General features: G+C 41.1%; 1 long non-coding RNA gene across 1 annotated transcript; it reads right to left on the minus strand.

Moving 5' to 3' along the window:
- Positions 1 to 11,278: 11,278 nt before the first annotated feature.
- Positions 11,279 to 58,403, minus strand: LOC148000440 (uncharacterized). The gene is made up of 4 exons (XR_015639720.1): positions 58,151 to 58,403; positions 52,077 to 52,174; positions 13,071 to 13,222; positions 11,279 to 11,519 (listed from the first exon to the last, which is right to left on the minus strand). It is a non-coding gene; the product is annotated as an uncharacterized LOC148000440 (long non-coding RNA).
- Between the last annotated feature and the right edge of the window lie 1,429 nt (positions 58,404 to 59,832).

Here is a 59,832-nt window from a genome sequence, read left to right on the forward strand (position 1 = left end):
CTATTGCTGATGCCAAGAAACACTTGCTGATAGGAGCCTGGCATAACTCTCCCCTGACAGGCTGTGCCAGAACCTGACCAATTCAAATTCAGGTGCCCAAAGCCAACCATCAGACTGGACATGGGGGCCCCATGGAAGAATTAGGGGAAGGACTGAAGGAGCTGAAGGGAACTGCAACACCACAGGAAGAAAGATACCAAGTAATTACACACCAGGAGATTCCAAGGACTAGACCACCAACCAAAGAGTATACATGAAGGGAATCCATGGCTCCACATACATATATATCAGAGGATGGCCTTACCTGGCCTCATTTGAAGGGGAGGCCCTTGGTTCTCTGGAGGCTTGATGCCCCAAAATAGGGAGATGCTAGAGTAGGGAAGTGAAGAGTGAGTGGTTGAGTGTGTGGAGGAGCCCCCTCATAGAGGTAAATAGGAGGGGGGAGAAGGGGATGGGATGGGGGGTTTGTGTGGGGTTATCCGGAAGGGAGATATCATTTGGAATGCAAGTGAATAAAATGATTAATAAAAAAGGAAACTGGTTAGCTGTAGCATGTATTGTCCAGGGTTTGTGTGCTGAGAAAGTGCAGGTATAAATGAAGCTTTGATTTGAACAAATGATTTGAACAGTCTGAAATGGTGGACCAAGTGACCAACTGCTCTGAAAATGTCTGAGACGCAAGTCTTTAGAGGAAAAACTTCAATGCAGTTGAGGTAGTATGAAGCAGAGAGCTGGAAAAGACCCTCTGAAGTGCCAGGGCAGCAGGGGCAAGGGAGGTGCCTCACTTCCGTGGCTGCCCAACACCAGCTGCTGTGAGGCCCTGTGCAGCCCTTTTGCCTCTCTACCTGGCACCAGCCTCTCCAGCCACAGAGTGTGCCAGGATTGAGGCAATTGTGGGGGAGGGGCTGAGGGGGCATGCAGTCAGAGCCAGGTGCACCTGCCCTCATCTGCCCAGGAGCAGCCTTAAAGTAGCCAAACTTACTCTCAGGAGCCCATCCCTAAAAACTCCTGTTTCTGTCACAGAGAGCCTCCCCCAAATCCCAGCTATCACCCAACTGCCACAGTCCATAAGATAGTTTTGAATTTGTCCCTGAATAATGTTACCTTTCTGCATCATTGGTTTGCAAGTCCTGGGCTGACTTGTTTAGATTTCCAGGTTTGGAAGCTGCTGGATCTTACTAGTCATCAGCAGATTACTGATGATTATTGGAAAAAATTGCTTCCAGAATTCAGAATATATTTGAGATCAGCATTTCTGGTTGTCTCAGTATGTCTGATGTGTGTTCTAGCATTTAAGTGTCCTGGACTTCTTAGGTATACAACATATAGGTGTAAGCAGCTTCCTGACACCTCTCTCATAGTGGTCATGCCTCACTGCTCTTTACTGCAGAAAGTCCAAGTAGGCAACCAGGACAAACTCACTGATGAAAGACTCAAGCAGGTAAATCCACAGGATTTACTGAGAGCTCTCACACACCGACTGAACACCTGTCCCAGCAACATTTTGAAAGGTAGTTGCATTAAAAGGAATTACTAGACACTAAAGTGGGCTGTTTTCTATGTAAAAATGAATATTTGATTAGGCTAGTGAAACTACAGTGCTGTGGTGATGAGCAGAAAATATCAATTCTGCTGTGTTTTACAGTGAGTGCCTAATCAGTGTGGCCAGCCATTTTATTAGCTCCTGATTTTGTTAGCTCCTATTTAAAATTAAATTTTTCTTTTCATTTATTCATTTTTTAAGTTGGTCAATACCATACTGGGCCTTAAGTTACAGTACTCAGTTTAGGTCAGAATAAGTTGTTCAAAGGTTTTTCAAAAGCTTAATTTACCTTTCATGCTATCAGATGGCATATTTTAAACATGGTTTAAAATACCAGTGTTTTTTTTTTTTTAATGAGCTCCAATCTTTATTGCATAAAGAAAGGAAAAGGTTCAACCCTTTTAATGCTAAATGAATTAAACCCAGATGTAAGAAGAAAGCTTTCTTCTCTTTAATAAGGATAAGCTGCCTTGCCTTATTTATAATAGCCAGAAGCTGGAAAGAACCTAGATGCCCTTCAACAGAGGAATGGATACAGAAAATGTGGTAAATCTACACAATGGAATACTACTCAGCTACGAAAACAATGACTTCATGAAATTCATAGGTAACTGGATGAAAATATCCTGAGTGAGGTAACCCAATCACAGAAAAACACACATGGTATGCACTCATTGATAAGTGACTATTAGCCCAAATGCTCGAATTATTCCAGATACACAGTACACATGAAACTCAAGAAGGATGAAGAAAATGCGAATGCTTCACTCCTTCTTTAAAAGGGGAATAAGAATACCCTTGGCAGGGAATAGGGAGGCTAAGTTTAGAACAGAGGCTGAAGGAACGCCCATTCAGAGCCTGCCCCACATGTGGCCCATACATATACAGCCACCAAACTAGATAAGATGGATGAAGCAAAGAGGTGCAGGCTGACAGGAACCAGATGTAGATGTCTGCTGAGAGACACAGCCAGAATACAGCAAATACAGAGGCGAATGTCAGCAGCAAACCACTGAACGGAGAACGGGACCCCCGTTAAAGGAATCAGAGAAAGGACTGAAAGAGCTGAAGGGGCTCGAGACCCCATATGAACAACAATGCCAAGCAACCAGAGCTTCCAGGGACTAAGCCACTACCTAAAGACTATACATGGACTGACCCTGGACTCTGACCTCATAGGTAGCAATGAATAGCCTAGGAAGGGCACCAGTGGAAGGGGAAGCCCTTGGTCCTGCCAAGACTGAACCCCCAGTGAATGGATTGTTGCAGGGGAGGGCAGTAATGGGGGGAGGGTGGGGAGGGGAACACCCACATAGAAGGGGAGGGTTTAGGGGGATGTTGGCCTGGAAACCGGAAAGGGGAATAACAATTGAAATGTAAATAAGGAATACCCAAGTTAATGAAGATGGGAAAAAAACCTGTCCCATGGCCCTGAGAAGCCTGCCCATTCCTCCCGCTCTCTGCAGCCTCCTTCTTATTTCCTCTTTTCCTCCGCTATGCACTTTGCTCTCTTAAAAATACCAGTGTTTTAAGATATAAATGGAGCTTCAAGTTGAAGAGCATAAAATGAGAAAGAAAAGGCAGTAATTACCTACATTTGGCTTAATAATTGGAATTACATCAGTTCTATAATACCCTCCCTGTTGACACTCTTCCTTCGGAATAGCATTTAACATCTCCTGACAGACTGGCTTACTCGTTTGTGAAGGGAGGCTCCTTCAGTTTAATGATTATATATGGATTCATTGAAAGTTAATTGTGAGGAGAACTTTGAGGAGACTGCCTTGAGTAGAGTCTACTGAGTGTGGCCATTCACTGTGTTTGTCAAGGATGCAACCCACTAAGAATTGAGCCCATGCCAGGCATGCTGTGAAGTGACACTTTTCTTTATTTTAACATTTCCTGAATAGTTTCCTCTGTTACAGATAAAACATTTTTAACATTCTTAAGATAATTCATTTACTCTTTTCCAGAAAAATATTCATATTAATGGATATGCTGAGATTTCATTTATTGTGATGATTTTCTTTCGGCATTTCAAAGCAAAATATTTTTTAATTCAATGTATTAACAGTTGGATTATCTTTTCATAATTAGGTGTCATGTTAAAACAGCAGGCATCATATTAGCAGACTACTAGGGGTGTTCAGAGTAATACTTGGAAGAAATAAAATCATAGTTGTAGTTAAAGTAGAGGGAAAGTAGTAAGTTTTTAAAGGACTGAATATGTTGTCACAATCAAATATTATAAACTTTACAACCTTGAAACTGATAATGTAAATAATCTCTATTAGGTCAGTTGTTATATGAGTCAGTTAGCATTTCACTGTCTGTTTTAGCTATTTATGGTTTTTGAATCATGAAGTGGGTATACAGAATGCAGTATCCTAATAGAAATAGGAAAGCCGTATGAATATTTCCCCTGTAGTAACTTTGTTCTTCACTGATCAGACTGTCCTTGTACTGTAGGGTACACTTTTCCTGTTCTTAACTGTTCTGTAGCGAGGTGTGGGAAAATTGGGCCTTTATGTTAGATTGCTCTGACTGACAGAGTGGTGTTTTGGGTATTGTACAAAGAGAATGGTTTTCATATCGATATAAAACGACGTTTGTGTGGGTTATTTATTCATGTTTCCTCATTTTTTCCATATTATGGTGCTAAATAATAGTTTAATTTGGATACTGTATCCATAATTTTTAGTTAGATTGGTTAACAGTTTATCTGCTTTGTTAATTTTCTTTAAGAATCAGCTGTTGGTTTTTTTGATTCTTTGTATTGTTCTCTTTGTAAATGGTTGATTTTAGTCATGTGCTTGACAATTTCTGGCTGTCTATTCCTCTTAGGGATGTTTGCTCCTTTTGCTTCTATAGCTTTCAGGTTTTCTGTTAAGTTTTCAGTATAAGATCTCTCCAATTTCTTTGTAAAGTCGTTTAGTGGTATGAACTTTCCTCTTAACATTACTTTCATTGTGTCCTCTGATTTTGAATATGCTGTGCTTTTATTTTCATTGAATTCTGGGAATTTTTTATTTTTTTCTTTATTTCCTCCCTGATCAAGTTGTCATTGATTAGACATTTCTTTGGTTTTCAAGTATCTGTGTGCTTTCTGTTGCTTGCTTTCTTTCTCTCTTTCTCTCTCTCTTTCTCTCTTTCTTTCTTTCTTTCCTTCCTTCTTTCTTTCTTCCTTCCTTTCTTTCTTTCTTTCTTTCTTTTTCTTTTTCGGTATGGATGTTCATTATTAGACCCTGGTGATCCAATAGAATGTATGAGATTATTTCAATCTTCTTGTATCTGTTGATGCTTGTTTTGTGTCCAATTAACTGGTCAATTTTGGAGAAGATTTCATGAGATCCTGAGAAATTTTGTTCTTTTGTATTATGGTGACATGTTTTGTGGATATCTGTTAAATCCTTTTAGTTCATAACTTCTGCTAGCTTTTCTGTGTGTCTGTTTAGTTTCTGTTTCAATAACTTGTTCATGGGTGAGAGTGGGCCATTGAAGTCTCCCACTATTACTGTGTAAGTTTCAATATGTTTTTTGAGCTTTAATAATGTTTTTGCTTTTTTTTTTAAGAATGCTGGTGTCCTTTCATTGGGACTTAGATATTCAGAATTGAGAGTTCATATTGGTGGAGTTTTCCTTTGATGAATATGAAGTGTCCTTCCCCATCTCCGTTGGTTATTTTTGGTTGAAAGTCTATTTTATTGGGTATTAGAATGGCTACTACAGCTTGTTTCTTGGGACCATTTGCTTGGAAAACTTTTTTTCTAGACCTTTACTCAGAATTCTTTCTGTATTTGTCAGTGAGGTATTATTCTTGTATGCAGACAAAAGCTGAATCCTGTTTGCAAATCCAATCTGTTAGCTTGTGTCTTTATTTTGAATTTGAGTCCACTGATTTTTATAAATATTAAAGATCAAAGATTGTTATTGTTTTTTGGTTGGACATGGTAGTGTGTGTGTGTGTGTGTGTTTGTGTGTGTGTGTGTGTGTGTGTGTGTGTGTCTTATGTTAGGTTTATTGTGAGTTGATTAATTTCTTGTTTTCTTGGGTGTAGTTACATACCTTGTGTAGGAGTATTGGGTCTAGTGTCCTTTGTAGTGCTTTATATTAGAAAAATACTGTTTAAATTTGGTTTGATCATGAAATATCTTTGTTTCTACATCTATGATGATTGAGATTTGTGCTGGGTATTGGAGCCTGGGCTGGCACTTCTGGTCTCCTATGGACTGCATGACATGTGTCCTGGATTTTCACGGTTTAGTGTCTCTTTTGAGGAGTGTGGTGTAATTCTCACAGTTCTACTTTCATATGTTACTTGACCTTTTCTCCTTACACCTTCTAATATTCTTTCTTAGTTCTGTGCATTTTGTGTTCTGATTTTTGTGTGACAAGAGGATTTTATTTCCTAGTCCAAAGTTTTTGGTGTTCTGTAGGCTTCTTGTATGTTTTTGGCCATCTCCTCCTTCGGATTAGGAAAGTTTCTTCTTAAATGTTGTTGAAGACATTCTCTGGCTCTCTGACCTGGGACTCTTTGCCCTCTTCTATTCCTATTATTCTTAGGTTTGTTCTTCTCATTGTATCCCACATTTTCTGGATGTTTTGGATGAGGACGTTTTGTATATTGTATTTTCTGACCAATGTGGTAATATCTTCATATATTATACTTGTGATTCTCTCTTCCCTCCCTTGTCTTCTGCTGGTGATGTAGTTCCTGAACTGTTTCCTAGGGTTGCCATCTTCAAGGTTGTTGCCTCCATTTGTGATTTCCTTTTTCTGTTTCAATTTTTTGTGTCTTGAACATTTTTGTTCAATTCCTTTACCTGCTTGGTCATGTTTTCCTGTATATCTTTAAGGAATTGACTTGTTTTCTCTCTAATGGATTCTACATGTTTGCCTGTGTTTTCCTGTATTTCTTTAAGGGAATTATTTATATCCTTTTTAAAGGCTTCTTTCATCTTTATGAGTTGGAATGTCAGGTCAGAATCTAGTTTCCAGGTGTGTTAGGGTATCCAGGGCCTGCTGTTTTAGCAGAACTGTTTTCTCATGGTGCCATATTACCTTGGCTTCTCTTGCTTATATTCTTGTGCTTTTCTCTTATTATCTCATTAACTGTAATGTTAACTGGATTGTTTGTCTCTCATTGGAGCCATTCACCTGTGTCCCTGGTTAAGGGAGACCTCCTGAAAAGCTTGTGGCAGATCTCCTGGGAGGTGCTCAGGATGTAGGGTGTGGTAGCAGGTCAGGCAGTCTAATCTGCTCTGGTTGGAAGTGTAGATCAGAAAGAAGACGGGACTTGATCAGAGAGGTGAGTAGTCTCCTGTGCTGGGCTCTGTGGTGATCCCAGCTGGCATGTGTACTGGGATAGGGATCATCCCTGTGTCCCTGGTGATGGCAGATATTCAGGGAAACATGTAGGCTCTACAGTTTGGAAAGGGGCAGACACATCTATCTGTCCTGGGCTTCTGTAGTATTTTCACTCAATTCATGTGTGCTAAATCTGTTGGTGCTGTGGAGGAAGTATGAAAGAGAGCAGCACTACAGATTTGTCTTGAGGTCTGGGGTCCTCCCAGGCTTTTCCCTGAGGCTACAATGTATGGAGAAGAAAAGTTGTTTCATCAACATACATGTTAGTTCCATTAACATTTGTGTGTGCATGTCTTTGCATCCCTTTTCTGAGGCTCTTATGTATATTATATGCGAAATACTAAGTTCCTTCTCTATAACAAGGAGCATGCTTGGCAGTGCCTGTAGAACAAGGCCAACAATTTTGTGGATCATTGGCTTAGGATCAGAAGAACCTATTGTTTCTTCTCATACTAGGTTATAGTCACCAGCCCCAAGGCTGCTGGGTACTCTGTCTATAATGATCCAGAAGTATCCTTTGTTGCTTTGTGCAATCTTGCTTTATTAGCTTCCTGGTGTCTGCATCGCATTGTATGGTAATTTCTGCTTACCTCATCCCATTCCTTTATTAAAAATAAATATTCTACTTATGAGTCATCACTCTTGGCATAAGACATAGCTTGTATAAGACATTGTAATACCAAACAACACTATCTGCCTGATCTTTTGGTCTCTTGGTCTTCTATCACAGGACAGTGTCACTGAAAAATGACTTGGTGTATCAGTCCACAATTGACATCTTCTGTTTTACCTCAAAAGCTCATGCAACTGTGTGATCTAAAGAAACGAGGCCATTTCATGAGTTAAGTAAGGAAGAGTAATTATCATCTGTGTGGTACTAATATTTGAGAATATGAAAGAGAGCCAATGTCCTTCAGGCATATGTGAAGTCTCATTAGAGAGCCCTGGAGAGGACACTATTTGCAGTGGACACCTGAAGATATGATATACTCTAGAACATAGGAGAAGAGCAGGTATGGAATGGATTTGGCATGTGAGGGAGGCTGTGAGTATTACAGGCCAAGCTTGAAACACGGAGTTTCCCACGTCTTTTTGAGTCCAGAGTATCATTATGTGTCATCGAATTTGCACATTGTGGTAACAGAAGCTATTCGGTTTTGCTCTCTTTAAGTAGGATTGATTACACTACTCTCTTTTTTCCACTTTGAAATATTGGGATACTAATCATTTGTTGTTGTTAATTTCAAGGAATCTACACAGGGAACTTAGGGTTTCAGTTTTTTTTTAAATGTTGGTATTTTTAAAGACTATGGGTATCATGGCTATTCCAGGTTGTCAACTTGAATATATCTTGAGTAAATTACAATACAGCATTGGAGGGTTCACCTCTGATCCTGATCTTGAAGATGGGAGATACAAGTTTTCTGACATGGATCTTGGGATATGAGATCTTGAGGCACAGTGGCTATGAATCCCAGGAGACCAAGGCAAGGAGATCTCTGAGTTCAAGGTCACCTGGAGCAAAGCAAGTCCCAGATCTAGGCATGGTGGTACACACCTTTAATCTGGGACACACCTTCTGCTGGAGACCTACATAAGGACAATGGAAGAAGGAAGAATCTCTCTTTTTCTCTCTACTGCCTTGTGGGACTGAGCCAAAGCTAGATCTTTGGACTTTTATTCACAGCTGCTTCTGACCATTGTTGGGACTTGGAGTACAGACTATAAGTCATCAACAAAGTCTCTTACTATATAGAGATTACTCATAAGTTCTGGGACTCTAGAACCCTATTTAATCCATGGGATTTAAGAATTTAGAAGTGTTTTTTGTTAGGAAAAACAGGACTCCTTGGTTAATAGGGATGGACAGGCAAGCTTGTGAAGGGTGTTATTCAAGTTAAAAGTTGTGGAATTTCAACTGTCAACTTGACACAAGCAAATATACTTGGAAAATGTCTGACAGTTGACCAGGTTGTCCTGTTTGCATATGGGTGTTAAACTGTGTGACAGTTCATTGATATGAAATACCAAGCCCACTCTGGATATGTCTGGACAATAGGCTGAGCCATGACTTGTCAATGAGTGAAGAAAGCAGGAAAGAGGAAAGCAAGTATGTGTTTAATATTTTTTGGATTTGACTATGAATGAGATGTGATTAGACTCTATTTTTCAGCATTTGTAGCCTTGTATATGATGAGCTGTCATTTAGAACTTTGATACAAATGACTGTTTTCCCATGTATTTCACGTTGGGTCAGGTTACTTAATCAGCTCAATGGGAATGAGGATGAAACTCTTTTCTGTGTTTGGTTTACAGAGTAAAGATAACCAGGACATTAATTCATGGGACATCTCCAACATCCCCTTTTGAAACATAGTTTGCATAGTGAATCCTGGCATACAAGGCTAAGTCTTTGAGTGACTAAAGTATATTTCCTTACTGCTTTCTTGTGCTTTTCCTTCCTTTCCTTGTGCTTTGCCTGTGAATGTGGCAACTGTTAGAAGGGACTTGTTAGGCCATGGAGACAGAAAGTCAGTCACCCACCAAGAGATGAGAAGATATATTAAGTTGATGACATACAGTTTTAGGTAAAGATAATGAACTAGGAGCAGGTAACAACTTTATATAAATGGGACTGGAGACATTATTGATTATGATTCAAAAGCATATATGGAAATGAAGCAAGGAAAAACTTGAGCCTGTTGTAAAACTTCTAAAGTAGTTTCAGAAGTGCAGGGTGGCTATAGATAGGATGCTTAAACTATTTTCCTTAGGTTAAATAGAAGGTAATTGCATACAATAGAACAAAAATATAATGGTCATAGAGAATGCAGTTAATATTTTATGGCACTGTATGTTGAAAACATATCAGTGCCATTTAAGTTGGCACTAACTAAGAATTTCAGAAAACTGTGTTGGTTAAATGAAAATGGCTCCCATACTCTTTTCTGTTTGAATAATTGTTAACCAGCTGCCTTAACACTTTGCGAGAGATGAGAGGTGTGGCCTTTTAAAGGAGGGGCATCATGTTAATAGTCTTGGATGTGGATTCCTATAGCCATGCCCAGTGTATTTTCTACTTTCAACCTGAGGTTCCAGATGTAAGCTCTCAGTGCTTCCTGCTGCCCTGTGTTTATTGTGCCAGCACCATCTCTAACTGTGGATTTGTAAGCCCAATTTACTGCTTTCTTTTAAAACCTGCCTTGGCCATGTTATGTTTTATCACAGCAGTAGAAGGGTAACTGTATGAAAGTGTTCTGTGGAAGATCAGAATACTGATGTCTCTCCATCCAGGTACAGGAAACCAGGAAGGGGTGTGTTTTAACTGTAGCTCTAGAGCAGGTAGCATGAATACCATGACCTTGAGGGTAGAAGAGATCCGAAGATGACGAGTGTAGACTGCCATGAACAACCACATAAGGAACATTCTCATCTACTCCTTAACAGAGTTAGCAATATTAATTTATTCATTAGCTCTCTCTTTTATAGAAGATTGGAAAGCTAGCAATGATAATTCACAGGCACTGAGATTAAATGTATATGAGAATTTGTTAAAGATTCAATATGTATTATGATTATAGTATAAGAAGTAAATCAAAGTCAAAGTTCTTGTGACATCTACTGTCAACCAATGAATCAAATGAAAATTACATTTACTTTAAAAAATTCGGGGGTATTCGTGAGGTTAGTCTGATAATGTGAGTGACTAAGTAGATTAAAATGCACTGTAACTCATGGAAATCAGACTGTCTTAGCCTCCAAGTGCTTGCATTAAAATTTGTGCTACTGTTCTTGGCAATGTTCGTTACTGAAAATGATTATGGGCACCAAAATAGAATTTCACTTGTATTTCATGTATATGGGTTTTTTTTTCCTGTTTATGTGACTTTTCCCCATTCCTGCCTGGTAAATTTTTGCCTGACTAGGGAGGTGAACAGCTTTTCTCTGAACCTCTAAAACTGGAATTAGAGGTAGATGTGAGCTACTCTTATGTTGCTGGAAATGAAACCTGGATGCTCTCAAAAAATCTACAGTGTTCTCAGCTGCTCATGTGTTTTCCATCCCAAGGTTTTTTTTTATATATATATATATATATATTTCCTCTCCAAAGCTGCTAGGTCATTAGAAGGGTTATTCCCCTACTGTCCTTTCATTCATTTGCAAGTCAGAGAATCAGCCTACTGGAAGAATAAACCCCCTAATTGGCAATTTAATGCATTGTGATCACACCTGAAATTATATACACACAATCAATAACAACAATAACAACAGCAACAACATCAACAAATGACTCAGCTGGTTGTAGTCTTATATGTATGCTTACTCATAGGCCTATGGGGGGCGAGAGGAGAAGGAGACCAAGCAAGATTCTATTGTCAAGGTCTCATTTATTGGGGTGAACGTTCCAGCTTTTAAGGCTTTCAGGTAGGGGGAGTGTCCTTTGTGAAACACAAAGGATGGAGGGATGAGGATATAGTCAGTGATAGCAGGAGGCAAAGAGGTCAGGCGGTAGACGATGAGGTCATGCGGTGGAGACACCGGGTGTTGACTCAGGAGATAACTGGTATCTGCTCAAGCTGAGGCATCCCTTGAATGTTATCTTCCTGTGCTGTAAATTCATGGGAGAGGCTTTTGTCCAACAATCTCAAGACTTCATGGCAGTCATCTTAGGGGTGAATATCTGTGGCCAAACAGCCCAGAGTCACCTAGCCACTTTGCGCCATGGAGTCAAAAAGTGGCCAGGCCCAAATCCAATATGGCTCCCTACATTTCCCCCATTTTTCTTTATGAAAGACCATTAGCTGGAAGTAGTGGCCTAAGAGAGATTAGACATGCCTCACAGAGTGCCCAGCTCGGCCATGGCGAGCCACTCTTGCAGTTAGGACTGCACCCCAATGGCTAGGAATGAACTTATGCTGTAACACACCGTACTGGGCTATACGTGTGTGTTTATTGGGGGAGAAACTGGGCCGAGGAGCATTTGACCAACCCATACGTTTAAACAGGGTGTAGCCACCTCTGTCTTAGGATCTACCTCTCGAACCCCAGCCTTATCTGTCATAGGATCACCTTGTTGCCCTCAAGGCTCCATGTCTTAGATTGGTCAAGGGTCAGAGGAAGTTGCCCGTCGTTGATGATGGCTACATTGGGTCATCTACTCATTCCTCTTATTTGAGCCCAGGGGCGAAAGAGTAGGGGCCAGATGGCAATAATATAAGAGATTGTGGAAATCGAGCCTCTCCTGATATGTTGTAGGCACCTCATCTTGTTCATTGTCTCTCTGGTTCTCCTCAGCTATTCTGGTCTCCAAGCAATGATAAGGTACTGAATCAGAATTTCTAGGCAAAGCAGAATCTATTTGTGATTTAATAAAGCATATAAGTCGCTGAAAGGCCCAAGGACCAAAGGAAATCTACAAAAGTAGGCCCACAAGGGGTCCCAAAATTGAGGGCAACAGGGTAGAGAGCCATGGGGATGTAGAAAACCAGTTTTTGTAGCAAGACTCTTGTTGCTCTCTCTCTCTCCTTCGTTTTTCTAGGCTAACTCTCACCTTTTTTAGACTGTCTTCTACAAGTCCAGTCTTATCTACATAAGCACAGCATTCCTATTTTAAGGCTGCACAAAGTCCTCCTTGTTGTAGGAAGATTAAGTCTAGGCCTCTTCTATTTTGTAAGACTACTTCAGACAACGAGGCAACTGAATCTTTTAAGTTAGCTAATCCATCTCTTAATTCAGCAATATCCTTATCTATGGCTTCACTAAGCTGGTTATAGTATTGATGGGAGGTAACTAGGGAAGTGATGCCAGTGCCTGCACCCGCAGCCCCTAGTCCTAGGAGAACCGCGAGAGTGATGGCAGTTACTGGTTCTCTTTTTACTTTGTGGGGAAAGCCCTTTTCCTAGGATTTAAGAAAAGTCTCTGGCTCATGTATGCTGATTCTGGGGAGTAATTGTACTCATACACAATAATCGTGCTGCTGCAGGAACTCAGATATTATTACATAGGTAGTCAGCCCTGATGAACATGCCAGAGAAGTATGGTTTGGGGCGAGCAGGTACTCATGATGTTTATTAACAACCAAGGTATGGTTGTATATTTCTAACAGCTGGTGAGGATGGAGCATATGTTCTCCCAAAATATAACTTTCCACCCCAGATACCTCGGTGAGGGTAAATCCTAAAAAGTCTCCATCTTCTTTCAAGGGCACAGGAATGACTCCACGGTCCCGAACCAGGAGAGCTGAATCTTCATGCTCCCAGGATCAGCATGTCTCACCAGACACGCAGGCAGCTGGCACACTTCTGTAGCATCCTGTAGAAAAAAACACAAAGATTCCCTCTTCCACATAAAAATACCTGGACATGTTCATGCCAATATGTGGATCTTTCTATTTCACCTAGGCAGAAGTATGCCTAGTTGTAGGGTGCCATAAACTCAGAGTGTTCCTTGGCATCCAAATTTATAATTAATATAAAAGGAGTATTTTTAAATAATTGCATAGCATACAGGGATATAATTCCCCCTGTTTATTTATTAAGACATTGTTAATATATTATTTATTAAGACAAGTCCTCTAGGATTAAATTGAGGACACTGAGCACTTGTATTTATAAATAGACTTGTATATCAAATTACTGTCTCTAGCATTATTGTTTTGGATAATACAGAATAATATTTTTTGAATAATTGTTCCTATGTAAGGCCTATAATCTGCCTGGTATCATTGTCCTCCCTTGTTAAGGAGTCTAGGCAATCCAGTTTGAGTTCTTAAATGTTCTTGAGTAGTGTAACAGCTATTCCCCAAATGTTAAAGCTCATTTTGAGAGCAAAGGTTTGTAGTAAAAATTTCCAGATACACTGAAAGATTTAAAGTTTTAACTTCTTACATTGAAGAAGTGATGAAATTACATAATAAGGGTATTAGCCATTTTTTTAAATTATAAATAAGTTTGAGTTAGTCAATGTAACACTGGCAATCCTAAATCACAATCCTTAAGTTCTCCTTGTAACACCAGAGCACAACCACAACTTTGGAAGTCATCTAAGTTCTGAGTAAGACTAGGAAGCTTCCCTTGGGGCAGTAGAATTAGCATCAAAATACAGGTAACTTCAGGGCAAACCACAACTTTGGAAAGCAAAACTCAACCTCCAACAAACGATCTAGTCTCCAAGACACAGAGTCTATCCTTCATGCTACAAAGTTTGACTGCCAATTCCTACATATGAACGCACGATGGTGTGGTCTCCAATACCTCAACAAAGAGACATTGCCCTAAATTCTTTTAGAAGCCTGGTTTCTAGGATAAGAGTTCCATAAAAATATTATCTCAATTTAGACCTGTTTCCCTAGGTTGGCTCATGCCACATGTTGTCTAGAATAACTGTATCCAAATTACCAGTTTTATGTCAACTTTCTGTTACCAACGTTATAATTTTATAACCATCTCCAATAACCTAAAAGTCAATAATCTATGACCAAGGCATGTAGAGCATATTTATACATTTAAAACCAGTCAGAAACAAGATTGAAGTGGCTACACATGTCTTTAATATTTAGACCAAGCACCATTTTTACTTTTCTAGCTGTGATTTTAAGAGAAGCACCTTGTCACCTGCTAAGTCTAATAATAAGTCAGGGATTTTTCTAAGAGAAACAGCCATCAGCTCCCATACCATAGAAGCTGAGGGGCTGTTGGCGCCTTTAAGATCAGCTCCTGTAGACGCTCTGCCCCCAGGCAGCTTCTCCAGCTGACCTAGGCTCCTAGCTACAGGTACAGGGTTCCAAAGGCCCATTGAAACTGTTTTTTATTCATTTGTTCCCTTTTTTTGAAACGAGTTAAAACCAAATCAAGGTGTGAATGACTGGCAGATAAAGTTTTTACCATTTTTTCTTTTGAACATGAAACATAAAACATTTAAACAACAAGAAACAAAAACCACAGACATAAACTGACAGACATGGACAGCTTGGTGCACCAGACAATAGACATAGAGGGGAAAAACTAGATGGTGTCCCACCGAAGGGACTCAGATATCCTACCTATGGAACCCAGAACCAGAAAGAAGCATTTCTCCAATAGGAGCCAGCAGAGAGGCAGGACATCTCCTGCCTTTCTTCTGTTACTAGGAGAGCTCTGTAAGTTTTTCTCTTTCTCCAAAGCATCCATGGAGAGTCTGGGAGGACTCTTTTTCCCAAACCCATTCTCTCTCATGTCTAGGGTGTAAACTATCTCTAATCAGGTCCAAAGACTAAAACATAACTCTAAAAGAACGCATACATAAAAACAATTTACCATTACCTTGTCCCTTTTTTATTACAAGTTTTACTCAAGCTAGTCCAAATCATCGAGGCCTTTTCTAGCCCATCTTACCCCAATACATCCCTGTTTCTGCGCTGGCTTCCTCACCTTGAAACTCTTCTTATGCTGACTTGGCCTGAGCTGTGCTGTTGCCCACGCACAGCCTGCAGCTTGCTTGTTAGCAGGCCTGCACACTTGTCACCCTCAGCCACACACTGTTTAAAATTAACCAGGGACATTTTTCATCAATAAAACAAAAGAATTTAGGACAGACCGGATAAACAGTTCTCTGCACCCAAATCCCGTGGGAGGGAGAGCTAAACCTTCAGAGAGGCAGACACGCCTGGGAAATCAGAAGAGACTGCACTCTGCACACATCTCTGACGCCAGAGGAAAACACCAAAGGCCATCTGGAGCCCTGGTGCACTGAGGCTCCCGGAAACGGCGGCGCAGATCTTCCTGGTTGCTGCCACCGCGGAGAGCTCGTAGGCAGCACCCCACGAGCAAACTTGAGCCTCGGGACCACAGGTAAGACCAACTTTTCTGCTGCAAGTGACCTGCCTGGTGAACTCCAGACACAGGCCCACAGGAACAGTTGAAGGCCTGTAGATAGGAAAAACTACACGCCTGAAAGCAGAACACTCTGTCCCCATAACTGGCTGAAAGAAAACAGGAAAACAGGTCTACAGCACTCCTGACACACAGGCTTATAGGACAGTCCAGCCACTGTCAGAAATAGCAGAACAAAGTAACACTAGAGATAATCTGATGGCGAGAGGCAAGCGCAGGAACCCAAGCAACAGAAACCAAGACTACATGGCATCATCGGAGCCCAATTCTCCCACCAAAATAAACATGGAATATGCAAACACACCAGAAAAGCAAGATCTAGTTTCAAAATCATATTTGATCAGGATGCTGGAGGACTTCAAGAAAGACGTGAAGAACTCCCTTAGAGAACAAGTAGAAGCCTACAGACAGGAATCGCAAAAATCCCTGAAAGAATTCCAGGAAATCATAAATAAACAAGTAGAAGCCCATAGAGAGGAGTCACAAAAATCCCTGAAAGAATTCCAGGAAAACACAAACAGTTGAAGGAATTAAAAATGGAAATAGAAGCAATCAAGAAAGAACACATGGAAACAACCCTGGATATAGAAAACCAAAAGAAGAGACAAGGAGCTGTAGATACGAGCTTCACCAACAGAATACAAGAGATGGAAGAGAGAATCTCAGGAGCAGATGATTCCATAGAAATCATTGACTCAACTGTCAAAGATAATGTAAAGTGGAAAAAGCTACTGGTCACAAAACATATAGGAAATCCAGGACTCAATGAGAAGATCACACCTAAGGATAATAGGTGTAGCAGAGAGTGAAGACTGCCAGCTCAAAGGACCAGTAAATATCTTCAACAAAATCATAGACAAAAACTTCCCTAACCTAAAGAAAGCGATACCTATAGGCACACAAGAAGCCTACAGAACTCCAAATAGATTGGACCAGAAACGAAACACCTCCCGTCACATAATAGTCAAAACACCAAATGCACAAAATAAAGAAAGAATATTAAAAGCAGTAAGGGAAAAAGGTCAAGTAACATATAAAGGCAGACCTATCAGAATTACACCAGACTTTCCGCCAGAAACTATGAAAGCCAGAAGATCCTGGACAGATGTCATACAGACCCTAAGAGAACACAAATGCCAGCTCAGGTTACTGTATCCTGCAAAACTCTCAATTAACATAGATGGAGACACCAAGATAATCCATGACAAAACCAAATTTACACAATATCTTTCTACAAATCCAGCACTACAAAGGATAATAAATGGTAAAGCCCAACATAAGGAGTCAAGCTATACCCTAGAAGAAGCAAGAAACTAATTGTCTTGGCAACAAAACAAAGAGAAGAAAAGCACACAAACATAACCTCACATCCAAATATGAATATAACAGGAAGCAATAATCACTATTCCTTAATATCTGTCAACATCAATGGCCTCAACTCCCCAATAAAAAGACATAGATTAATAAACTGGATATGCAATGAGGACCCTGCATTCTGCTGCCTACAGGAAACACACCTCAGAGACAAAGACAGACACTACCTCAGAATGAAAGGCTGGAAAACAAATTTCTAAGCAAATAGTCAGAAGAAGCAAGCTGGAGTAGCCATTCTAATATCAAATAAAATCAATTTTCAACTAAAATTTATCAAAAAAGATAAGGAAGGACACTTCATATTCATCAAAGGAAAAATCCACCAAGATGAACTCTCAATCCTAAATATCTATGCCCCAAATACCAGGGCACCTACATACGTAAAAGAAACATTACTAAAGCTCAAAACACACATTGCACCTCACACAATAATAGTAGGACACCCCACTGTCATCAATGGACAGATCATGGAAACAGAAATTAAACAGAGACGTAGAAAGACTAAGAGAAGTCATGAGCCAAATGGACTTAACAGATATTTATAGAACATTCTAACCTAAAGCAAAAGGATATACCTTCTTCTCAGCTCCTCATGGTACTTTCTCCAAAATTGACCATACAATTGGTCAAAAAACGGGACTCAATAGGTACAGAAAGATAGAAATAATCCCATGCGTGCTATCGGACCACCATGGCCTAACACTGGTCTTCAATAACAATAAGGGAAGAATGCCCACATATACGTGGAAATTGAACAATGCTCTACTCAATGATAACCTGGTAAAGGAAGAAATAAAGAAAGAAATTAAAGACTTCTGAGAATTTACTGAAAATGAAGGTACAACATACCCAAACTTATGGGACACAATGAAAGCTGTGCTAAGAGGAAAACTCATAACGCTGAGTGCCTGCAGAAAGAAACAGGAAAGAGCATATGTCAGCAGCTTGACAGCACACCTAAAAGGTCTAGAACAAAAAGAAGCAAACACACCCAGGAGGAGTAGAAGCCAGGAAATAATCAAACTGAGAGCTGAAATCAACCAGGTAGAAACAAAAAGGACCATAGAAAGAATCAACAGAACCAGAAGTTGGTTCTTTCAGAAAACCAACAAGATAGATAAACCCTTAGCCAGACTAATGAGAGGACACAGAGAGTGTATCCAAATTAACAAAATCAGAAATGAAAAGGGAGACATAACTACAGATTCAGAGGAAATTCAAAAAATCATCAGATCTTACTAAAAAAGCCTATGTTCAACGAAACTTGAAAATCTGCAGGAAATGGACAATTTCCTAGACATATACCAGGTACCAAAGTTAAATCAGGAACAGATAAAGCAGTTAAACAACCCCATAACTCCTAAGAAACTAGAAGCAGTCATTAAAGGTCTCCCAACGAAAAAGAGACCAGGTCCAGATGGGTTTAGTCCAGAATTCTATCAGACCTTCATAGAAGACCTCGTACCAATATTATCCAAACTATTCCACAAAATTGAAACAGATGGAGCACTACCAAATTCCTTCTTTGAAGCCACAATTACTCTTACACCTAAACCACACAAAGACCCAACAAATAAAGAGAACTTCAGACCAATTTCCCTTATGAATATAGACACAAAAATACTCAATAAAATTCTGGCAAACGGAATCCAAGAGCACATCAAAACAATAATCCACCATGATCAAGTAGGCTTCATCCCAGGCATGCAGGGATGGTTTAATATACGGAAAACCATCAATGTGATCCATTATATAAACAAACTGAAAGAACAAAACAACATGATCATTTCATTAGATGCTGAGAAAGCATTTGACAAAATTCAACACCCCTTCAGGATAAAAGTCTGGGAAAGAATAAGAATTCAAGGCCTATACCTAAAAATAGTAAAAGCCATATACAGCAAACCAGTTGTTAACATTAAATTAAATGGAGAGAAATTTAAAGCAATCCCACTAAAATCAGGGACTAGACAAGGCTGCCACTCTCTCCCTACTTATTCAATATAGTTCTTGAAGTTCTAGCCAGAGCAATCAGACAACAAAAGGAGGTCAAGTGGATACAGATGGGAAAAGAAGAAGTCAAAATATCACTATTTGCAGATGATATGATAGTATATTTAAGTGATCCCAAAATTCCACCAGAGAACTACTAAAGCTGATAAACAACTTCAGCAAAGTGGCTGGGTATAAAATTAACTCAAATAAATCAGTAGCCTTCCTCTACACAAAAGAGAAACAAGACGAGAAAGAAATTAGGGAAATGACACCCTTCATAATAGACCCAAATAATATAAAGTACCTCGGTGTGACTTTAACCAAGCAAGGAAAAGATTTGTACAATAAGAACTTCAAGACTCTGAAGAAAGAAATTGAAGAAGACCTCAGAAGATGGAAAGATCTCCCATGCTCATGGATTGGCAGGATTAATATAGTGAAAATGGCCATTTTACCAAAAGCGGTCTACAGATTCAATGCAATCCCCATCAAAATACCAATCCAATTCTTCAAAGAGTTAGACAGAACAATTTACAAATTCATCTGGAATAACAAAAAACCCAGGATAGCTAAAACTATCCTCAACAATAAAAGGACATCAGGGGGAATCACTATCCCTGAACTCAAGCAGTATTACAGAGCAATAGTGATAAAAACTGCATGGTATTGGTACAGAGACAGACAGATAGACCAATGGAACAGAATTGAAGACCCAGAAATGAACCCACACACCTATGGGCACTTGATTTTTGACAAAGGAACCAAAACCATCCAATGGAAAAAAGATAGCATTTTAAGCAAATGGTGGTGGTTCAACTGGAGGTCAACATGTAGGAGAATACAGATCGATCCATGCTTATCACCATGTACAGAGTTTAAGTCCAAGTGGATCAAGGACCTCCACATCAAACCAGACACACTCAAACTAATAGAAGAAAAACTAGGGAAGCATCTGGAACACATGGGCACTGGAAAAAATTTCCTGAACAAAACACCAATGGCTTATGCTCTAAGATCAAGAATGGACAAATGGGATCTCATAAAACTGCAAAGCTTCTGTAAGGCAAAGGACACTGTGGTTAGGGCAAAATGGCAACCAAGAGATTGGGAAAAGATCTTTACCAATCCTACAACAGATAGAGGCCTTATATCCAAAATAGACAAAGAACTCAAGAAGGTAGACCGCAGGGAGACAAATAACCCTATTAAAAATGGGGTTCAGAGCTAAACAAAGAATTCACAGCTGAGGAATGCCGAATGGCTGAGAAACAACTAAAGAAATGTTCAACATCTTTAGTCATAAGGGAAATGCAAATCAAAACAACCCTGAGATTTCACCTCACACTAGTCAGAATGGCTAATATCAAAAACTCAGGTGACAGGAAATGCTGGCGAGGATGTGGAGGGGGAACACTCCTCCATTGTTGGTGGGATTGCAGACTGGTACAACCATTCTGGAAATCAGTTTGGAGGTTCCTAAGAAAATTGGACATTGAACTGCCTGAGGATCCAGCTATACCTCTCTTGGGCATATACACACAAGATGCCCCAATATATAAAAAAGACATGTGCTCCACTATGTTCATCGTAGCCTTATGTATAATAGCCAGAAGCTGGAAAGAACCCAGATGCCCTTCAACAGAGGAATGGATACAGAAAATATTGTACATCTACACAATGGAATATTACTCACCTATCAAAAACAATGACTTTATGAAATTCGTAGGCAAATGGATGGAATTGGAAAATATCATCCTGAGTGAGGCAACACAATCACAGAAAAACACACATGGCATGCACTCATTGATAAGTGGCTATTAGACCAAATGCTTGAATTACCCTAGATGCCTAGAACAAATGAAACTCAAGACAGATGATCAAAATGTGAATGCTTCACTCCTTCTTTAAAAGGGGAACAAGAATGTCCTTGGCAGGGAATAGAGAGGCAAAGTTTAAAACAGAGGCAAAAGGAACACCCATTCAGAGCCAGCCCCACATGTGGCCCACACATATACAGCCATCTAGTTAGACAAGATGGATGAAGTAAAGAAGTGCAGGCCGACAGGAGTCAGATGTAGATCTCTCGTGAGAGACACAGCCAGAATACAGCAAACACAGAGGCGCATGCCAGCAGCAAACCACTGAATTGAGAATAGGACCCCCGTTGAAGGAATCAGAAAAAGAACTGGAAGAGCTTGAAGGGGCTCGAGACCCCATATGTACAACAATGCCAAGCAACCAGAGCTTCCAGGGACTAAGCCACTACCTAAAGACTATACATGGACTGACCCTGGACTCTGACCTCATAGGTAGCAATAAATATCCTAGTAAGAGCACGAGTGGAAGGGGAAGCCTTAGGTCCTGCTAAGACTGAACCCCCAGTGAACTATATTGTTGGCGGGAGGGCGACAAGGGGAGGAGAATGGGGAGGGGATTGCCCATAAAGAAGGGGAGTGGGAGGGGGATGTTTGCCCGGAAACCGGGAAAGGGAATAACACTGGAAATGTATACAAGAAATACTCAAGTTAATTAAAAAAAAAAGAACTTGATTAAATCCTTTTTCTTCACTCTTAATCCTCTCTCCCTGAGTGAGTGCTTGATCTCTCCTATGAAACAAGCCTCCTTAGACAGTACCTTCCCCACGGCGATGGGACGACACTTATTCGACCGGTCTTACCTCCCTCTCTTCACATAAATTCTTCTTGTCACACAATCCTCAACACACTAAATGCAAAGAACAGAGAAAGAATATTAAAAGCTGCAAGGGAAAAGGGCCACATAACATAAAAAGGCAGACCTGTCAGAATTACACCAGACTTCTCAACAGAGACTATGAAAGCCTGAAGAGCCTGGTCAGAGGTCATGCAGACTCTAAGAGAACACAAATGCCAGCCCAGGCTACTGTACCCAGCAAAACTCTTAATCAATATAGGTGGAGAAACTAGAATATTCCAGGAGAAAACTAAATTCAAACAGTATCTATCTACTAATCCAGGACAACAGAGAATCCTGTAAGGAAAAGTTTAATATAAGGAAGATACCTATAACAAAGAAAAGACAACATATTAAACATCTCACAGCAAAGCCTAAAGGAGAAAACCCCAAACACATAAAAAATACTTACAATAGCAAATATAACAGGAACCAACAGTCATCTGGTTTTAATGTCTCTCAATATTAATGAACTCAACTCACCTATAAAACGACATAAGCTGTGTGATGGGCTACACAAACAATATCAAGCATTTTGCTGCATATAAGAAGCACACCTCATTAACGTAGACAGACACTATTTCAGAATAAAAGGATGGCAACAGTTCTACCGAGGGAATGGGTTCAAAAAACAACCTGGAGTTGCCATCCTAAAATACAATAAAATAGACTTTCAACTGAAAGTTATAAGTATGATGAACAAAGACACTCATATTTCATTAAAGGGAAAATCCCCCAAGAGAAAATTAAGAATTCTGAATATCTATGACCTGAATGCAAGGGCATTCCCATTAAAAATAAAAACCTTACTCAGGATGATATTTTCCAGTTCCATCCATTTGCCTATGATTTTCATAAAGTTATTGTTTTTTTCCCACTGTTCAATTTTGATTTTTACTTTTTATCTTTACTAACTTGAGTATTTCTTATTTACATTTTGATTGTTATTCCCTTTCCGGTTTCTGGACCCATAACCTGTCCCCCCTCCTCTTCTATATGGGAGTTCCCCTCCCCATCCTCCCCCCTTTACTACCCTCCCCCCAAGAATCACGTTCACTGGGGGTTCAGTCTTGACAGGACCAAGGGAGTCCCCTTCCACTGGTGATCTAACTAGGATATTCATTGCTACCTATGAGGTTGGAGCCCAGGGTCAGTCAATGTATAGTCTTTGGGTAGTGGCTTACTCCCTGGAAGCTCTGATTGGTTGGCATTATTGCTCATATGGGGTCTCGAGCCCCTTCAAGCTCTTCCAGTCCTTTCTCTGATTCCTTCAATGGAGGTCCTGTTCTCAGTTCAGTGGTTTGCTGCTGGCATTCGCCTATGTATTTGCTGTATTCTGGCTGTGTCTCTCAGGAAAGATCTACATCCTGTTCCTGTCAGCCTGCACTTCTTTCCTTCATCCATCTTATCTAAATGGTTGGCTGTATGTGTATGGGCCACATGTGGGGCAGGCTCTGAATGGGTGTTCCTTCTGCCTCTGTTTTAAACTTTGCCTCCCTATTCCCTGCCAAGGGTATTCTTGTTCCCCTTTTAAAGAAGGAGTGAAGCATTCGCATTTTGGTCACCCCTCTTGAGTTTCATGTGTTCTGTGCATCTAGGGCAATTCAAACATTAGGGCTAATAGCCAATTTTCAATGAGTGCATACCATGTGTGTTTTTCTGTGATTGGGTTACCTCACTCAGGATGATATTTTCCAATTCCATCCATTTGCCTACGAATTTCATAAAGTCATTGTTTTTGATAGCTGAGTAATATTCCATTGTGTAGATGTACCACATTTTCTGTATCCATTCCTCTGTTGAAGGGCATCTGGGTTCTTTCCAGTTTCTGGCTATTATATATAAGGCTGCTATGAACATAGTGCAGCATGTGTCATTGTTATATGTGGGAGCATCTTTTGGGTATATGCCTAAGAAGGGTATAGTTGGGGGAGGGTTGGGAGGGGAACATCCATATAGAATGGGAAGGGGAGGGGTTATGGTGATGTTGGCATGGAAACCGGGAAAGGGAATAACATTCCAAATATAAATAAAAAAATACCCATTTTAATAAAGATGAAAACAAACAAACAAACAAAGAAACAAAACCATGTATTCTGTTTTCCACATTGTCTTTACTATGTTGAACTACTAAGAAAATGTAAAACACTCATAGCAGTTTCAAATAAATGTTAACCTGCTGGGTTTACAAAAACAAAACAAAACAAAACAAAACAAAAAACAAACCTTTAGTAAAGCTCAAAAGACACATTGAAACCCACACAATAATCGTGGTAGACTTCAACACCCCTGTCTCATCAATGGAGAGGTCTTTGGTAGAGAAACTAAGCAGAGACACAGTGAAACTAATAGAGGTTATGAACCAAAAGTATTTAACAGATATATCCAGAACATTTCACCCTAAAGAAAGAATACACCTTCTTTTCAGTACCTCATGGTATCTTCTCCAAAATGGAACATATAATTGGATACAAAACTGTTCTTAACCAATACAAGAAGATTGAAATAATCCCATGCACCCTTTCAGGCCACAATAGCCTGAGGCTGGTCTTTAATAAGAGCAAAGGCAAGAGAAAACCCACATACATTTGGAAACTGAACAACTCTCTACTTAATGATCATTTGGTCTGGGATGAAAAAACCACCACTTTCTGGAATTTAATGAAAATATGAACACATCATACCCAAACCTATGGCACACAATGAAAGCAGTGCTAAAAGGAAAATTTGTACCACCTCGAATGGCTGAGAAACACCTAAATAATGTTCAAATTCATTATTGATCAGAGAAATGCAAATCAAAGTGACCCTGAGATTCCACCTTACACCACTCAGCATATCTAAGATCTAAACCTCAATTAACAACAGATGTTTGTGAGGATATGGTGAAAGAGGAACTCTCCTCCATTCCTGGTGGGATTGCACACTGGTACAACCACTCTGGAAATCAATTTGGAGGTTGCTCAGTAAATTGGAAATAGACATACCTAAAGATGCAGAAATACTACTCTTGGGAATATACCCAAGATTCTCCAGCCTGCCACAGGGACACATATTCCACTATGTGCATAATTGCTTCACTTGTGATGGCTGAAACCTGGAAACAACACAGATGTTCCAAGAGAGAAGAATAGATAAAGAAAATGTGGTTCATTTACACAATGGAATACTAACCAGCTATTAAAAATGAGGACATTCTGCATTTTTCGGGCACGTGGATGGAACTAGAAAATGTCATCCTGAGTGAAGTAACTCAGACCCAAAAGGACATGCACAATATGTCCTCACTAATAAGTGGATATTAGCCAAAATAAAAAAGTACAGAATACCCATAGAGTCCACAGGACTCAAAAAGGTCAACAAACTAAGGGCTCAAGTGAGGAAGCCTCAGTTCCACTTGGGAGGGAACAGAAAGCAATCACAAGGGGGAGGGAGGGAGGTACTGGGAGGGAATGAGGTTGGGAGGGTCATGATCTGGTATCATGATCTGAAGCCCTGAGGTACAGCAGAAAACATTGAAACAGATGAACTTGGGAGGACAGAGGTTGAGAAGACCCTCTAGAATATACCAGAGACCTGGGAAGTGAACGACTCTCTGGTCTCAAATGGGGTACCCTAGATGAAAGGCCCTACTGTGAAAAGACTGAACTTTTTGAGTCCACCTGTCTTTTCCCCAGGAAGACAGGGAATCAAGTGAGGGATGGAGTAGCTATCCCACAGCCAAAGCTCTGACCCATATTTCTTCCTGTCTGAAGGAAATGCAGGAATGGAAATGGAGAGGAGCTGAGGAAAAGGAGGTCAAGCAAAAGGCCCAAAGTGAGATCCAGCTCAAGGGGAGGCACCAAGACCTGAAACCATTACTGAAGCTATGGAGCTTTCACAAAAAGGGATGTATCATGGTTGCTCCTCAAAAGACCCAACAAGCAGCTGAAAGAGTCAGATGCAGTTATGTGCACCCAACCAGTGAACAGAAGCTGCTGACTCCTCTGGTTGAATTGGAGAAAAGCTGGAGGAAGCGAAGGAGGTGGGTAACCCTGGAGGAGGACCAGCAGTCTCAATTACCTAGCCCCCCTGAGATTGCTTAGACACTGGATCACCAACCAGGTAGTATACAGCAGCTGAGATGAGGCCTCCAACACACATACAGCAGAGGACTCCCAGGTCTGTGTTCAGTCAGAGAGGATGCACCTAATCCTCAAAGACTAGAATTCCCAGGAACTTTACGGGTTGGGTGGAGTGCATGGAATGGGAATGTTCTTGTGGAGAAGTTAAGGGAGGGTGATTGCAAGGGGAGGGAGGTATGCAATATGGAACACTGGGAGGTTGAGGACCAAGAGGTGAATAAATATGGAATGATAAAAAATAAATAATTAGTGGGGCTGGGGATTTAGCTCAGTGGTAGAGCGCTTGCCTAGGAAGCGCAAGGCCCTGGGTTCGGTCCCCAGCTCCGAAAAAAAGAACCAAAAAATAAATAAATAAATAATTAGTAAAAAAAAATACCTAGGGTACATTCCCAAAAGATAACCTAGTACACAACAGAGACACTTGCTCAACTATGTTCATAGCAGCTTTCTTCATAATAGCCAGATACTGGAGATAACCCAGATGCTCCTCAAACAAACAATAGATAAAGAAAATGCGTTATATCTACACAGTAGAATACTATTCAGGTATGAAAAACTAATGGATGGAAATTGATGTCATCCTCAATTAGGTAACCACACCTAAAAAGACATGCAGTGTATGTACTTATTTATAAGTGGATATTAGCAATAAAATACAAAACACTCTCAGTGCATTCTATAGACCCAGAGATGCTACACAACAAGGAAGGCTCAAGAGAGAATGCATGCTTTTCACAAGGAGGGGGAGTAAAAGAGTAATAGGAGAAAGATGGAGGGAGGGCACTGTGTAAGAGAAGTATAGAAAAAGGAATGGGGAAGGGATTCAGTATCACATATGAGGTGAAACATAAAACAGGGTCACAGAGCCCAGAGAATAAATGGAAATCTACAGCAGACATGGTGTGTTTGTGTGTGTATCTGTTTATATGTCTCTGTGTGTATGCTTGTGTGTATCTGTTTGTATGTCTCTGTGTGTGCGCCTGTGTGTGTGCGTGTGTGTGTGCCTGTGTGTGTGTGTGTCTCTGTGTATGTGTGTGTTTGCTGAATGAGGTCCTCCTGAGGATGTATCAGACACCTGGGGTGGAAAAGTTCTCAGGACAAACACTGGTGACATTACCTGATACTCATAGCAGTGGGGATATGGAAGATGAAGAAGCTGCCTTCTATAGTCAGGTAGAAACTCCAGTAGAAGAATAAGGACACCAACACACAAGAGGACACAAATTTGTGACCCCAAATTTATCCTTCCTGCAAGAAAGGCAGGGACAAGATGGAACAGAGACTGAGAGAATGGGCATCCAACAAGAGGCCCAACTTTAGACCCATCTCACAGGCAAGTACAAGTCTCTGACACCATTAACGATAATTTGTTATGCTTGGAGACAGGAGAATAGCTTAACTTTCCTCTGATAGGTTCCACCAAGCACTGACTGAAGCAGATTTAGAAACCTACAGCCAAATATTGTGTTCAGAGGCTCTTATGGGACACTTGGCAGAATGACTGAGGGCCAGAAGAGGATAGCAACTACACAGGAATACCAGGAATCAAGTAAACTGAACCTCTCAGAGACTGAACTACCTACCTAAGATCATACATGAAGTAGTCCTAGGCCCCCACACATATGCTGCAGATATGTAGCTCAGTCTTCATTATGGGCCCCAAACATGGAGTGGGAGCTGTTTTTAAAGCTGTTGCCTATCTGTGGAATCAGCAGCCCTTTTCTAGACTCAGTAGGCAAATAGCAGGCTATCTTGTGGAGCAAGAGGGATAGAAAAATCAATCTTTAATATCAATAATAATAATAGGCCAATCGGCAGGGATGCTGGAGAGTAATGGCAAACCTCTCTGTATGGGACCCATTGTTTGCATCTGAGAATTGATAGCTCTTAAATCCTGCAATAATCGCCATTTTCCTGACTTTTTCTTAATAACAAATATGGGTGTATTCCAAGGTGATCTGGATGGTTTAATATGTCCTAATTGCAATTGTTCAAATACTAATTCGGCAGCAGCAATTAATTTTTCAGAGGATAGAGGCCATTGAGGAACACATACAGGCTCCTCTGTTTTCCAAGTAATGGGTATTCCTCCCTCAATGGCCCCTAGGAAAAACCCAGACCCGTCCTGTTTTGTTTTTGTTTTGACAGTACTGGGTCAACTCGTCCTTGTAATTTTTTCCCAGACCTTTTCTAGGCATGTAGCCCATTTTCGCCATTATATCCTTAACTTGCAGGGAGTAAGCATTAGTCAGTCTCATGTCTAGACTTATCAAAACATCTCTGCCCCACAGTGTCACGGGAATGTCTATAACACAGGGAGCAATCTTTCCTGATCTCCCTTCTGTATCCTCCCATGTCAATTCTTTGGAGCTTATAAAAGGAGCCATTTCATACCCTAGACCACGTAGGGCCTGAGATGATGTTTGCATAGGCCACCTAGGTGGCCAGTCATGAGCAGAGATAATACTATGATCTGCTCCAGTGTCCAACAGGCCAAGGAATGATTGTCTCTCTACAGTCAATGTTAACATTGGATGATCACCCAGTTCCAATGAGATAAAGGCAAATCGGGAGCCTGTAGATCCTAAGCCCCTGTCCCCTCTGATTCTATTTTCAGCAGGAAAGCACTTATGCAAGCTAGGCGGAAGCAGCATTTAAGCGATTCTGTCTCCAGGGGAAATTGCAGTAATTCCCTAGGGGGAGGCTACCAGGACTTTTACTGTGCCTAAATAATCAGGGTCAATTACTCCGGGCACAATCTGTAAACCCTTCAGGGCAGAGGAGGAGCATCCCAACAATAGCCCAACTGTATCTTTAGGGAGGGGTCCTCTAAAATCTGTGTCTACAGGCTGCACTCCCATTTGGGGGGTTAGTACGAGTCTGGTGGTGGAGTGAAGGTCCAGTCCTGCGGAGCCTTTAGTGGCTCTCCTCGGTCCTTTGGGTGGCGAAGGAAAGGCCAAGGCCTCTGATTGTCCTGTCCCTGTCTGTCGCCCTGCAGTGCCCCATATATTTGAGGGCCCTGGGGACGTGGGCCCCGTTGTCTGTTTTTTGGCCGTGCACCACCACATCCTGTCGCTAGGGGTCGGCCATCCAAGTCCTTCACAGATCTACACTCATTTGCTCAATGACTTCCCTTCTTACACTGTGGACATAGTCCAGGCTGCTTAGGTCTATCACTAATTCTCCCCTTATTCCTTTCAGGACACTGTCTTCGATAATGCCCTTTATGGCCACATTTGAAACAGGTATCCGTGGTGGCAGTTTTTCCTAACTGTATCACAGCTGCCGCTAGGCCAGCATTAGTCAATGGTCCTCCCAGTTCCCTGCAGACTTTCATCCAAATTTCTAAACCTTTGTGTTAGTATGGGTTTATAGCAGTCCTACATTCTTTTGTACATTGCTCATACACTAGCTGCTTAATGAGAGGCATGGCTGTATCAGGGTCTCCGAAGATCTTGGTAGCAGCCTCTACCATGCAGGCTACAAAGTCTGAAAACAGCTCTGTGGGTCCTTGCAGAACCTTGGTAAGGTTCCCGAAGACTGCACCCCTATTAGGCAGTGCTTTCCATGCCTTGATGGCTATTTCATTAATTTGACTATATACTTGTTCTGGATAACCAGTCTGGTGCAGAGTGAATCTCCCTAGACCCAATAGCAATGTCAGCATCCCAATGTCTCTGAGGGTCTACTCCTGAGGCTAGATTAATGGTGGCCTGAGTATTAGCATATTCAAAAAGATAAGATTTCCAATCTAAGTATTGACATGAGGAGAGGCAGGCTTTAGCCAGACTCCCCCAATCCCAAGAGGTGAGGCAATACCTAGCAATAGCCTCAACTTGAGCCACAACAAAAGCTGCACTCACCCCATAGGTTCTGACCGATTCTGCCAATTTCTTTATAGTCTTAAAGTCAACACGTTCATGATATCAATGCCCATTAGCATCCAGAAACACTGGAAAACTTAATCCCATCTCTTTCCACACCTCTGGGCAAAAGGAAGTAGCTTTTGTAGGCTTCACCATGCTTTTATATTGAGGGTTATACGGAGGTGCTGTTGGTATAACCGCTTTCTTGTCTAATTGTCCGCCTTGTTGCCATGTGGCACTAGCGTGTGGCCAGTCTGGATCATAGCTCTCCCTCTCACACTGAGCATCCTCTTCCTCGAGATCAGCCTCATCATCCTCACTAAGCTCTGAATCATCTGACATTTCTAAGGTCAAGGCTTTTAAAGAAGAATATATCTTATTTGTTTCCTGGTTCTGATTATCCTCTTTTTTTTTATCTCTACCTTCTCTCTGTTCCTTTTATCTCCTTTTCTTTTCTTTTTTTCTTTCGAGAACTTTTCTCCCTCCGACATACTTTCTTGTTGCTCTGCAAGGACCCTCTGACCTGTCCTAATGGCTCTAACGGCTTCCTCACGTCGTTTATCCTCTAAGCAGGCACGAACCATTCGCCAAAGAGGTTTTGGTCAGGGCTTAAGCTTGCCCTCTGTGGCTTCTCTATCCCACACAAAGAAAAAAGGAAACAAAAAGAGGTACAAGCCCTATCCACAAAGGATCCATTGGAAACAACATTGCCATAGTTTACAAACCTTTCGGTTTCTATAGCAAGGCTTTCATCTTCTCTGCTTACCTCCAGAGAACCTTATGGTCCCTTATCCGGGAATTTACTGACGTCACCGTCCTGAACTTGAAGAGTTCTGAATCCACGAGATTGTCCTCGGGTCACCGCACAGGCCACCAATTGTCTTGCCTGCCTCGGCCAGCAAGGAAGACGCAACACGGTCGGATTCTTCTCAACAACCTTTATTGCAGGACCACCTCTTTGCTGATACGGGGACCTCGAGCGGCAAAGCACTCGCCTTATATACACAACAGGCTGTGGCTAATTGTCCTTCAGGGATTGGCGGAGAATGAATCACCTCACTAGCATGGTACCGTCCCGGCTAACTGACTCCAGGTGCAAAACCTGCGCATGCGCAGTACCGTTGTTCACCACAGGAGGGCGCCCTACAATCTCTCTTTAACCCTACTCTGAAAAACTACTCATATTACCAAGTCATGTGTTATTAGTTGCCAAAGAGAAAAGACAGTTGAAACCTAACTTTCTTCCTCTCTCTCTCTCTCTCTCTCTCTCTCTCTCTCTCTCTCTCTCTCTCCCTCTCTCTCCCTTTCTTTCTTTCTTTCTTTCTTTCTTTCTTTCTTTCTTTCTTTCCTTTGTAAAACTTTTATCCTGCTCCCTCAAGAAGTGGCCATTAATGGGGGCTTTATGAACCACTCCAAATACCTGAGATGATGGTGATGCCCCATTCTTTTTTTTTTTTTCAGAGCAGGGGACCAAACCCAGGGCCTTGTGCTTGCTAGGCAAGCGCTCTATCACTGAGCTAAATCCCCAGCCCCATGATGCCCCATTCTTGTGTAGGGTGTTTTCAGGAAAACACCTGTATTGGATTCATGACTGTCATTACTTTGTCACATCCAGAAGACCTAGTTTCACAGCACGTCTCCCCAAATTTTGTTCTTATATCATTTCTGACTCCCTCTTCAACAACAGTACCTGAGCCTTGGAGGATGTTGTGCTGGTTGAATTTAATGAACTTTCCATAAATCTACATATAATCTGGGAAGACTGAATCAGAGTAGAGGTATCTTCTCCATCACATTGTCTTGAAGGAAGTCTGTGGGTCATTTTCTTGTGATTAATGTAGAATGTCCCCTGTAATTGTAGGTGGTGGTCCTAGATGTTGGTACTCCAGGGTGGATGGGCCTCAATTGTATAAGAAAACAGGTTCAGCAAACCATGGGAGCAAGCACTGCCCCCCCCACTTCTCTCTCTCTCTCTCTCTCTCTCTCTCTCTGAGTGTGTGTGTGTATGTGCATGTGTGTATGTGTGTGTGTGTGTGTGTGTGTGTGTGTGTGTGTAAGTGATGATGCATATATGTAGAGGTGAGACTGCAATGTCTTAGAGTAGGTTTGATCCTCCTACCAAGATTGAGGGTCATCAGGCTTGGATGGAAAATGATCTTATGTGCTGCATCATCTAAATGGATGCTTTTTTACGAATTTCTTCTCATTAACATTCTTTTCATTCAAAAACATAAGTGTTTTTAATATTTCTGTCCCTTTCTAAATACATCAAACATTAGAAAGTATTAAGGAACACATAAGGCTGTGCATGTACTTTAGAGGTAGTGTGAGTTTGCTTCACACATGGAAGGCAGCTCTCTAACAGTGAAGACAAGCACAATATTTTAAGGCAAGTAAATAATTTTTAGTACAATCAATAATTGTATAAGACACCAGGGCCTGATGTCTTTATTCATTTGTGTCCAGAAGAAGCCAGTGTGTTTTTCCTGCTGTTTGAAATATTTCCAGAAGTTTATGTAAAGGTATAGATGTAGCAATCTTTGTCCAGAATATATGAAGATGTCTAATAACTCAACAGTAAAAGGACAGCGTGGACAATGGATTTCAAGACACTTCTCCAGAGATTTCCAAGTACTTCATTTATATATTCGAAGATGCCCAGCTAGAAGAACATAGCAACCAGAAAAGCAACAGCTTTTGGTCCAGCCCCTGTTCCAGTTGTTCAGGACACACATGAATATCGAGCTGCACATCTGCCACACATGTACTGGGAGGCCTGTCTCCAGCCCCTGTGTGTTCTTTTGCTGATGGTTCAGACACTGAGAGCCCAAAGTGTCAAGTCTAGTTAACTCTGCTGTATGGCCTATGGAGTTTCATTCCCCTTGAGGGCTGCAATCCTTCTTCTGAATCTTGTATATGAGTCCTTAACTTCTACCCACTGTTTAGCTGTGGATATCTGCATCAGTCTGAGTAAGCTGTTCAGTGGAGCCTCTCAGAGGACAGCCATGTTAAACACTTGTCTGCAGTTGTTACAATTGTTATAAAATACTCTGTTACAGAGTATTATGAAATGTCAAGGATTGGTGCTTGCCCACGGATGGGTATCAAGTTTGGCTAGTAATTAACTGGCCATTCCCTCAGTCTCTACTCTGTCATCAATTCCTGATTTTTTTCTATCAGTTTCTTTATATGGCAGATAAATTTGATGAGTGTTTGTAAACTGAACATTGCTGCTTCCCTGGTATAAAGCCTATTTTCCAAGTATTCTATCTAGTTGTTTTGTAGAGAGTTTGGTAGCTCAGTTCATAGAGCAGGGGAGTGCAGTTGAGAAATATATTTTATATGTTTATCATTTATGTAACATATAGTATAATATAACAATATATATTCATATATATTTATATGCTGAGTGTGTAGGTCAGTGGTAGAGCACTTGTGAAGTGTCTAAAAGTGCAAGAGCACATGTGAGACTGTAAAGGAACTGAGAAATAGCAACCTTCTATATTACTGTTTGAAGTATAAATATAAAATGGTTCAGTCTTAAGCACCTGAATGTGCACAGAACTTATAAATGACAAAAGGGAGGAACCCGAAGAAGTACAGTGTGATGAATAGGTAAACAAAGTGTGGCATATCAATACAATGGACTAGTTTCTAGCAATGACAAGACTTATTGATACTAATCCTAATACATTAATAAAAATGACAAACATTAAACTCTGTGAAAGAAGAAATTCTAATGACCAAAAAGGGGTTAATGTTATATTAGATGATTTCATTTCTATTAAATACCTAGAATGAAGTGGTTGGTGGTGACATATGCCTTTAATCGCATCACTCAGGCAGCAGAGGCATGCAGTTCTCCATGAGTTTAAGGCCAGTCTGGTCTACAGAGCTAGATTCAGGACAGCCAATGCTGCTACACACACACACACACACACACACACACACACACACACACACAAGCACGCACACGCACATGCACACACGCACCTTCATTCTGGAAATAACTCACTCACCCTCTCTCTCTCACTCACTCATTCAATCAAATCCAACAAATACCTCAAAAACCAGACACAAAAAAAATCAATCAATCAATAAGACAGTAGCAGCAACAACAAACGCTAGCAGAATGAGAAACCTGAAGTAGAAGTTAGATTGGGTTCCAGCTTGTTTCCTCATTAATCAAAGGGCCCCTCAGAAAACCATTTATATTATGGGCTATTGCAAAGGCACTGGTGCTGTACACAACCTGGTTTTAAGGTTCTATATTTGAAGTTCATACTTCTATCATCAATAGTTGGAAGTGGTACCTAAAAATTTAATAGGGGGTAGGCTGTGGAGGAATAAAGAGTAGCTTGTAATGGCCACAGGTTTTTTGGTGAAAGATAATTTTTTTTTGAAAACCAATAGGGTGATAGGGGCATAATTTTAATAAAATACTAAGAAAGCACTAATAGATTGTATGCTTGTAAGTAATGAACTTAGCACATAAGTTTACTACATACATGTGAACCTATTATTATTGAAACATTATGGTTATTTCCTACGTGTGAATGATTTGCCTATGTATATGTGTGTGCACTGTGTGAATGTCCAGGCCTGTGAAGACATAAGAGGGGTCTAGATCACCTGGAATTAGATTTGAAGATGCTTTTGGGCTTCCATGTAGGTGTCGTTGTAGGTTGCAGGGTTTGTAGGTGACAGATATTGAGGATTACCTTTGCCCTCCAGTAGCAGACAGGGTACCTTCCAGTATTATGAACTCTGGTTAGTAGGGTGAAGAGTCTAGTTAGACCCCGGCTCAACCTCTCCCACTGTGATGACAGAAGTGTTACCATCAGAAATCAGTCCTGAACATCAGATTGTGTAGACCAACCAATAGTCTTGACACAAGCCTGTGACAGTTGAGGCTTCCTATAGGACCCTATGGTTAAGGACTCAGCAGTTTGTTACCCATTCCTGTTACTGGAGGTGAAATTGTGTGACACAAGATGTCTAGGTGGAGCCTTGTGTCCTCTGTTAGTTTGGCTCCATATATATTCCCTCTGTGCGCGCGCGCGCGCGCACACACACACACACACACACACACACACACACAGATTTATATATATATATTTATATATTCACATATTCATATATATATTTATATATTCATATATTTAATTATTTTCATTTTTTAAAATTTGGCCACATATGTTAAACTGTTAAACTTGGCATTCATGCTTTTGTTGGCTGAGAGAAGTGTAGAAGAAACCTACAGGGTTTTTGGAATATGTGTATTATTGCCTTTTAAGGTGACTGGTAGTGACAGTAGTGGGAAAATAGATAAGTATAAAATAACATACATGTATTAAAAAATCATGCCTAGGAGAAAAGTATTTAGACAGAGGTCACAAAGTCCACATGGAAATGTAAAGAGAAGTGGCCTGGACATGCTTGGGGCGTTTTGAGACTGTCCATTCTAACAAGTGCTGGAGGACTCCTCCCCCCATCCATGTACTTCCGCTTCCTGGAGCTGATGCGGGCATTCACCAAGATGGCGGTTGTGAGACTTGCTCCGTCTAGTCTGTCCAGTGTGGGTGGACCCCACATTAGCGGACTTCCAGAACAAGCCCGATCCTTAAGGGCTTTGTGGTCTCACGGGGCTGTCTGTCAGAACCAGCAACTGCAGGATGGAGCTGCGGTCATCTCCACAAGGACTTCATCTTCTCAAGAGGTAAAGGGGCAGCGCGCAAGTCTGGAGTTTAGGAAGGAAGGATTTGGCCTGTGATACACAAGGAGCAAAGGCAGCCCTCACATACATCCCCTGTTTTCCTGCCTCATTACAAACAGCTCTGGAGCATCACATAAATCAGTCATCAACCTTTCTACAAGGGCTCACAGAAGACATCTGAAGCAGATGACACCGTCTCTGGCAAGGTAACTTACTACTTCTGAGATAGAATCTCACTTTGTGGGCAGCCTGGTCTACAGAGAAACCCTGGCTCAAAACACCAAACCAAAGCAAAACCCCAAAACATTAACAGAGCCCAGGCAATCTCACAAGTCTCTGCAGCACCATTTGCCAAACAGCAAGTCAAGGCGTTCTGCTGGTCTCCCTAGCTGCTTGTCTCTCTTCAGGATCCCTAAGCATCCTTTTCATGATGGGTACCAGGTGACCCATGATTTGAAGACAGAGCCCAAGCCTGGGGACTCCTGAGTCTATACCTGCTGAATGCTCTTAGTCATATGAGACCTCCACCCTGTGGGACAGCAGCTCCTACGCCTTAATGAAACTACCTAATTTTATTTTTATGTATAACTTAAGTTGTGTAAACATACAAAAAGGTACACAGATACAGACACACACATGCACGTGGGCAAACACACACACACACACACACACACACACACACACACACACACACACACAATTGTTTTGCCTCTGTGTATTTTCTGTGTACCATGTGTGGTAGAACCTGGTGCTGGTTCCCCAGCAGACAGTTGTGAGCTGCCCTGTGTGTCTTAGCAATCAGAACTGAGTGTTATTCAAACCAAAACTAGAGCTGGTCACTGCCAAGCCCCCTATCTAGATTTTTTTTTTGTTTTTCCTGTTTTTGTTATTTTTGTTCTTTTTTCTTTTTTATTGGATATTTTATGTATTTACATTTCAAATGTTATCCCCTTTCTTGCCTCTCCCATCCCCCCTCCACAACCCCTGATTCTATGAAGACTTTCTTAATATATAGCGCATTAATGTTAATAGACAGCACTGGAAAATTAATCATAAGACAAATTGTCAACTTTAGGGCAATATCAATAATGAATATTAGATTAACATTACCTGTTTGCTAATGGATAAAAGACATATTGAACAGGAACTGTGACCATGTTCCCCTCACAGAAGGGGAGTGAGGACCTTCTGTTCTGTTGATTTTGCACTGATATACATGTGAAGGTCAGAGATTCCCATTGTCTTCCTCTCAGTTTCTTGTCCCCCACATATGTGGAGCTAAGTGTGTACTGGTCAGAGGACAGAGCCAACTGACAGTTCTGTTCTGCCACATTGTGGCTTCTGAGGACTGAACTCAGGTCATCAGGCCTCCCTGTGGGTTCCACCCCTGGTCCCTCTGTTCTGGAGACAAACCTCACTCACCCACATCCCTGGTGTGATTGATTTACTACTTTGGAGTGCACTGATATTCACACTTGCAGGCAAGTAGCTTTGGGATCCCCTTATCCCCACATCTACAGTCGGGTTTTCAAGGCAAAAGTTTTACCAATTGAGCTTTACCAACCACCAGAGCCCTTCATTATTTTCTTGGGGGGGATTTTTATTTGATATTTTTCATTTCCATTTCAAATGTTATCCCCTTTCCTAGTTTGCCATCCATGAACCCCTATTTCATCGCCCCTCCCCCTGAGGGTTTTCCCCCACCCATATACTCACCCCTTCCTACCTCCCTGTCTTAGCATTCCCTTACATTGTGGAGAGGATAGAGCCTTGGCAAGACCAAGGGCTTCTCCTCCCATTGGTGCTCAACAAGGCCGTCCTCTGCTACATATGCACCTGAAGACATGGGTCTGTCAGTGTACTCTGTAGATGGCGGGACATCTGGGTTCTTTCCAGCCCTGGCAATTACAAGTAAGGGTGCTATGAATGTAACTGAGTATGTGTCCTTGTTATATGTTGGCGCCCCTTTTGGGTATATGCCCAGGAGGCTGTATAGCTAGGTCCTCAGGTAGTACTATGTCCGAATTCTGAGGAACTTACAAACTAATTTCCAGAGTTGCAATCCCACCTACAGTGGAGGAGTGTTCCTCTTTTCTCCTCATCCTCGTCAACATTTGTTGTCACCTTAGATTTTGTTCTTAGCCATTCTGACTGGAGTGGGGTCAAATCTCAGCATTTTCTTAGTTTGATTTTTGCTGATGATTAAGGATGTTTAATAGTTCCTTAGGTACTTCAGGGCCATTTGATATTCCTCAGTTTAGAATTCTTTGTTTAGCTCTGCACCTCATTTTGTACTAGAGTTATTTGATTCTCTGCAGTCAAAACTTCTGAGTTTCTTTGTACACATTGCATATTAGCCTTCTATACTCTGTCTTCTCCTTCACCTTCTTCTTAGTCGTTGTCTTCGTTGTCTTCATCGTTGTCGTCTCTTCCTACCCCTCCTTCTCCTCTTCACCCTCCCCTCTCCCCCCTCCCCCCGCTTCCTGTGATCCTCGTCCTCCTCCTAATCCTCCTCCTCCTAATCCTCCTCCTCCTCCTCCTCCTCCTCCTCCTCCTAATCTTCCTCCTCCTCCTCCTCCTCCTCCTACTCCTCCTCAGTCTTCTTTGTCTTCGTCTTCTTCCTAGAAGTTGTCGGCTTCGTCGGCTTCTTAGGCTTTGTTGGCTCCTTGGCTTCGGCTTCTTTTGCTTCTTTCCCTTCTTCTTGGCTTTGTCTTCGCCTTCTTCTTTCACTTCTTCTTTCCCTTCTTCTTCGGCTTCAGCTTCAGTTTCGGCTGCGACTTAGGCAGCTTCGGCCCCATCGGCTTCAGCGGCATCGGCTTCGTGGGCACTGGCTTGGTCGGCATCGACTTCCGGCACATCAGCTTAGGCCGCATCAGCTTCGACAGCTTCTTTGGCAGCCTCGGCCTCGCCTTCAGCTTAGGCTTTGTCTTCGGCTTTGGCCTCGGCCTCGGCCTCTGCCTCGGCTTTGGCTTCAGCTTCGGCTTCGGCTTCGGCTTTGGCTTCGGCGTTGGCTTCTTGGTCAGCTTCGGGTTCGGTGGTTTCAGCATCGACTTCGTTGGCTTCGGCGGTTTCAGCCGCATCGACAGCTTCGGTGTCGATTTCTTCGGTTGTGGCTTGGCCTGCTGCATCAGGTGCTGCTTTGGCTGCATCTTCTGCTTCTGCTTAGGTTGCTCCTGCTGCTGCTGCTACTGCTGCTCCTCCTCCTGCTCCTCCTCCACCTCCTTTAACTTTTTCTTATTTTTCTTCTTCTTTTATATTGGATATATTTCTTTATTTAACATTTCAAATGTTATTCCCTTTCCCAGTTTCCTGTCCATAAACACCCAATGCCCTCCCCCTTCCCTGTAAGTGTCTCCCTCCACGAATCCACCCCCTTACAACCCACCCCTACATTCCCCTGAGCTGGGGGTCCAACCAGGTTAGGACCAAGGGCTTCCCCTTCCACTGGTGACCAACAAGTGTATTCTCTGATACATATACAGTTGGAGCCCTGGGTCCATATATAGTCTTTGGGTAGTGGTTTAGTCCCTGGCAATCTCTGGCATTGTTGTTCTTATGGGGTTGCAAGCACGTTCAGCTCTTTCAGTCCTTTCTCTAATTTGTGAAAGGGGGTCCTGTTCTCAATTCAGTAGTTTGCTGCTAGTGTTCACCTCTGCATTTCACATGCTCTGGTTGTGTCTCTCAGGGGACATCTATATCCGGTTCCTGTCATCACACACTTCTTAGCTTCATCAGTCTAATCTAGTTTTGGTGGCTGTATATGTATGGGCCACATGTGGGCCAGGCTCTGAATGGCTGTTCCTTCAGTCTCTGCTCTAAACTTTGCCTCCTCCTATGGATATTTTTGTTATCCCATTTTAAGAAGGAATGGAAGCATCTGTATTTTATTCATTGTTTCTTTTTTTTAGCTTCATGTGGTCTGTGGATTGCATCTAGAGTAATTCAAGGTTTTGTTCTAATAGCCACTTATCAATGAGTGTATGCCATGTGTGTTTTTCTGTGATTGGGTTACCTCACTCAGGATGATATTTTCCAGTTCCAACCATTTGCCTATAAATTTCATGAAGTCATTGTTTTTGATTGCTGAGTAGTACTCCATTGTGTAGATGTACCACATTTTCTGTATCTATTCCTCTGTTGAAGGGCATCTGGGTTCTTTCCAGCTTCTGGCTATTATAAATAAGGCTGCGATGAACATAGTGGAGCACGTGTCTCTTTTATATGTTGAGGCATCTTTTGGGTATATGCCCAAGAGAGGTATAGCTGGATCCTCAGGCAGTTCAATGTCCAATTTTCTGAGGAACCTCCAGACTGATATCCAGAGTGGTTTTACCAGTCTGCAATCCCACCAACAATGGAGGAGTGTTCCTCTTTCTCCGCATCCTCGCCAGCATCTGCTGTCACCTGAGTTTTTGATCTTAGCCATTCTCACTGGTGTGAGGTGAAATCTCAGGGTTGTTTTGATTTGCATTTCCCTTATGACTAAAGATGTTGAACATTTCTTTAGGTGTTTCTCAGCCCTTCGGCATTTCTCAGCTGTGAATTCTTTGTTTAGCTCTGAACCCCATGTTTTAATAGTGTTATTTGTCTCCCTGCGGTCTAACTTCTTGAGTTCTTTGTATATTTTGGATATAAGGCCTCTATCTGCTGTAGGATTGGTAAAGATCTTTTCCCAATCTGTTGGTTGCCGTTTTGTCCTAACCACAGGGTCCTTTGCCTTACAGAAGCTTTGCAGTTTTATGACATCCCATTTGTCCATTCTTGATCTTAGAGCATAAGCCATTGGTGTTTTGTTCAGGAAATTTTTTCCAGTGCCCATGTGTTCCAGATGCTTCCCTAGTTTTTCTTCTATTAGTTTGCGTGTATTAGGTTTGATGTGGAGGTCCTTGATCCACTTGGACTTAAGCTTTGTACAGGGTGATAAGCATGGATCGATCTGCATTCTTCTACATGTTGACCTCCAGTTGAACCAGCACCATTTGCTGAAAATGCTATCTTTTTTCCATTTGATGGTTTTGGCTCCTTTGTCAAAAATCAAGTGACCATAGGCATGTGGGTTCATTTCTGGGTCTTCAATTCTATTCCATTGGTCTATCTGTCTGTTCTGTACCAATACCATGCAGTTTTTATCACTATTACTCTGTAATACTGCTTGAGTTCAGGGATAGTGATTCCCCCTGAAGTCCTTTTATTGTTGAGGATACTTTTAGCTATCCTGGGTTTTTTGTTATTCCAGATGAATTTGCAAATTGTTCTGTCTAACTCTTTGAAGAACTGGATTGGTATTTTGATGGGGATTGCATTGAATCTGTAGATCGCTTTTGGTAAAATGGCCATTTTTACTATATTAATCCTGGCAATCCATGAGCATGGGAGATCGTTCCATCTTCTGAGGTCTTCTTCAGTTTCTTTCTTCAGTGTCTTGAAGTTCTTATTGTACAGATCTTTTACTTGCTTTGTTAAAGTCACACCGAGGTACTTTATATTATTTGGGTCTATTATGAAGGGTGTCGTTTCCCTAATTCCTTTCTCGGCTTGTTTCTCTTTTGTGTAGAGGAAGGCTACTGATTTATTTGAGTTAATTTTATACCCAGCCACTTTACTGAAGTTGTTTATCAGCTTTAGTAGTTCTCTGGTGGAACTTTTGGGATCACTTAAATAAACTATCATATCATCTGCAAATAGTGATATTTTGACTTCTTCTTTTCCGATCTGTATCCCCTTGACCAAATCCTTTTGTTGTCTGATTGGTCTGACTAGAACTTCAAGAACTATATTTAATAAGTATTGAGAGAGTGGGCAGCCTTGTCTAGTCCCTGATTTTAGTGGGATTGCTTCAAGTTTCTCTCCATTTAGTTTAATGTTAGCAACTGGTTTGCTGTATATGGCTTTTACTATGTTTAGGTATGGGCCTTGAATTCCTATTCTTTCCCAGACTTTTATCATGAAGGGGTGTTGAATTTTGTCAAATGCTTTCTCAGCATCTAATGAAATGATCATGTGGTTTTTGTTCTGTCAGTTTGTTTATATAATGGATCACGTTGATGGTTTTCCGTATATTAAACCATCCCTGCATGCCTGGGATGAAGCCTACTTGATCATGGTGGATGATTGTTTTGATGTGCTCTTGGATTCGGTTTGTCAGAATTTTATTGAGTATTTTTGCGTCGATATTCATAAGGGAAATTGTTCTGAGGTTATCTTTCTTTGTTGGGTCTTTGTGTGGTTTAGGTATAAGAGTAATTGTGGCTTCATAGAAGGAATTCGGGAGTGATCCATCTGTTTCAATTTTGTGGAATAGTTTGGATAATATTGGTATGAGTTCTTCTATGAAGGTTTGATAGAATTCTGCACTAAACCCATCTGGACCTGGGCTGTTTTTGGTTGGGAGACCCTTAATGACTGCTTCTATCTCCTTTGGAGTTATGGGGTTGTTTAACTGGTTTATCTGTTCCTGATTTAACTTCGGTACCTGATATTTGTCTAGGAACTTGTCCATTTCCTGTAGATTTTCAAGTTTAGTTGAATATAGGCTTTTATAGTAAGATCTGATGATTTTTTGAATTTCCTCTGAATCTGTAGTTATGTCTCCCTTTTCATTTCTGATTTTGTTAATTTAGACACACTCTCAGTGTCCTCTCGTTAGTCTGGCTAAGGGTTTATCTATCTTGTTGATTTTCTCAAAGAACCAACTTTTGGTTCTGTGGATACTTTCTATGGTCCTTTTTGTTTCTACTTGGTTGATTTCAGCTCTGAGTTTGATTATTTCCTGCCTTCTACTCCTCCTGGGTGTATTTGCTTCTTTTTGCTCTAGAGCTTTTAGGTGTGCTGTCAAGCTGCTGACATATGCTCTTTCCTGTTTCTTTCTGCAGGCACTCAGCGCTATGAGTTTTCCTCTTAGCACAGCTTTCATTGTGTCCCATAAGTTTGGGTATGTTGTATCTTCATTTTCATTAAATTCTAAAAAGTTTTTAATTTCTTTCTTTATTTCTTCCTTGACTAGGTTATCATTGAGTAGAGCATTGTTCAATTTCCACGTATATGTGGTCATTCTTCCCTTATTGTTTTTGAAGACCAGTTTTAGGCCGTGGTGGTCTGATAGCACACATGGGATTATTTCTATCTTTCTGTACCTGTTGAGGCCCGTTTTTTGACCAACTATATGGTCAATTTTGGAGAAAGTACCATGAGGAGCTGAGAAGAAGGTATATCCTTTTGCTTTAGGATAGAATGTTCTATAAATATCTGTTAAGTCCATTTGGCTCATGACTTCTCTTAGTCTGTCTACGTCTCTGTGTAATTTCTGTTTCCATGATCAGTCCATTGATGAGAGTGGGGCGTTGAAATCTCCCTTTATTATTGTGTGAGGTGCAATGTGTGTTTTGAGCTTTAATAAGGTTTCTTTTACGTATGTAGGTGCCCTTGTATTTGGGGCATAGTTATTTAGGATTGAGAGTTCATCTTGGTGGATTTTTCCTTTGATGAATATGAAGTGTCCTTCCTTATCTTTTTTGATGACTTTTAATTGAAAATTGATTTTTTTTGATATTAGAATGGCTACTCCAGCTTGCTTCTTCTGACCATTTGCTTGGAAAGTTGTTTTCCAGCCTTTCACTCTGAGGTAGTGTCTGTCTTTGTCTCTGAGGTGTGTTTCCTGTAGGCAGCAGAATACAGGGTCCTCGTTGCGTATCCAGTTTGTTAATCTATGTCTTTTTATTTGGGAGTTGTGGCCATTGATGTTGAGAGATATTAAGGAATAGTGATTATTGCTTCCTGTTATATTCATATTTGGATGTGAGGTTATGTTTGTGTGCTTTTCTTCTCTTTGTTTTGTTGCCAAGACGATTAGTTTCTTGCTTCTTCTAGGGTATAGCTTGCCTCCTTATGTTGGGCTTTACCCTTTATTATCCTTTGTAGTGCTGGATTTGTAGAAAGATATTGTGTAAATTTGGTTTTGTCATGGAATATCTTGGTTTCTCCATCTATGTTAATTGAGAGTTTTGCAGGATACAGTAACCTGGGCTGGCACTTGTGTTCTCTTAGGGTCTGTATGACATCTGTCCAGGATCTTCTGGCCTTCATAGTTTCTGGCGAAAAGTCTGGTGTGATTCTGATAGGTCTGCCTTTATATGTTACTTGACCTTTTCCCCTTACTGCTTTTAATATTCTTTCTTTATTTTGTGCGTTTGGTGTTTTGACTATTATGTGATAGGAGGTGTTTCTTTTCTGGTCCAATCTATTTGGAGTTCTGTAGGCTTCTTGTATGCCTATGGGTATCTCTTTTTTTAGGGTAGGGAAGTTTTCTTCTATGATTTTGTTGAAGATATTTACTGGTCCTTTGAGCTGGGAGCCTTCACTCTCTTCTATACCTATTATCCTTAGGTTTGATCTTCTCATTGAGTTCTGGATTTCCTGTATGTTTTGGACCAGTAGCTTTTTCCGCTTTACATTATCTTTGACAGTTGAGTCAATGATTTCTAGGGAATCTTCTGCTCCCAAGATTCTCTCTTCCATCTCTTGTATTCTGTTGGTGAGGCTTCTATTTACAGCTCCTTGTCTCTTTTTTTGATTTTCTATATCCAGGGTTGTTTCCATGTGTTCTTTCTTGATTGCTTCTATTTCCATTTTTAATTCCTTCAACTGTTTGATTGTGTTTTCCTGGAATTCTTTCAGGCATTTTTGCGATTCCTCTCTGTAGGCTTCTACTTGTTCTCTAAGGGAGTTCTTCACGTCTTTCTTGAAGTCCTCCAGCATCATGATCAAATATGATTTTGAAACTAGATCTTGCTTTTCTGGTGTGTTTGGATATTCCATGTTTATTTTGGTGGGAGAATTGGGCTCCGATGATGGCATGTAGTCTTGGTTTCTGTTGCTTGGGTTCCTGCACTTGCCTCCCGCCATCATATTATCTCTAGTGTTACTTTTTTCTGCTATTTCTGACAGTGGCTAGACTGTCCTATAAGCCTGTGTGTCAGGAGTGCTGTAGACCAGTTTTCCTGTTTTCTTTCAGCCAGTTATGGGGACAGAGTTTTCTGCTTTCGGGCGTGTAGTTTTTCCTCTCTATAGGTCTTCAGCTGTTCCTGTGGGCCTGTGTCTTGAGTTCAGCAGGCAGGTCACTTGCAGGGGAAAAGTTGGTCCTACCTGAGGTTCCGAGGCTCAAGTGTGCTCGTGGGGTACTGCCTAAGTCCTCTCCGCGGCGGCAGCAACCGAGGAGATCTGCGCCGCTCTTTCCGGGAGCCTCCGTGCACCAGGGTTCCAGATGGCGTTTGGTGTTTTCCTCTGGCGTCTGGATGTGTGCAGAGTGCAGTCTCTTCTGGTTTCCCAGGTGTGTCTGCCTCTCTGTAGTTTTAGCTCTCCCTCCCACGGGATTTGGGTGCAGAGAACTGTTTATCTGGTCTGTTTCCTCAACTTGAGTATTTCTTATTTACATTTCAATTGTTATTACCTTTCCTGGTTTCCAAGCAAACATCCCCCTAACTCCTTCCCCTCCCCTTCTATATGGGTGTTCCCCTTTCCATCCTCCTCACCTTACAACCCTCCCCACAACAATCCTGTTCACTGGGCATTAGGTCTTGGCAGCACCAAGGGCTTCCCCTTCCACCGGTGCCCTACTACATTGCTACCTATGCAGTTGGAGACCAGGGTCAGTCCATGTATAGTCTTTGGGTAGTGGCTTAGTGGTTGATGGTTTAGTCTCTGGGAGCTCTGGAGGGTCTGGATGGTTGATGTTGTTGTTATTCCTATGGGATTGAAAGCCCCTTCAGCTCCTTCAGTCTGTTTTATTTTTCTTCTTTTTAATTGGATATATTTATTTATGTTCAAATGTACATTCCTTTCCCATTTTCCTGTCCGTAAGCCTCCTATCCCCTCCTCCTTCATCATAACTGTGGCCATCCCATTCACTCCCCCTTTCTATGCCCCCGACATTTCCCTGCTCTGGGGTCCATCCTTGGCAGGACCAAGGACTTCCCCTTCCACTGGTGCCCAAAAATGATATTCCAACTCTGCAGCATATGCAGTTGGAGTCCTGGGACAGTCTATGTAAAGTCTTTGGGTAGTGATTTAGTCCCTGGAAGCTCTGGATGGTAGGCCTTGATATTGTTATGAGGTTTCAAGAACCTTCAGATCTTTCAGTCCCTTCTGTAATTTCCCCAAGGGTGCCCCATTCTCAGTTGAGTAGGTTGCTGCTAGTGTTTACCTATGTATTTGACATGCTCAGCTCGTGTCTCTCAGGAGAGACCTATATCCGGTTCCTGTCATCATGCTCTTCTTAGCTTCATCAGTCTCACCTAGTTTTGGTGGCGCTCTCTCTCTCTCTCTCTCTCTCTCTCTCTCTCTCTCTCTCTCTCTCTGTGTGTGAGTATTTCTGTATATATATATATATATATATATATATATATATATATATATATATATATATATATATATATGGGGCACATGTTGGGCAGGCTCTGAATGGCCGTTTCTTGAGTGTCTGCTGTAAAGTTTGCCTCCGTATACCCTCCTATGAATATTTTTGTTCCCCATTTTAAGAAGGATTGCAAGCATCTGAATTTTGGTCATCCTTCTTGAACTTCATGGAGTCTGGGGATTGCATCTTGGGTAATTTGAGCTTTTGGGCTAACATACAATTATCACTGAGTGTAGACCATGTGTGTTTTCCTGTGAATGGGTTAACTCACTCAGGTTGACATTTTCCAGTTCCATCCATTTGCCTCTGAATTTCATGAAATCATATAGTTGAGTAGTACTCCATTGTGTAGATGTACCACATTTTCTGTATCCATTCCTCTGTTGAAGGGCATCTGGGTTCTTTCCAGCTTCTGGCTATTATAAATAAGTCTGCTATGAACATAGTGGAGCATGTGTCCTTGTTATATGTTGGAGCACCATTTGGGTCTTTGCCCAGGAGAGGTGTAGCTGGGTCCTCAGGTAGTGGAATGTTCAATTTTCTGAGGAACCTCCAGACTGATTTCCAAATTGGTTGTACCAGTTTGCAATCCTACCAACAATGGAGGAGTGTTCCTCTTTCTCCACATCCTCACCAGCATCTACTGTCACCTGAGATTTTATCCTAGCCATTCTGACTAGTGTGAGGTGAAATTGTAGGGTTGTTTTGATTTGCATTGCCCTGATGACTAAGGATGTTGAACATTTCCTAAGGTGCTTCTCACCCATTCGATATTCCTCACCTTTGAATTTTTGTTTAGCTCTGTACCCCAGTTTTTGATAGTGTTATTTGGCTCTCTGGAACATAAGTTCTTGAGTTCTTTCTATATTTTTGATATTAGCCCTGTATCAGATGTAGTATTAGTAAAGATCTTTTCCCAATTTGTCGATTTCTATTTTGTCCTAACAACAGTGTCCTTTGCCTCATAGAAGCTTTGTAGTTTTATGAGATCCCATTTGTTGATTCTTTATCTTAGAGCATAAACCATTGGTGTTTTGTTCAGGAAATTTTTCCCAGTTCTCACGTGTTTGAGACAGTTCCCTACTTTTTCTTCTGTTACTTTCAGTGCATGTGGTTTGATTTGGAGGTCCTTGATCCATGTGGACTTAAGGTTTGTATAGGGAGATAAGAATGGACCCAAAGCCCTTGGTCCTCCGAAGGTTGGACTCCCAGTGCAGGGGTATGTGGGGGGGCAGTAAGGGGAATGTATGGGGTAATACCCATATGGGGGAGGATATTGGAGGGGATGGGGGCAGATGGACCGGAAACTGGGAAGGGGAATAACTTTTAAAATGTAAATAAAGAAACATATCTAATAAAAGATTAAAAAAAAGAACGTAACTATTTGCATTCTTCTACATGCTGTCCTCCATTGATCTAGAACCATATGTTGAAAACGCTTTTTTTCCATTGGATGATTTTAGCTCCTTTTTCAAAGATTAAGTGACCAACGGTGTGTGGAAACATTTCTGGATTTTCAGTTTTATTTCGCTGATCTATCTGCAGGTCTCTGTACCAATACCATACAGTTTTTATGACTATTGCTCTGTAATACTGTTTGTGGTGAGGGATGGTGATTCCCCAGGAAGTTCTTTCATTGTTGAGTATAGTTTTTGCTATTCTTGTTTTTTTGTTCTTTCAACGGGCCTCTGTGTCAGCACTCAGGTGGAATTGTTTTCCTGTTTTCTTTCAGCCATTTCTGGGAAGAGGTGCTCTGCTCTCAGGTATGGAGGTGCTCCTGGTGACTGTCTTTGAGCTCTTGGCACAGGTAGGAATTGGAAGGATCCCCCACCCCCGACTGCTCCTATGTCCCTGCACCCAGCAGGCAGAGATGACACTAGACCATTCCCTCTTAGGCTGGGAATGTGGGCAGAGGGTAGTCTCCTTTGATTTCTCAGGAGTGTCCTCACTTCTGAGGGTCCAGCTCTCTCCCCCACAGGATTTGGGAGCAGGGAGCTGTTTGACTCATTCAGTTCAGTTCTGGGCACCGACCAGAACTGCAGGTACCTGCTGCTAACAGTTCCTATATTACTGTGTCCAGAGGAACTATGCAGTTTCCTGTCTGACCAGGGATGTGGGCAGAGGTGAGCAGAAGTGTCCTGCGGTTTCAGGATGTTCTGCACTTCTCAGTTTTCAGCTCTCTTCCCCACGGGATTTGAGATTAGGGATCTACACTCTCATTCTCATTTCCTATTTTTTTTGCTTGAAGGAGAATTGATGATACACCAGCATATTTTCTGAAGTCCATATGCTTCTTGATCATTTTGTTATTTTAGGGTGTTAATTAGTTGTTAAGGTAGAGCTTCATGTAAATAATGCAAGAATGAATTATATTTTGAAAATATTCTTTTGCTTATTGAATATTTTCTTTAAAACTCTGATTTGTCCAACTTTACTTTTTCATTCTGTCAGTCCATTTATTCCCCACATGTAACTTAAATATCTATTGTGTATAATACACATTCTAATATATCTCAAGATCTTCCCATTCCTCAACCTTTACATTCCTCTGCCCAGTCAAGCTTCCTTACATTATATGAATGTAAATATAACATGAAATGAACTTTGCTATTTGGAAACCTCGTTTCTTTTTGCTGAAACCTTTTGGACTCTCATGTATAGGAGATTGGATGCCATAGGTTATCTCCTTGTATTTATATTTACCCAATTTGTTGTAAGTCCAGGGACACATCGACCATTTTACCACAAAGCCTGAGGTCCTGCTTTACTACCTTTTAGCCCCTGTGTTACCATGGATACTTTATCTATTACCTAAGCAGTATGTGGTGATCCTAATGGCAGCAAATATGGAAACCTTAATCGTGGGTGTAAAAAAATGAAATTTGGAAATGAAAAGAGTCAAAGTATTGGTGACTGGGGGTTTCAATTTTTCATTTGTTGCTAAAATTTACGGAGATACAAATAGTCTGTAGATCTGCATCTGTAGGTCATGCCTATGTTGTGTCAGTCATCTAGCATAAGACCCACAACATGTCAGTCACCCACAAGTCATACAGGTTATCAAAAATCTGTCCCTAAAACCTACATAGCCTGTTAATTATCCAAAGGAAAAGCCCACAGCCTGGCAACCATCCATAAGAATTGCCCATGTCCTGTCAGTCATCCACTGGAAACCCCCTCATCCTGTCAATCATCTATCAGCAACTCACAAAACCTGTCAGTCACCCAGAAGAAATTATCAGAGTCTGTCAATCAGACCTAACAAATGGCCATAGTCTATTAATCACCCACAGGACATGCCCACAAAGTTATATACAAACCCTTCAGAGCCTGTTAGTCATTCATTAGAAACTCCCATAGCCTCTCATTCAATGGAGAGACCCACAGCTTGTCAGTCTTTCATAACATATCTTAGAGCCTGTCAATTATTCATAGGTAGAGTCAACAGCCTGTCTCTCAACCGTAGGAAACACATACCAACTTTGTCACTTGTCCAAAGTACAAGCCCACACTATGTCAGTCATTCACAGGAAATACCCACACCCTGTCCATCATTCATAAGAAACACCCAACGACTGTCAACCATACATAGTACACATCTACAATTGTTCAATATGCATAGCAAACATGCACAGCCTTCCAGTCAGTCATCCGTATTAGCTGACTGCTACCTGCAAATCATCCATAGAAAGTACCCACAACCTGTCAGGCATTCATAGGAAACACCTACAACATGTCAATCATCCGTAGGAAGGAGTTACAGCCTGATTGTCACCTACATGGCAGACCCCCAACCTGGCAACCATCTGTGGGAAAAACCTGCAGCCTATCAAACACCCATAGGAATTGCCCACAGCCTTAGAACCATTTCTAAAAAATGCCCATATCCTCTGAAAATCCACAGAGAAAGTCAACAGCCTTTCAGTCATCTATTGGAAACACACACAGTCTGTTAGTCATCTAGAGGACACACACATTGCTTGAGAGTCATCCATAGGAAAAACTAAGTGCATGCCATGCATGCATAGGAAATGACCACAGCAAGCCAATTGTGCATAGGAATTTCCAATAGTCTGTCAGTTATCAAGAGAAAATTCACACAGTCTGTCAATTATACAAAGTAAATATCAACAGTATTCAATTAAATATTAAACATAGAAATGTTCAAAAACCCACAACCCCCACACACTCACAACATAAATAGGGACATGATAAACCTGGGAGACAGCACACAATAAATCATGCTGATAGCAAAGATCCATCTCTGCCTCCGGCTCCTCCTCCTACATCATTCAGGCCTCAGGTTTGCCATGCAGAGCCGATCCTGTTACCATGCCTGCTTGAAATCAAATGGGGAGATGTTTGTGATGAGGAACTTCATCAATTTATTCTAATAGCTTTATAAAAATCATGTAGTGAAGGAAGCGCAGGATTTTGTTTCTGTTGACAGCACATTTTCAGAAGGGTTTAGTCCACGGTTTTTCTGCATACGGTAGCTAATTCTTCAGAGCTCCTGATAAAGCAGAAAAGTGTGAAAACAAGGCCCTGCCTTGTGTGTCCATTCAAGAGTCCAACCTCACCTTATTTCAATTATATTGACAATAGCAACAAGAAACGTCAGAAAAATGAAAGGAAATGCCTCATTGTGAATATGATCACAGTTTACCAAGGATATAAACACAAATGTTTACACAATATGAACATAGAATTAATATTTATTTAATAAATCCCAGTGAGAGGTTTACAGCGTGCCTCAATTGTTTACATTCCTGAATGAAAGACACACACACACACACACACACACACACACGCACACAAACACACACACACCTACACACACACACCCCTACACAAAGGGAGTATAAATTAGTCATAGGAGGGAATACAAAGTGTGAAGCAGAGACTGAAGGAAAGGCCATCCAGAGAGTGCAACGTAAGGGGATCCATCCCACATGCAGTCACCAAACTCAGGCACTCTTGGGGATGCCAAGAGGTGCATGCTGACAGGAGCCTGATATAGGTGTCATCTGAGAGGCTCTGCCAGAGCCTGAGAAATTTAGAGGCAATGTTCTCAACAAACCATTGGACTGAGAAGTGGGACCACAATGGAGGAGTTAGAGAAAGGACCCCATAGGAAGAAAAACAATGTCAACCAACCAGATACCGCAGAGCATCCAGGGACTAAAGCTCCAAGTAAAGCATACACATGGAGCAACCCCTGGCTCCAGCAGAATATGGAGCAGAAGATGGACCTTGTTGGGCATCAATGGGAAGGGAGGCCTGTGGTCCTGTGAAGACACAATGCCCCAGTGAAGGAGAATGCCAGGGCAGGGAAGCAGGTGGGAGTGGGTGGGAGGGTGGGGAGTGCCCTTGTGGAGGCATGGTGTGGGGTGATGTGATGGGCTGAGGTTTTCTGGAGGGGAATCATTTCATATGTAAATAAAAAATCTTACGAATGAAATGAAAAAGAGTAGAGGGCTATTCCTATAAAAACTGGAAATCAATGGAACTAAATATTTTCTGAGGGCAGTTTAAAGAAGAAAATGTCTGTGGAAATTTAGAAGATGGTAAGTGACCTCAAAACATTCCATGTTCTATGTTGAAGAGAATTTTGTCTTCTGAATTCTAAAACTGACTCTTTTTCCATTCTTAATCCTGTAGGAGAGCGAGGTCCACCTAATTCCTACTCTTTCATGCTTACTGATCAAGAAAATAGTTCTCTCCTTCTAAATTCACTGTTTATGAGTCTAGAACTTCTTTGTTGTTACTTTGGTTGCAACAATTGCATCCCCCTACACTCTGTTGCAACTCTGAAATTTTCAGTGCACTTTAAAAATTGATTCTATAGTATTTTATCCTTTGGAATATTTTTAGGTCTAGAGATATGGCTCAGTCGTTAAGAGCTTTGGCTAACTGCACTTCTAGGAGACCTGAGCCTAATATGCAGCTGTACATTTTGGCCTTCAACTGTGTGTAACTACAGTTTGAAGGGGATGTTGAATTCTATTCTGGATGCTACAGACACTACATTCATTTGGTGCACAGAAATACATGCTAAGTATCTATACAGGTCAAATATCAAAATAATACATACTTACCCATGGGTGTCTGTTTTTACCACCTATGTTGCACCTATAGTGTCCAGAAGAGAGGTTCAGGTCCCAGAGATGTAAGTGCTCTTAGGCACTGGATGATTCTGAGAATAGAAATAGGTTGTTGGAAAATGCAACCAACCCTTATCAATATTGAGTCATTCCTCTAAGCCCCACATTGATTTTCCCTATTTTATAGTGTAATTTTGCTTTGTTTTTGTCCATGGCAGTTGGAGCTCTTCAAGAGAGCACTACTTCTTAAGCCCTCCCAGGTCAGGCTTTCGGGTCCCTGGGTTTATCAATTAAAATTGGGGTACAAAGATAAGCAGAGAATTCTCAACAAAGGAATTTCAAATGGCCAAGAAGCACTTAAAGAAATCTTCAAAGTCCTTAACCATCTTTGAAATGAGAATCAAAATGATGCTGAGATTTCATATACACTGTTAGAAAGGCTAAGTCCATAATTTCAAGTGATAGTACATGCTGGTAAGGATGTGGAGCACAGAAAAGATTTTTTCATTGTTGCTGGAGTAGAAATTTGTACAATCAATTTGGAAAATTAATTTGGCATTTTCTCTGAATACTCAAAATAATTTTACCTCAAGACCTAGCTATACCTCTCCTAGGCATTTACACAAACGGTTACCTACTATACAACAGGGACACTTGCTCAACTATGATCATAGTAGCTTTGTTCATAATACCCATAAACTAGAAACAATTCAATTGCCCCTAAAACAAGGATGGATAAAAAATAATGTGGTACATTTGCACTGTAGAATACTATTCAGCTATGAAAAACAAAGACATCTTGAATTTTGCAAGCAAATAGGTGGAAATTGAGAATATCATCCTGAGTTAGGTAACCCACACCCAAAAACATGCATTGAATGTACTGACTTATAAGTGCTTATTAGTCAAAATTACAGTGTAATCATAATATACCGTATATACAGAAAGATACTGAATATGAAGGAAAGCTCAATATAAAATACCTGATTCTCACTTAGGAGGGGGAATAAAATAGTCATAGGAGAAATATGTAGGGAGAGGACTGAGTAAGAGAGGGATAGGAAGAGGAATAGGGAATGAGTTGAGTATGAAGTTTGAGGAGAGACAGAAGAGAGGGCTGGAGAACCAGAAGTGTAAATGAAAACCTATAGCTGGAGAGAGGGAGAGAGAGACAGAGAGAATAAGAGAGAGAGAGAGACAGAGAGAGAGAGAGGAGAGAGACAGAGACAGAGACAGAGAGACAGAGAGAGAGACAGACAGAGGCAGAGAGAGACAGAGTTGTGGGGTGCGGAAGGTGGGAACATCTTGAGGATATACCAGACACCTGGAGTGGGAAATTTCCCACGGTAAATAGTGGTGACATTAGCTGATACTCCTGGCAGTGGGGATATGGAAACTGAAGATGCCACTTCTGTAGCCACACAGGAACTCCAGTGGGAATATAAGGACAACAACCCATAAGAAGACACAAAACTTTTGACCCCAAGTTTATCCTTCCTACAAGAAATGCAGAGAGAAATGTGGAGCAGAGACTATGGGAATGGACAACCTATAAAGGTCCAAGTTTAGACCCATCCACAGGCAAGTACAAGTTCCTGACAATATTAATGATACTTTGTTATACTAGAAGACAAAGGAATCACTTAACCCTCCGCTGACAGGTTCTACCTAGCAGCTGACTGAAACAGATTCAGAAACCCATAGTGAAACATTGTATCATGCCTACAGACTCTTATGGGAGATTTAGGGGAATGAGTGAGGGCCTGGAACAGAACATCAACTACACAGAATACCAACAGAGTCATCTAAACTGAACCTTTGGGACCTCTCAGAGACTGAACTATGTAGTACATGAAGCAGACCTTGTCTGACACACATTTGTTGAAGATGTGCAGCTCACTCTTTATTTCGAGTGCTAAAAGTGGGGTGGGAGCTCTTTTTAAAGCCGTTTCTTGTCTGTGAAATCTGATACTTTTTCTAGACTCAGTAGGAGTGGATGAACGTAATCCTGCTGTTTCTTGATGTGGCAAGGTGCGGGAATACTCACGGGGCTGGGGAGTTCAACCTCTTAGAGGAGGAGGAGAGGTGGGATGGAAGGAAGAATGGTGTTAGGATGGTCTCAGAGGGGGCAATGATTGAGATATAAAGTGAATAAAAATATAAAAAATAAAACAAAAGTATATGTAATATATAGCAGAGGACCCCTTGGTCAGGCTTCTGTCACAGAAGATGCCACTAATCCTCAAGAGATTGGAGGCCCCAGGAAGTTTAGACGTTTTGTGGGTGTGGATATCCCCAGTAGAATTGGCGGGGGGTTATGGGATCCAGAATTCTTGGGGAATGGGCCAGGAGGGGAATAATATCTAGAGTGTAAAATTGATTAATTTATTTACTAATTAAAAATTCTTTGGATCTTTGTAGATGTAAAATTGTCAGTATAACCCTTTAAGAAATTATTCATATCTACATCAAAATGATAATTCACCATTATAAAGCTCTCATGATCCTAGAGATGCAGATAAGATCTTGTCTATCTAGAGGATTAAATATTATTTATTGCATTATTAAAGTCAGAGTCTATATGACCAACTGAGGAGAGGTAAAATGGTTTTGAAATTATTCAACGTTAGTATTGAAAGACATCCTTGAGAGAATAGGGATACCCAGTGTCCTAGTTAGGGTATTACTGCTGTGAATAGACACCATGACCAAGACAAATCTTATGAAGGACAACGTTTAATTGGGGCTGGTTTATGTGTTCAGAGGTTCACTTGATTATCATCAAGGTAGGGGTATGGTGGCATCCAGGGAGACATGGTGCAGGAGGAGCTGAGAGACTACATCTTTATGTGAAGGCTGTTAGTTTAAGACTGACTCCCATGCAGCTAGGATCAGGGTCCTAAAGCCTACACCTCAGTGACACACATTCCAACATGGTCACAACTTGGAATATTGCTATTCCCTGGGCTTCACACATATAAACCATCAGACCCAGGATACAGTTCAATATAATAAAGACAAGATAAGAATGGTACACAGCAAGTATCATTCTAAAATATATATGCCCAAGCATTCACACTAAATCAGAAATCAGAAATGTGAAAAGTATATTTGATCTTCCCCTGTTCAATAAAATCATTGAAGTCTTAGCTAGAATAACAGCACAAGTGAATGAGATAGATGTACACCCTTGAAAGAATGAAGCCAATGTCACTTTATTTAGGCCTGGGTGGTTGATATACACAAAAGACTCTAAAGCCTCCACCAAAATTCCCCTGCAGCTATTCAATTGTTCAGCATTGTATTAGAGGAAAAGGAATGCATCAAACCAAGTTAGTTTCTTAAATCCAAATACCCAGCACACTCTGCAAATAAGCAAACTAACAGATTCTCACAGATATTATAGATTAAATATAACCAAGGAATTGAATGACTTGTACAGTTAAAAACTCTAAACTTAACGTAAATTAACAGAAGAAGATACAGTAACATGGAAAGGCCCCACGCTCCTAGGTCAGAAGGATTAATATGGTGGAGTTGGATGTGATGGTTTATATTTCCTTGGCTCAGGGGTGGCACTATTAGAAGCATGGTCCTGTTGGAGTAGGTGTGGCCCTGTTGGAGTAGGTGTGCGACTGTGTGTAAGGGGTTTAACACACTCATCCTAGCTGCCTAGAAGGCAGTATTCTGTAGGACCATCCAGATGAAGATCTACAGCTCTCAGATCCTCCTTCACCATGTCTGATTGGTGGCTGCAGTGATCCTGCTGTGATGATAACAGGTCTGAACCTCTGAAGCTGTAAACCAGCCCTAATGAAATGGTGTCCTTTTAAGAGTTGCCTCAGCCATGGTGTCTGTTCACACAACTAAAGTCCTAAGCTGAGGAATATTGAATGGCTGTGAAGTACCTATAGAAATGTTCAACAACCTTAGTCATCAGGGGAATGGAAATCAAAACAATGCTGAGATTCCTCCTCACACCCCTCAGCATGGCTAAGAACAAAAACTCAGGTGATGACAGATGCTGGCAAGGATGTGGAGAAAGAGGAACACTCCTCCACTGTTACTTGGATAGCAAGCCAGTACAACTGCTCTGGAAATCAGTTGGGAGTTTCCTCAGAAAATTGGACATAGTACTACCTGAGGACCCAGGTATACTCATTCCTGGGCATAGAATCAATAGATGCTCCAACATATAACAGACAAACATGCTCCAGTAAGTCCATAGAAGCCTTATTTTTAATAGCTAGAATCTGGAAAGAACCCAGAAGTCCATCAACAAAAGAATGGATACAGAGAATGTGGTACAATTACACAAACGCAGTACTACTCAGCTATTAAAAAGACAATGACTTCATGAAATTCATAGGCAAAAGGATGGAACTAGAAAATATCATCTTGAGTGAGGTGACCCCAGAAAATAACACAGATGGTGTGCACTCACTGATAAGTGAATAGTAGCCCCAAAGCTCAGATGAGCCAAGGTGCAATCCACAGATCACATAAAGCTCAAGAAGAAGGACAACCAAAATGTCTATGTGTCAGTATTTCTTAGAAGGGGGAACAAAAATATTTATAGTAGGAAATATGAAGCCAAAATTTGGAGAAGGGTTTGGAGAAAAGTATAAATAAATAAATAAATTTAAAAAATCAAAATAAAAATAAAGAAAACATCCACAGTATATGGGGAATTGACAGCACTTTATCAAATTACACTGATCCATAGAGATAACTGCATGCAGAAGACAGAAACTTAGTCCATTTCAACACCAAGCACAGAAGTCAATGCCACATACATCACATACATACGGATCTGCATAATACTTCACACAACAAATGTGGCAGAGGAGAAAGTAGGAAATATGTTTGACTTTACTGTACAGAATGGTACTTCCTGAACATTAGTCCTATAGCACAGAGAATAAAAGCAACCATTCATAAATCATACCTCCTGAAATTTAAAACATGGCATAAATCAATGATCATCATCATTTGACTGAATATGATGCCTCTGCCATTCGTAAAAATCTTAATAGATTCTTATAAAAATAAGTATATTTACAATACAAACCAAGATAAACCTTATCTATTAAGCTTCACACCTACCAAGTAGCATTCATGATACGTAAAGTAGTCTGCATGATTTCAGAACAGAAATGCAAACATGGTTATCCCAAAGCTACAAATACTGCAAAGTAAACCAGTTACTGGCTCGTAAGATGTTCTGGTACAGTAGTGGAACACATATTATGGAAATAATTCTATTTCCTGATTCTATTTCAGACACACTCTATGTGATGGAAGCCAGGCCTGAAACTGCTAAAGCAGCCAAAACCCTAAGAGTAGATATGTCCTGAGCCAAGAGGAAAACTCAGTACTCTTATCCGTATCAATGAAATGACTGTCATAGCTATAGATCTGTGTTTGGAACCCTCATTAGAAAAGCATCATCTTCTTGTAGGCTATAGACACTAACACAGAGACCCCAACCTGGAAAGTGTACAGAGAAGGTGGTAACTCCATTTTAAATGGGATGACTCCTTTACGTCTCTCCCTCAAGACTTCATTATCTCTATAGCAAATAAACGTAGAGATTCTAAGAGATTGGGGTGATAGATTACTGTAGTGAGTGACTTACAGACATAATACCAAGTAACTAGTAAAAGAGAAGAAAAAACAACATGGAATCTGAGAAGTAATACTAAGAAGTCAATAGGATTCAAACAAGGAATTGCTGAGTGGATGAAGGTAGAGGTCAGTACTTTCCCTTTCGTGCATTCAGAGGACCTGTGGGAGCATCACCTAAGGACGGCACAATGGCACCAGCCACCCTGTGTTTCCCTTCAGTATTTAGGTATTTTAGTAATATCTGCAATTTAATGAGTATAAATATCCTCCACTTGGGAAGACAGATGTGATGTTTGGATTCCACTGAGCATGGATGTTTGTTAAAATTTATTCTCAGTCTAATAGGTCAGGTCTGCACCTGAAGGGTGCACTGTGCACTCACTGATTTTGGTGAACAGGATTTTATGTGTGAAAAGAACAAATACTTCTCACGCACTTACCAGATGACGCAATCCAGGAGATTGGAACCTTGATCAAGGAGAATCCATGTCTCTGTGACTGCAGTGTCCTGGAGGTGACTCATTTGTCCTTCTTTGCCATCGGGCAGGCAGCAGGCCAATACCATGACAGTAGATGTATCCATGTCCAAGGTGATCCTTAGTGAAGCTCAGTTTTTTTCAGAGATAAAGTGACGTCACGAACAGCAGATGACGTTTGCAGACATGACGATTTATGGAGTCTGGTCTGCGTACGCTGTAAAGTTGTAAAAGAAAGCCAGCACAGCACTGTTAGTAAAACAGTCCAAGGAGAGCAGTGGGCCTCTGATTTGTGAGGGTTTATCATGACATTGCTAAGTAGGACTCCCTCTTGTCAAGGACTCTGCTGCTAGTCCTAGTGACTCATCCTATGAGTGTTGACCTAAACTGTTTGCCTTTTAATTAAGAGTTTCCCATTAAGAATATCCTTGTAAGAGCACCAGTGGAAGGGGAAGCCCTGGATCCTGCTAAGACTGAACCCCCAGTGAACTAATATTGTTGGGGGGAGGGCAGCAATGGGGGGGAGGATGGGGAGGGGAACACCCATAAAGAACAGGAGGGGGAGGGATTCGGGGGATGTTTACCCAGAAACCAGGAAAGGGAATAACACTTGAAATGTATATAAGAAATACTCAAGTTAATAAAAAAAAAAAAGAGTTTCCCATTAAAATGTTTTAAGTGAAAGCCACAAGTTTCTATACTCTTTATTACATCAGTAGCTTTTTAGTGTATTTTTCAAGTGAAAACCAGTCTTTAACTGGTACCCTTTAAAACTTCAGGAGCTCCTTCCAGTACCTGATGGAATTAGGATGCCCCATTCTGTGTGGGGTGTTTTCAGCAAAGGCCCCTGTATTGGACTCATGACTGCTATCATTTGTTCCATCCAGAAGACCTAGTTTTACAGGAATGCCCCCAAAATTCACTCTTCCATCCTCTCTGACTCTGCTCAACAGCAGTACTGGAGCCTTGGAGGCTAGGATGCTGGTTGATTTTAAGCAACTCTACAAAATGTGGATATAATCTGGGAAAAGTGAATCACAGTAGAGGTATCTTCTCCATCACATTGTCCTGAGGGCAAGTCTGAAGCTCATTTTTTTGTGATTGATGTATAATTGCCCTGCTAAGTGTAAAAGACAAAAGAGAGAACCCCAAATGGTCCAGCATGATGAACGGGTAAACAGAGTTTATAATATTGATACAATGTCTCTAGAGATGGACAGAGGCATTGACACTATCTTATGATAAAAGAAGCTATTATTTAATGACCAAGAAAGGGGATATTTCTATATTAGATGACTTCATTTATGTTAAATATGCAAAATGACCTGGTCGGTGAGGGCATAGAACTTTATCCCAGCACTCAGGAGGCAGAGGCATGTAGATTTTCACGAGTTTGGGGCCAGCCTGGTCTACAGAGGTAGATTCAGGACAGCCAGAGCTACACACACTCAAACACACACACACACACACACACACACACAGAGAGAGAGAGAGAGAGAGAGAGAGAGAGAGAGAGAGAAGGGGGTGGGCAGAGACAAACTTTCTTGAAAAATCAACCAATCACTCACACAAGGAATCAATTAAACAAACAAAAACCTCAAAAAACCAGACACCAAAAAACCAATCAATCTATCAAACAATGTCAG

This window comes from Rattus norvegicus, chromosome 16 (genome assembly GCF_021556685.1).
Source record: "Rattus norvegicus strain SHRSP/BbbUtx chromosome 16, alternate assembly SHRSP_T2T, whole genome shotgun sequence".
NCBI lineage: Eukaryota > Metazoa > Chordata > Mammalia > Rodentia > Muridae > Rattus > Rattus norvegicus.